Below are 71,619 nucleotides of genomic sequence, written 5' to 3' on the forward strand. Positions count from 1 at the left end.
GGCCAGAGAGAGGTAGAGAGAGAGAAACTAGGACAGAGAGAGAGAGAGACAGGAACACAGAGACACAGGTAAAGGGAAAGAGGGAGACCGAGAGACAGCACAGAGAGAGTAACAGGGACACAGAGGGAGAGGCAGCCTTGAGATAAAGAGAGAGAGAGAGAGGTACATAGAGAGTGCAGAGGGAGAGAGACAGGGGCACAGAGACACAGGTAAAGAGAGAGGGAGAGAGAGAGAGACAGCACAGAGAGAGAGTAACAGGGAGAGAGAGAGAGACAGAGAGAATGCAGATGGAGAGAGGGACAGGGACACAGATAGACAGCACAGAGAGAGAGAGAAAGGGAGAGACAAGGATGGATAAAGAGAGCACAGAGATAGAGAGAGGGGGGCAGAAAGAGACAGGGACACAGAGTGGGACGAGAGAGAGAGGGACAGAGAGAGAGAGAGAGACAGGGACACAGAGAGTGGGGCGAGAGAGAGAGAGGGGGACAGAGAGAGAGAGACAGGGACACAGAGAGTAGGGTGAGAGAGAGAGAGACAGGGACAGAGCAAGTGGGGCAAGAGAGAGGAAGAGAGAGAGGGACAGTGAGAGAGAGAGAGAAAGGGGGACAGAGAGAGAGAGAGAGACAGGGACACAGAGAGTGGGGCGAGAGAGAGAGAGGGGGACAGAGAGAGAGAGACAGGGACACAGAGAGTAGGGTGAGAGAGAGAGAGACAGGGACAGAGCAAGTGGGGCAAGAGAGAGGAAGAGAGAGAGGGACAGTGAGAGAGAGAGAGAGAAAGGGGGACAGAGAGAGAGAGACAGGGACACAGAGAGTGGGGCGAGAGAGGGGGATAGAGAGAGAGAGAGACAGGGACACAGAGAGTGGGGTGAGAGAGAGAGAGAGAGAGAGACAGGGAGGGACACAAACTGGGTCCCAGGACTAACAGGCTGCCTGCAGACTAGTACCGTCCTGACTTGACATTTCGCAGCCAAACTGTCCCATCACCCTCTCCCCCGCAGGGCAATATTTAATAAGTTTGTCAGAAGGGCTTCTAATTAAAAAAAAAACCTTTATTGCTTGGGAATTGGCAAAGACTGAGCTGTACATCCCCACCCTGCTCACCCAGTACTTGGCAGGAAGCAAGAAGCAATGAGCGAGTGACAATATGTGAGGGAAGCGGATTTTTGAAGCAGGGAGGGTGACATTTGAGCTGGGGCGCGTGGACCGCGGGGACAATACTTGCTTTAAAACCTGGGCATTAATTGCCCGCCTTCAAGATGCAAGTTCGCAAGAGCGCAGACAAAGGAAATCAGTCAGTCCCTGCACAATGCAGCCTAAAGAGTCTGTTTGTTTGTGGCACTCAGGGAGTTGAGCTGTGTGTGTGCTCCACAACAATAGGCAGGGCCTGGAGCAGGATAAATGCTTGTCACCGAAGAAGATCTGACAGCCAGACAGTTTACCATCTTTCGACTCAACCCCACCTCCTCCCTTTTTTCAGGGACTCTCCGTCCCCTGGGGACTTCTCTTCACACCTCCAACCCTACAGCTCAAAAAGGGCAGCTGTCCAATTGAGGTAAGGAGATGGGGAAGGGAGGGGTGGGTCGGCAGGGTGTGGGGGCAGTAGCATTGCCGTGGAGAAGATTGCAGTTTATCCTCCCCACTTCTCTCTTTCTCCCCCCCCAGCCCTTCCGTCCTCCCACACGCCCCTCCGTTTCATACAGTTCCAGCAGGGCAAGGGCGAGGCAGGAGGTAGAATTGTTCTCCAACGAGGGTTAACCAAACCCCTCTCCCGATCCGGAATTTGAGACCTGAATGTCACAGGAGCTAGACATTGATGGGCGGGGTAAAGGGAGAGAGAGAGAGAGAGGAAAGGAGGGCGACACAGCGAGAGAAAGAGAGACGGTAAGAGGCAGAGGGGGAGCGACAGAATAAGAGCAGAGAGAGGGGGCAGAGAGCAGGGGAAGAGAAGAGAGCGAGTGAAAAAGAGACACGGAAAGTGGAGAGCGAGAGAGGGATTGAGGAAGACTGGGAGACAAGGTGAGGGGGAAAACAGTGAGAGAGAGAGAGAGAGAGGGAAAAAGTTAAAGACCAAGAGAGGGGAAATTTGGGAGAGTGGGAGAGACAAAAAGGATTTGGCGCTAAAGACAGACACAGAGGAGGTTAAGGGGGAGATTGAATCGAGGTGTTCGGAATCAGGAAGGGGGTTTTGGACAGAGTAAATGAGGAGAAACTGTTTCCACTGGGCAGGAGGGTCGGTAACCAGAGGGGGACACAGATTGAAGAGAATCGGGAAAAGAACCAGAGGGGGAGATGAGGAGAATTTTTTTTTTTTTTTTTACACACAGCGAGTTGTTGTGATCTGGAAGGTGCTGCCTGAAAGGGCGGTGGAAGCAGATTCAATAGGAACTTTCAAAAGGGGGGAATCGGATAAACACTTGAAGGGGAAAAGTATGCAGGGCTCTGGGGGAAAGAGTGGGGGGGAGAGTGTTGACGAAGTGGATAGCTCGAATGGCCTGTTCCTCCTGCGCTGTATCATTCTAGAGTTTGTTGCAGTGTGGGAGTATCCATGAGGAGTTGCAAAACCCAAGGCACAACAGCACCATGAGTGGAGGGAGGGTATAATTACGGCGTGACATGTTTACACAGGGAATCTCCACTATAGATGTTTCTAATTCAGAACGTGGAAAGATTGACAGAAAAAGCATGAGAAAAACAACTGGAAATAGGGTTTTGCTGCTGGAAATCTAGATGTCACACACCTGAGGTGACAGTTCTGAAAAATCAACCTTTCATACTAACATATGAACTAGGAGCAGGAGGTGGCACTCGGCCCCTCGAGCCTGCTCCACCATTCAATAAGATTGTGGCTGATCTGATTGTAACCTCAACCCCACATTCCTGCCTACCCCCGATAACCTTTCACCCCCTTGTTAGTCAAGGATCTGTCTCGCTCTGCCTTAAAAATATTCAAAGACTCTGCTTCCGCCGCCTTTTCAGGAAGAGAGTTTCAAAGACTCACGACCCTCAGAGAAAAAATTTCTTCTCATCTCTGTCTTAAATGGACAACCCCTTATTTTTAAACAGTGACCCCCGCCCCTAGTTCTAGATTCTCCCACAAGAGGAAACATCCTCTCCACATCCCCCCTGTCAAGACCCCTCAGGATCTTATATATTTCAATTAAGTTGCCTCTTACTCTTCTAAACTCCAGTGGATACAAACCCAGCCTCTCCAACCTTTCCTCATACAACAACCTGCCCATTCCAGGTATTAGTCTGGTGAACCTTCTGTGAACTGCTTCCAACACATTTACATCCTTCCTTAAATAAGGACACCAATACTGTACACAGAACTCCAGATGTGGTTTCACCAATGTCCTGTACAACTGAAGCATAACCTCCCTACTTTTGTATTCAATTCCCCTCCCAAGAAACAATCACATTCTATTAGCATTCCTAATCTCTTGCTGTACCTGCATATTAGCCTTTTGTGATTTATGCACTAGGACACCCAGATCCCTCTGCATCAATCATTAACACTCAGTTTGATTAATTGGTAATTATATACAAAGCCAACCTGAAGACAGAAGGCTGAGGGGGTGACTTGCAAGAGGTCTTTAAATTCTGAAAGGGTTTCGATAGGGTAGACGTAGAGAAGATGTTTCCACTTGTAGGGGGGAGACCAGAACTAGGGGGGCCATCAATATGAGACAGTCACTGATAAACCCAATGGGGAATTCAGGAGAAACTTCTTTACCCAGAGAGTGGGGAGAATGTGGGACTCGCTCCCACGGGGAGTGGGGAGAATGTGGGACTCGCTCTCACAGGGAGTGGGGAGAATGTGGGACTCGCTCCCACGGGGAGTGGGGAGAATGTGGGACTCGCTCCCACGGGGAGTGGGGAGAATGTGGGACTCGCTCGCACGGGGAGTGGGGAGAATGTGGGACTCGCTCCCACGGGGAGTGGGGAGAATGTGGGACTCGCTCCCACGGGGAGTGGGGAGAATGTGGGACTCGCTCCCACAGGGAGTGGGGAGAATGTGGGACTCGCTCCCACGGGGAGTGGGGAGAATGTGGGACTCGCTCCCATGGGGAGTGGGGAGAATGTGGGACTCGCTCCCATGGGGAGTGGGGAGAATGTGGGACTTGCTCCCACAGGGAGTGGTTGAAGCGAATAGCAGGGATGCATTTAAGGGAAAGCTGGATAAACACATGAGGGAGAAAGGAATAGAAGGATATGATGATGGGGTGAGATGAAGAGGAGGGGTGGGAGAAGGCTCATGTGGAGCAGAAACATCAACACGGAGGGGTTCATTCTATAATATTCTCATCTGAAAAGTTTGTATCCAGCATCTTACGCGAATGACATATTATGCCCCCGATATGTCAGCAGTACCACAGTGGGGAGCACTTCAGCATTTTCCCTGAGTCAAAACGTTAGGGGGTCGAGTCCCCCTTCAGAGACTTGGGCATAAAATCCAGGCTGAACACCACTGGTGGCAGTACTGAGGGAGTGCCGCACTGTCGGAGGGTCAGTACTGAGGGAGTGCCGCACTGTCGGAGGGTCAGTACTGAGGGAGCGCCACACTGTCGGAGGGTCAGTACTGAGGGAGCGCCGCACTGTCGGAGGGTCAGTACTGGGGGAGCACTGCACTGTCAGAGGGTCAGTACTGAGGGAGCGCCGCACTGTCGGAGGGTCAGTACTGAGGGAGAGCCGCACTGTCGGAGGGTCAGTACTGGGGGAGCACTGCACTGTCGGAGGGTCAGTACTGAGGGAGTGCCGCACTGTCGGAGGGTCAGTACTGAGGGAGTGCCGCACTGTCGGAGGGTCAGTACTGAGGGAGCGCTGCACTGTCGGAGGGTCAGTACTGAGGGAGTGCCGCACTGTCGGAGGGTCAGTACTGAGGGAGTGCCACACTGTCGGAGGGTCAATACTGAGGGAGTGCCGCACTGTCGGAGGGTCAGTACTGAGGGAGTGCCGCACTGTCAGAGGGTCAGTACTGAGGGAGCGCCGCACTGTCGGAGGGTCAGTACTGAGGGAGCACTGCACTGTCAGAGGGTCAGTACTGAGGGAGTGTCGCACTGTCGGAGGGTCAGTACTGAGGGAGTGCCGCACTGTCGGAGGGTCAGTACTGAGGGAGCACTGCACTGTCGGAGGGTCAGTACTGAGGGAGTGCCGCACTGTCGGAGGGTCAGTACAGAGGGAGTGTCGCACTGTCGGAGGGTCAGTACTGAGGGAGCGCTGCACTGTCGGAGGGCGAGTACAGAGGGAGCGCTGCACTGTCAGAGGGTCAGTACTGAGGGAGCGCCGCACTGTCGGAGGGTCAGTACTGAGGGACCATCGCGCTGTCGGAGAGTCAGCACTGAAGGAGCGCTGCACTGTCGGAGGGTCAGTACAGAGGGAGCGCCGCACTGTCGGAGGGTCAGTACTGAGGGAGCGCCGCACTGTCGGAGGGTCAGTACTGAGGGAGCGCCGCACTGTCGGAGGGTCAGTACTGAGGGAGCGCCGCACTGTCGGAGGGTCAGTACTGAGGGAGCGCTGCACTGTCGGAGGGTCGGTACTGAGGGAGTGCCGCACTGTCGGAGGGTCAATACTGAGGGAGTGCCGCACTGTCGGAGAGTCAGTACTGAGGGAGTGCCGCACTGTCGGAGAATCTAGTGAGGAGAAACTTCTTCACTCAGAGGGTGGTGAACCTGTGGAATTCTCTACCACAGAGGCTGTGGAGGCCAAGTCACTGTATATATTTAAGAAGGAAATAGATAGATTTCTGGACTCTGAAGGCATCAAGGGGTATGGGGAGAGAGCAGGAGTACGGTGTTGAGATAGAAGATCAGCCACGATCATAATGAATGGCTGAGCAGGCTAGAAGGGCCGAATGGCCTACTCGTGCTGCTATTTTCCTATGTCTGTAAGAGGGGGCACAGTACAAAGATTTTGAGAGAGCGAGGGGCTGGAATATTCCACCTTAATCTCGTGTGGGTTACTGCATTTAAGCCCCGCGGCCCTCCTCTCCTTCCCCAGACCTCTCAGATACCACCACCCACCCCCTCGAACCGGTTTTGTCCCTGAACCTGCCTCATCCCTCTCGCTGGGGCACCGGTTCCACTGGGGGATCCCTAGAAACTCCTCCAAGTGGCCATAATCCACCTGCGCGTAGGGTCGCCAACTGGGATTAAATGTATTTGAGACACAAAAGATCCTGAGGGGTCTTGACAGGGGGGATGTGGAGAGGTTGTTTCCTCTTATGGGAGAATCTAGAACTGGGTGGTGGTGGGGGGGGGGCACTGTTTAAAAATAAGATCATTTAGGACAGAGATGAGGAGAAATTTTTTCTCTGAGGGTTGTGAGTCTATGGAGCTCTCTTCCTCATAAGGCGGTGGAAGCAGAATCTTTGAATATTTTTAAGGCAGAGGTGGATAGATTCTGGATAAGCAAAGGGGGTGAAAGGTTATCGGGGGTAGGCAGGAGTGTGGGGTTGAGGTGACTATCAGAGCAGCCATGATTTTATTGAATGGCGGAGCAGGCTCGAGGGGCCGAGTGGCCTACTCCTGCTCCTAGTTCGTATTCCTGGAGGTGTCACCACATGACTTGTCCCCTCACGCTCCAGCCATTCGTTGGCCAACATGTCCATCTTTGTGGCGCACTGCCTTCTGACGCCAATCGGAAAGTCTCATTATCCAGTTGGATGATGCTTGACCAATCGGAAAGACTCATTACCCAGTTGGATGATGCCTGATCGCCAATCGGAAAGACTCATTATCCAGTTGGATGATGCCTGATCACCAATCGGAAAGACTCATTACCCAGTTGGATGATGCCTGAACGCCAATTGGGAAGACTCATTACCCAGTTGGATGATGCCTGACCAATCGGAAAGACTCATTAGCCAGTTGGATGATGCCTGACCAATCGGAAAGACTCATTAGCCAGTTGCATGATGCCTGACCAATTGGAAAGACTCATTACCCAGTTGCATGGTGCCTGACCAATCGGAAAGACCCATTACCCAGTTGGATGATGCCTGATCACCAATCGGAAAGACTCATTACCCAGTTGGATGATGCCTGACCAATCGGAAAGACTCATTACCCAGTTGCATGATGCCTGACCAATCGGAAAGACTCATTACCCAGTTGCATGATGCCTGACCAATCGGAAAGACTCATTACCCAGTTGGATGATGCCTGACCAATCGGAAAGACCCATTACCCAGTTGGATGATGCCTGATCGCCAATCGGAAAGACCCATTACCCAGTTGCATGATGCCTGACCAATCGGAAAGACTCATTACCCAGTTGGATGATGCCTGACCAATCGGAAAGACTCATTACCCAGTTGCATGATGCCTGATCGCCAATCGGAAAGACTCATTACCCAGTTGGATGATGCCTGACCAATCGGAAAGACCCATTACCCAGTTGCATGATGCCTGATCGCCAATTGGGAAGACTCATTACCCAGTTGGATGATGCCTGATCACCAATCGGAAAGACTCATTACCCAGTTGGATGATGCCTGACCAATCGGAAAGACTCATTACCCAGTTGCATGATGCCTGACCAATCGGAAAGACTCATTACCCAGTTGCATGGTGCCTGACCAATCGGAAAGACTCATTACCCAGTTGGATGATGCCTGATCACCAATCGGAAAGACTCATTACCCAGTTGGATGATGCCTGACCAATCGGAAAGACTCATTACCCAGTTGCATGATGCCTGATCACCAATCGGAAAGACTCATTACCCAGTTGCATGATGCCTGATCACCAATCGGAAAGACTCATTACCCAGTTGCATGATGCCTGATCACCAATCGGAAAGACTCATTACCCAGTTGGATGATGCCTGATCGCCAATCGGAAAGACTCATTACCCAGTTGGATGATGCCTGATCGCCAATCGGAAAGACTCATTACCCAGTTGGATGATGCCTGACCAATCGGAAAGACTCATTACCCAGTTGCATGATGCCTGATCGCCAATCGGAAAGACTCATTACCCAGTTGGATGATGCCTGACCAATCGGAAAGACCCATTACCCAGTTGGATGATGCCTGATCACCAATCGGAAAGACTCATTACCCAGTTGGATGATGCCTGACCAATCGGAAAGACTCATTACCCAGTTGCATGATGCCTGACCAATCGGAAAGACTCATTACCCAGTTGCATGGTGCCTGACCAATCGGAAAGACTCATTACCCAGTTGGATGATGCCTGACCAATCGGAAAGACTCATTACCCAGTTGGATGATGCCTGATCGCCAATCGGAAAGACTCATTACCCAGTTGGATGATGCCTGATCGCCAATCGGAAAGACTCATTACCCAGTTGGATGATGCCTGACCAATCGGAAAGACTCATTACCCAGTTGCATGATGCCTGATCGCCAATCGGAAAGACCCATTACCCAGTTGCATGATGCCTGATCACCAATCGGAAAGACCCATTACCCAGTTGCATGATGCCTGACCAATCGGAAAGACTCATTACCCAGTTGCATGATGCCTGATCACCAATCGGAAAGACCCATTACCCAGTTGCATGATGCCTGACCAATCGGAAAGACCCATTACCCAGTTGCATGATGCCTGACCAATCGGAAAGACTCATTACCCAGTTGCATGATGCCTGATCACCAATCGGAAAGACCCATTACCCAGTTGCATGATGCCTGACCAATCGGAAAGACCCATTACCCAGTTGCATGATGCCTGATCACCAATCGGAAAGACCCATTACCCAGTTGCATGATGCCTGATCACCAATCGGAAAGACCCATTACCCAGTTGCATGATGCCTGACCAATCGGAAAGACTCATTACCCAGTTGCATGATGCCTGACCAATTGGAAAGACTCATTACCCAGTTGCATGATGCCTGACCAATCGGAAAGACTCATTACCCAGTTGCATGATGCCTGACCAATTGGAAAGACTCATTACCCAGTTGCATGATGCCTGACCAATCGGAAAGACTCATTACCCAGTTGCATGATGCCTGACCAATCGGAAAGACTCATTACCCAGTTGCATGATGCCTGACCAATCGGAAAGACTCATTACCCAGTTGCATGATGCCTGATCACCAATCGGAAAGACTCATTACCCAGTTGGATGATGCCTGACCAATCGGAAAGACTCATTACCCAGTTTGACGAGGCCTGATCGCCAATCAGAAAGACTCATTACGCAGTTGGTTGATGCCTGATCACCAGCCAAACAGCCTCTATTCCCCCCTCCCCCTCCATTTTCAATGTTTTTATATCTGGCGAAGAGAAAAGTCCGAAGAAAATGACCAAAAACAAAGCGTCCTCTTTATTGTCCCGATGACTTTGTTTCAGGAGCTTCGCTTGGTGGTGTCCTGGAGATTGATCCCCAATTCCTGGAGGCTCCAGGCCAAACCCTGGAGGGTTGGCAACCCGACCTGCCAGCCTGCTCGGGATATTCCACCATGGGGTGAAGCATCATCTGGCCCAATTTCGCACTGCCCACCACCACCCCCCACCTCCCCCACTCCCACCACCCCCGAGCTGCATCAGCCGCCCGCACTTCCCTGTAAAGAGATTGCTCAGAACGTTACAGCCATTTTAGCCCTCTAGATTTCTGCTAATATAGCGTCCAGCATCGCGGGCTTCACCAGCAGGGGCATAGGGGGCAAGAGGGAGGGGGGGGTTATGTCGAACTTGTACGGAGCATCGGTCTGGCAATGACTGTGTCCAGTTCTGGGTGCCGCGCTTCAAGGAATGCGAAAAATCGTCTGGTCGCGGATTCTGGGATCTTGCTGTGCTCCAGTCGATTTTCTGCATCGACAGCGAGAGTGGGCCTCGGGAGGTGGTAAAATTGGCTGTCGGATGCTTTGGCCGCAGCAGATGCTTCGGGAAGGCAAGCGTTTTCCCCACCGTCGGCTGGTGAATCCTGCTGGTTCCCACCAACGCCACTCCACCCCACCACCACCCAGTTTACACGGAGTCAGAGAGGTCTACAGCACAGGAAAAGGCCCTTCGGCCCATCGAGTCTACACCGGTCAAACAAGTCCCTAACTATTCTAATCCCATTTTCCAGCACTAGGCCCATAACCCTGTATGCCACGGGCATCGCAAGTGCACATCCAAATACTTCTTAAATGTTATGAGGGTTTCTGCCTCTACCACCCTTTCAGGCAGTGAGTTCCAGATTCCCACCACCCTCTGGGTGAAAAAATTCTTCCTCACGTCCCCCTCTAAGCCTCCCTGCCCCCTTCTGCTCATCAGAGAGGGTGCAGAAAGAACGGTTCCAGGGATGAGGGGGACCTCAGTTCCGTCGGCAGGTTGGAGAGGGCCAGGGCTGTTCTCCTCGGAGAAGAGGAGGCCGAGACGGGGGCCTGATCCAGGTGTTCAGAATCACGGGCAGAGTAGAGGGGTGGGGGGTGGGGGTGAAACTGTTCCCATTTGGCTGAGGGGTTGAGAACCAGAGGGCACAGACCGGCAAGAAGGAGCGGGGTGACCAATTGAGGAAAGCCATTTTTTAACGCAGCGAGTGGCGAGGATCTGGGGTGCGCTGCCCGAGAGTGTGGCGGAGGCCGGTTCAAATACAGCTTCCAAAGGAGAGCCGGGGAACTATCTGAAGAGGGAAAAATGGCAGGGCTACGCAGCCAGAGGAGAAGCCAGTTCGAAATCCCAGTAAAAAAATCAGTCACACTGGAATTCCATCCGAAGGCACACAGGACCAGTTGGGGCCTGCTCTACTGGTCCCCTTCACTGTCAGGCTTTACAGGCCTAGAGTTTTGCAGTGAAAAGGACTAGCTGATTTGTTCTTGCTGAGAGCCAGCACAGACTCGATGGGCTGAGTGGCCACCTTCTGGGGCAGTAGACGTTCCATAATGGACCGCGGTGCTTCATTCAACCCGCGTCGCTCCTCCCCGTGGCCTGGGCTGGTCAGATCCTCGCTGCGCTCCGAAATTCAACGAGCAGCGAGGATCTCAGATCCAACGGAGCTGGAGATGGGCTCCTTCTCATCCATCGGTCCACAGTCGCTCTCCCTCCCCTCGTGACTCCCACCCTACCCCGCCCCTCCCCCCCCCCCCCCACCCCGCGAGTTCGCTCGGTTCCCCTGGGGGGAGGAGGGTCCAGGAATTTCAGCTGGGCCGGAATTCCCGGGATGGGCGCCAAGGAAGATTCTGGAGACTGGGGAGGACCGAGAGGCTGACCCACAAACTGCAGATTGCCCCCTTGAACTGGGTGGCCTCGCTCGGCCATTTCAGAGGGGCAGGTAAGAATCGACCACATGGCTGTGGGTCTGGAGTCACATGTACGCCAGACCAGGTAAGGACAGGAGATTTTCCTCCCTAAAGGGGATTAGTGAACCAGATGGGGTTTTTATGACAATCCATGATGGTTGCCCTGGTCACCATCGCTGAGACTAGCTTTTCAATTCCAGATTTTATTAATTAATTGACTTTAAATCCCACCAGCCGCCGTGGTGGGGTTTGAACCCACGTCCCCAGACGTGTTCTGGGCCAGGGATTACTAGCCCAGTCACATTACCACCACACCACCATCGTCCCCACCTTCAAGGTGCAACCCACTAGTGTGGGCTTTTCAAATTGACCCCACCAAATATCTCCGAGTAAATGCCACCTAATCCATACCCATTTCTTGCCCCTGTGCAGGAGGTCGGTGCACCCAGGGGACAAATCCCAGGATGACGACAATCCAAACTCTGATCATGGTCCATCTCCTCTCCCTGGGCTGGTCCGGTCCGTATTACTACAGGTCACAAGGTGGTCGCAGCAACGAGGAGTACAGATACCACGTCCGGGGTGATCAAGGTAATTCTCCAATCCCCTGTCCACGTCTCCCTCTGCTGGAGAAACAGGAGGTCAGCGCCAACAACTCCTGTCAGAGACGCAGGGAGGTGAGCGTCTGAGGGTGAGAGTCGGAAACGTGGACAATTTCATCACCGTGCGCAACTCCAGCCAAAATTGGTGAGGAGATCATGAAACACCTGCCCTGCGAGTGTGTAATGGGGACAGTGCAGAGGGAGCTTTACTTTGCATCTAATCCCGTGCTGTACCTGTGCTGGGAGTGTTTGATGGGGACAGTGTAGAGGGAGCTTTACTCTGTATCTTAACCCCGTGCTGTACCTGTCCTGGGAGTGTTTGATGTGGACAGTGTAGAGGGAGCTTTACTCTGTATCTAACCCTGTGCTGTACCTGTCCAGGGAGTGTTTGATGGGGACAGTGTAGAGGGAGCTTTACTCTGTATCTAACCCTGTGCTGTACCTGTCCAGGGAGTGTTTGATGGGGACAGTGTAGAGGGAGCTTTACTCTGTATCTAACCCTGTGCTGTACCTGTCCAGGGAGTGTTTGATGTGGACAGTGTAGAGGGAGCTTTACTCTGTATCTATCACCGTGCTGTACCTGTCCTGGGAGTGTTTGATGGGGACAGTGTAGAGGGAGCTTTACTCTGTATCTAACCCCGTGCTGTACCTGTGCTGGGAGTGTTTGATGGGGACAGTGTAGAGGGAGCTTTACTCTGTATCTAACCCCGTGCTGTACCTGTCCTGGGAGTGTTTGATGGGGACAGTGTAGAGGGAGCTTTACTCTGTATCTAACCCCGTGCTGTCCCTGTCCTGGGAGTGTTTGATGGGGACAGTGTAGAGGGAGCTTTACTCTGTATCTATCACCGTGCTGTACCTGTCCTGTGAGCGTTTGATGTGGACAGTGTAGAGGGAGTTTTACTTAGTATCTAACCCCATGCTGTACCTGTCCTGGGAGTGTTTGATGGGGACAGTGTAGAGGGAGCTTTACGCTGTATGTAACCCTGTGCTATACCTGTCCTGGGAGTGTTTGATAGGGATGGTGTAAAGGGAGCTTTAATCTGTATCTAACCCCGTGCTGTACTTGTCCTGGGAGTGTTTGATGGGAACAGTGTAGAGGGAGCTTTACTCTGTATCTAACCCTGTGTTGTACCTGTCCAGGGAGTGTTTGATGTGGACAGTGTAGAGGGAGCTTTACTCTGTATCTATCACCGTGCTGTACCTGTCCTGGGAGTGTTTGATGGGGACAGTGTAGAGGGAGCTTTACTCTGTATCTAACCCCGTGCTGTACGTGTCCTGCGAGTGTTTTACGGGGATAGTGGAGAGGGAGCACTAATCCGTATCTAACTCTGTGCTGTACCTGTCCTGGGAGTGTTTGATGGAGACACTGGAGAAGGAGCTTTACGCTGTATGTAACCCTGTGCTATACCTGTCCTGGGATTCTGTTTGATGGGTACATTGTAGAGGGTGCTTTACTCTTTATGTAACTCCGTGCTGTACGTGTCCTGGGAGTGTTTTACGGGGAGAGTGTAGCGGGAGCTCTACTCTGTATCTAACCCTGTGCTGTACCTGTCCTGGGAGTGTTCGATGGGGACAGTGTGGAGGGAGCATTACTGTGTATGTAACCCCGCGCTGTACCTGTCCTGGGAGTGTTTGATCGGGACAGTGTAGAAGGAACTTTACACTGTATGTAACCCTGTGCTGCACCTGTCCTAGGAGTGTTTGATGGGGACAGTGTAGAAGGAACTTTACGCTGTATGTAACCCTGTGCTGCACCTGTCCTGGGAGTGTTTGATGGAGACAGTGGAGAGGGAGCTTTATGCTGTATGTACCCCTGTGCTATACCTGCCCTGGTGTCTGTTTGATGGGTACATTGTAGATGGAGCTTTACTCTTTATGTAACTCCGTGCTGTACGTGTCCTGGGAGTGTTTTACGGGGACAGTGTAGAGGGAGCTTTAATCTGTATCTAACTCCGTGCTGTACCTGTCCTGGGAGTGTTTGAGGGGGACAGTGTAGAGGGAGCTTTATGCTGCATGTAACCCTGTGCTATACCTGTCCTGGGAGAGTTTGATGGGGATGGTGTCAAGGGAGTTTTATGCTTTATCTAACCTCGTGCTGTACTTGTCCTGGGAGTGTTTGATGGGGACAGTGTAGAGGGAGCTCTACTCTGTATCTAACCCTGTGCTGTACCTGTCCTGGGAGTGTTTGATGGGGACAGCGTAGAGGGAGATTTCCTCTGTATGTAACCCCGTGCTGTACGTGTCCTGGGAGTGTTTGATGGGGACAGTGTAGCGGGAGCTCTACTCTGTATCTAACCCTGTGCTATACCTGCCCTGGGAGTGTTTGAGGGGGACAGTGTGGAGGGAGCATTACTGTGTATGTAACCCCGTGCTGTACCTGTCCTGGGAGTGTTCGATCATGACAGTGTAGACGGAGCTTTACTCTGTATGTAACCCCATGCTGTACCTGCCCTGCGAGTGTTTGATGGGGACAGTGTAGAGGGAGCTTTAATCTGTATCTCACCCCGTGCTGTACCTGTCATGGGAGTGTTTGATCAGGACAGTGTAGACGGAGCTTTACTCTGTACCTAACCCCGTGCTGTACCTGTCCTGGGAGTGATTGATGGGGACAGTGCAGAGGCAGCTTTACTCTGTATCTATCACCATCCTGTACCTGCCCTGGGAGAGTTTGATGGGGACAGTGTAGAAGGAACTTTATGCTGTATGTAACTCTGTGCTTTACCTGTTCTGGGAGTGTTTGTTGGGTCAGTGTAGAGGGAGCTTTACTCTGTATGTAACCCCATGCGGTGCATGTCCTGGGAGTGTTTGATGGAGACGGTGTAGAGGGAGCTCTACTCTGTATCTCACCCAGTGCTGTACCTGTTCTGGGAGTGTTTGATGGGGACAGTGTAGAGGGAGCTTTATGCTGTATGTAACCCTGTGCTATACCTGTCCTGTGAGCGTTTGATGGGGACAGTGTAGAGGGAGCTTTACTCTGTATCTAGCCCCGTGCTGTACCTGTGCTGGGAGTGTTTGATGGGGACAGTGTAGAGGGAGTTTTACTCTGTATCTATCACCGTGCTGTACCTGTCCTGTGAGCGTTTGATGGGGACAGTGTAGAGGGAGCTTTACTTTGTATCTAACTCCATGCTGTACTTGTCCTGGGAGTGTTTGATGGAGACAGTGTGGAGGGAGCATTACTGTGTATCTAACCCCGTGCTGTACCTCTCCTGGGAGTTTTGTATGTGGAAAGTGTAGAGGGAGCTTTACTCTGTATCTAACCCCGTGCTGTACCTGTCCTGGGAGAGTTAGACGGGGATATTGTAGAGGGAGCTTTAGTCTGTATATAACCCCATGCTGTTCCTGTGCTGGGAGTGTTTGATGGGGACAGTGTAGAGGGAGCTTTACTCTGTATCTAACCACGTGCTGTACCTGTCCTGGGAGTGTTTGATGGGGACAGTGTAGAGGGAGCTTTACTATGCATCTAAACCCGTGCTGTACCTGTCCTGGGGAGTGTTTGATGGGGACAGTGTAGGGGCAGCTTTATGCTGTATCTATCACCGTGCTGTACCTGTCCTGTGAGCGTTTGATGCGGTCAGTGTAGAGGGAGCTTTACTTTGTATCTAACCCTGTGCTGCATCTGTCCTGTGAGTGTTTGATGGGGACAGCGTAGAGGGAATTCTACTCTGTATCTAACCTCATGCTGTACTTGTCCTGGGAGTGTTTGATGGGGAAAGTGTAGCGGGAGCTTTACGCTGTATGTAACCCTGTGCTATACCTGTCCTGGGAGTGTTTGATAGGGATGGTGTAAAGGGAGCTTTAATCTGTATCTAACCCCATGCTGTACCTGCTCTGGGAGTGTTTGATGGGGACAGTGTAGCGGGAGCTCTACTCTGTATCTAACCCTGTGTTGTACCTGTCCTGGGAGTGTTTGATGGGGACAGCGTAGAGGGAGATTTCCACTGTATGTAACCCCGTGCTGTTCCTGTCCTGGGAGTGTTTTACGGGGACAGTGTAGAGGGAGCATTAATCTGTATCTAACTCCGTGCTGTACCTGTCCTGGGAGTGTTTGATGGAGACAGTGGAGCGGTAGCTTTACGCTGTATGTAGCCCTGTGCTATACCTGCCCTGGGAGTCTGTTTGATGGGTACATTGTAGAGGGAGCTTTACTCTTTATGTAACTCCGTGCTGTACGTGTCCTGGGAGTATTTACGGGGACAGTGGAGATGGAGCTTTAATCTGTATCTAACTCCGTGCTGTACCTGTCCTGGGAGAGTTTGATGGGGACAGTGTAGAGGGAGCTTTATGCTGTAAGTAACCCTGTGCTATACCGGTCCTGGGAGTGTTTGATGGGGATGGTGTCAAGGGAGCTTTATGCTTTATCTAACCTCGTGCTGTACTTGTCCTGGGAGTGTTTGATGGGGACAGTGTAGAGGGAGCTCTACTCTGTATCAAACGCTGTGCTGTACCTGTCCTGGGAGTGTTTGAGGGGGACAGTGTGGAGGGAGCATTACTGTGTATGTAACCCCATGCTGTACCTGCCCTGCGAGTGTTTGACGGGGACAGTGTAAAGGGAGCTTTACTCTGTATCTAACCGCGTGCTGCACCTGTGCTGGGAGTGTATGATGCGGACAGTGTAGATGGAGCTTTACTCTGTATCTAACCCCATGCTGTACCTGTCCTGGGAGTGTTTGATGGGGACAGTGCAGAGGCAGCTTTACTCTGTATCTATCACCATCCTGTACCTGCCCTGGGAGAGTTTGATGGGGAAAGTGTAGAAGGAACTTTATGCTGTATGTAACTCTGTGCTGTACCTGTCCTGGGAGTGTTTGTTGGGTCAGTGTAGAGGGAGCTTTGCTCTGTATGTAACCCCGTGCTGTACCTGTCTGGGAGTGTTTGATGGGGACAGTGTAGAGGGAGCTTTACGCTGTATGTAACCCTGTGCTATACCTGTCCTGTGAGCGTTTAATGGGGACAGTGTAGAGGGAGCTTTACTCTGTATCTAACCCCGTGCTGTGCCTGTGCTGGAGGTGTTTGATGGGGACAGTGTAGAGGGAGTTTTACTCTGTATCTATCACCGTGCTGTACCTGTCCTGTGAACGTTTGATGGGGACAGTGTAGAGGGAGCTTTACTTTGTATCTAACTCCATGCTGTACTTGTCCTGGGAGTGTTTGATGGAGACAGTGTGGAGGGAGCATTACTGTGTATCTAACCCTGTGCTGTACTTGTTCTGGGAGTGTTTGATGGGGACAGTGTAGAGGTAGCCTTCCTCTGTATCTAACCCCGTGCTGTACCTCTCCTGGGAGTGTTTGATGGGGACAGTGTAGAGGGAGCTTTACTCTGTATCTAACCGCGTGCTGCAGCTGTCCTGGGAGTGATTGATGGGGACAGTGTAGAGGGAGCTTTAATCTGTATCTCACCCCATGCTGTACCTGTCATGGGAGTGTTTGATCGGGACAGTGTAGACGGAGCTTTACTCTGTATCTAACCCCGTGCTGTACCTGTGCTGGGAGTGTTTGATGGGGACAGTGTAGAGGGAGCTTTACTCTGTATCTTAACCCCGTGCTGTACCTGTCCTGGGAGTGTTTGATGTGGACAGTGTAGAGGGAGCTTTACTCTGTATCTAACCCTGTGCTGTACCTGTCCAGGGAGTGTTTGATGGGGACAGTGTAGAGGGAGCTTTACTCTGTATCTAACCCTGTGCTGTACCTGTCCAGGGAGTGTTTGATGGGGACAGTGTAGAGGGAGCTTTACTCTGTATCTAACCCTGTGCTGTACCTGTCCAGGGAGTGTTTGATGTGGACAGTGTAGAGGGAGCTTTACTCTGTATCTATCACCGTGCTGTACCTGTCCTGGGAGTGTTTGATGGGGACAGTGTAGAGGGAGCTTTACTCTGTATCTAACCCCGTGCTGTACCTGTGCTGGGAGTGTTTGATGGGGACAGTGTAGAGGGAGCTTTACTCTGTATCTAACCCCGTGCTGTACCTGTCCTGGGAGTGTTTGATGGGGACAGTGTAGAGGGAGCTTTACTCTGTATCTAACCCCGTGCTGTCCCTGTCCTGGGAGTGTTTGATGGGGACAGTGTAGAGGGAGCTTTACTCTGTATCTATCACCGTGCTGTACCTGTCCTGTGAGCGTTTGATGTGGACAGTGTAGAGGGAGTTTTACTTAGTATCTAACCCCATGCTGTACCTGTCCTGGGAGTGTTTGATGGGGACAGTGTAGAGGGAGCTTTACGCTGTATGTAACCCTGTGCTATACCTGTCCTGGGAGTGTTTGATAGGGATGGTGTAAAGGGAGCTTTAATCTGTATCTAACCCCGTGCTGTACTTGTCCTGGGAGTGTTTGATGGGAACAGTGTAGAGGGAGCTTTACTCTGTATCTAACCCTGTGTTGTACCTGTCCAGGGAGTGTTTGATGTGGACAGTGTAGAGGGAGCTTTACTCTGTATCTATCACCGTGCTGTACCTGTCCTGGGAGTGTTTGATGGGGACAGTGTAGAGGGAGCTTTACTCTGTATCTAACCCCGTGCTGTACGTGTCCTGCGAGTGTTTTACGGGGATAGTGGAGAGGGAGCACTAATCCGTATCTAACTCTGTGCTGTACCTGTCCTGGGAGTGTTTGATGGAGACACTGGAGAAGGAGCTTTACGCTGTATGTAACCCTGTGCTATACCTGTCCTGGGATTCTGTTTGATGGGTACATTGTAGAGGGTGCTTTACTCTTTATGTAACTCCGTGCTGTACGTGTCCTGGGAGTGTTTTACGGGGAGAGTGTAGCGGGAGCTCTACTCTGTATCTAACCCTGTGCTGTACCTGTCCTGGGAGTGTTCGATGGGGACAGTGTGGAGGGAGCATTACTGTGTATGTAACCCCGCGCTGTACCTGTCCTGGGAGTGTTTGATCGGGACAGTGTAGAAGGAACTTTACACTGTATGTAACCCTGTGCTGCACCTGTCCTAGGAGTGTTTGATGGGGACAGTGTAGAAGGAACTTTACGCTGTATGTAACCCTGTGCTGCACCTGTCCTGGGAGTGTTTGATGGAGACAGTGGAGAGGGAGCTTTATGCTGTATGTACCCCTGTGCTATACCTGCCCTGGTGTCTGTTTGATGGGTACATTGTAGATGGAGCTTTACTCTTTATGTAACTCCGTGCTGTACGTGTCCTGGGAGTGTTTTACGGGGACAGTGTAGAGGGAGCTTTAATCTGTATCTAACTCCGTGCTGTACCTGTCCTGGGAGTGTTTGAGGGGGACAGTGTAGAGGGAGCTTTATGCTGCATGTAACCCTGTGCTATACCTGTCCTGGGAGAGTTTGATGGGGATGGTGTCAAGGGAGTTTTATGCTTTATCTAACCTCGTGCTGTACTTGTCCTGGGAGTGTTTGATGGGGACAGTGTAGAGGGAGCTCTACTCTGTATCTAACCCTGTGCTGTACCTGTCCTGGGAGTGTTTGATGGGGACAGCGTAGAGGGAGATTTCCTCTGTATGTAACCCCGTGCTGTACGTGTCCTGGGAGTGTTTGATGGGGACAGTGTAGCGGGAGCTCTACTCTGTATCTAACCCTGTGCTATACCTGCCCTGGGAGTGTTTGAGGGGGACAGTGTGGAGGGAGCATTACTGTGTATGTAACCCCGTGCTGTACCTGTCCTGGGAGTGTTCGATCATGACAGTGTAGACGGAGCTTTACTCTGTATGTAACCCCATGCTGTACCTGCCCTGCGAGTGTTTGATGGGGACAGTGTAGAGGGAGCTTTAATCTGTATCTCACCCCGTGCTGTACCTGTCATGGGAGTGTTTGATCAGGACAGTGTAGACGGAGCTTTACTCTGTACCTAACCCCGTGCTGTACCTGTCCTGGGAGTGATTGATGGGGACAGTGCAGAGGCAGCTTTACTCTGTATCTATCACCATCCTGTACCTGCCCTGGGAGAGTTTGATGGGGACAGTGTAGAAGGAACTTTATGCTGTATGTAACTCTGTGCTTTACCTGTTCTGGGAGTGTTTGTTGGGTCAGTGTAGAGGGAGCTTTACTCTGTATGTAACCCCATGCGGTGCATGTCCTGGGAGTGTTTGATGGAGACGGTGTAGAGGGAGCTCTACTCTGTATCTCACCCAGTGCTGTACCTGTTCTGGGAGTGTTTGATGGGGACAGTGTAGAGGGAGCTTTATGCTGTATGTAACCCTGTGCTATACCTGTCCTGTGAGCGTTTGATGGGGACAGTGTAGAGGGAGCTTTACTCTGTATCTAGCCCCGTGCTGTACCTGTGCTGGGAGTGTTTGATGGGGACAGTGTAGAGGGAGTTTTACTCTGTATCTATCACCGTGCTGTACCTGTCCTGTGAGCGTTTGATGGGGACAGTGTAGAGGGAGCTTTACTTTGTATCTAACTCCATGCTGTACTTGTCCTGGGAGTGTTTGATGGAGACAGTGTGGAGGGAGCATTACTGTGTATCTAACCCCGTGCTGTACCTCTCCTGGGAGTTTTGTATGTGGAAAGTGTAGAGGGAGCTTTACTCTGTATCTAACCCCGTGCTGTACCTGTCCTGGGAGAGTTAGACGGGGATATTGTAGAGGGAGCTTTAGTCTGTATATAACCCCATGCTGTTCCTGTGCTGGGAGTGTTTGATGGGGACAGTGTAGAGGGAGCTTTACTCTGTATCTAACCACGTGCTGTACCTGTCCTGGGAGTGTTTGATGGGGACAGTGTAGAGGGAGCTTTACTATGCATCTAAACCCGTGCTGTACCTGTCCTGGGGAGTGTTTGATGGGGACAGTGTAGGGGCAGCTTTACGCTGTATCTATCACCGTGCTGTACCTGTCCTGTGAGCGTTTGATGCGGTCAGTGTAGAGGGAGCTTTACTTTGTATCTAACCCTGTGCTGCATCTGTCCTGTGAGTGTTTGATGGGGACAGCGTAGAGGGAATTCTACTCTGTATCTAACCTCATGCTGTACTTGTCCTGGGAGTGTTTGATGGGGAAAGTGTAGCGGGAGCTTTACGCTGTATGTAACCCTGTGCTATACCTGTCCTGGGAGTGTTTGATAGGGATGGTGTAAAGGGAGCTTTAATCTGTATCTAACCCCATGCTGTACCTGCTCTGGGAGTGTTTGATGGGGACAGTGTAGCGGGAGCTCTACTCTGTATCTAACCCTGTGTTGTACCTGTCCTGGGAGTGTTTGATGGGGACAGCGTAGAGGGAGATTTCCACTGTATGTAACCCCGTGCTGTTCCTGTCCTGGGAGTGTTTTACGGGGACAGTGTAGAGGGAGCATTAATCTGTATCTAACTCCGTGCTGTACCTGTCCTGGGAGTGTTTGATGGAGACAGTGGAGCGGTAGCTTTACGCTGTATGTAGCCCTGTGCTATACCTGCCCTGGGAGTCTGTTTGATGGGTACATTGTAGAGGGAGCTTTACTCTTTATGTAACTCCGTGCTGTACGTGTCCTGGGAGTGTTTTACGGGGACAGTGTAGAGGGAGCTTTAATCTGTATCTAACTCCGTGCTGTACCTGTCCTGGGAGTGTTTGATGGGGACAGTGTAGAGGGAGCTTTATGCTGTATGTAACCCTGTGCTATACCTGTCCTGGGAGTGTTTGATGGGGATGGTGTCAAGGGAGCTTTATGCTTTATCTAACCTTGTGCTGTACTTGTCCTGGGAGTGTTTGATGGACAGTGTAGAGGGAGATCTACTCTGTATCTAACCCTGTGCTGTACCTGTCCTGGGAGTGTTTCATGGGGACAGTGTGGAGGGAGCATTACTGTGTGTGTAACCCCGTGCTGTACCTGTCCTGGGAGTGTTCGAACAGGACAGTGTAGACGGAGCTTTACTCTGTATGTAACCCAATGCTGTACGTGCCCTGCGAGTGTTTGACTGGGACAGTGTAGAGGGAGCTTTAATCTGTATTTCACCCCGTGCTGTACCTGTCATGGGAGTGTTTGATCGGGACAGTGTAGAGGGAGGTTTACTCTGTATCTAACCCCGTGATGTACCTGTGCTGGGAGTGTTTGACGGGGACAGTGCAGAGGGAGCTTTACTATGTATCTAACCCCATGCTGTACCTGTCCTGGGAGTGTTTGATTGGGGACAGTGTAGAGGGAGCTTTACTCTGTATCTAACCCCGTGCTGTACCTGTCCTGGGAGTGTTTGATGGGGACAGTGTAGAGGGAGCTTTACTCTGTATCTAACCTCGTGCTGTACCTGTCCTGGGAGTGTTTGATGGGGACAGTGTACAGGAAGCTTTACTCTGTATCTAACCCCGTGCTGTACCTCTCCTGGGAGTGTTTGACGGGGACAGTGCAGAGGGAGCTTTACTATGTATCTAACCCCATGCTGTACCTGTCCTGGGAGTGTTTGGTGGGGACAGTGTAGAGGGAGCTTTACACTGTATCTAACCCCGTGCTGTACCTGTCCTGGGAGTGTTTGATGGGGACAGTGTAGAGGGAGCTTTACTCTGTATCTAACCCCGTGCTGTACCTGTCCTGGGAGTGTTTGACGGGGACAGTGCAGAGGGAGCTTTAGTATGTATCTAACCCCATGCTGTACCTGTCCTGGGAGTGTTTGATGGGGACAGTGTAGAGGGAGCTTTACACTGTATCTAACCCCGTGCTGTACCTGCCCTGGGAGTGTTTGATGGGGACAGTGTAGAGGGAGCTTTACACTGTATCTAACGCCGTGCTGTACCTGTCCTGGGAGTGTTTGATGGGGACAGTGTAGAGGGAGCTTTACTCTGTATCTAACCCCGTGCTGTACCTGTCCTGGGAGTGTTTTATTGGGGACGGTGTAGAGGGAGCTTTACTCTGTATCTAACCCCGTGCTGTACCTGTCCTGGGAGTGTTTGATTGGGGATAGTGTAGAGGGAGCTTTACTCTGTATCTAACCCCGTGCTGTACCTGTCCTGGGAGTGTTTGATGGGGACAGTGTAGAGGAAGCTTTACTCTGTATCTAACCCCGTGCTGTACCTGCCCTGGGAGTGTTTGATGGGGACAGTGAAGAGGGAGCTTTACTCTGTATCTAACCCCGTGCTGTACCTGTTCTGGGAGTGATTGATGGGGACAGTGTAGAGGGAGCTTTACTCTGTATCTAACCCCGTGCGGTACCTGTCCTGGGAGTGTTTGATGGGGACAGTGTAGAGGGAGCTTTACTCTGTATCTAACCCCGTGCTGTACCTGTCCTGTGAGTGTTTGATGGGGACAGTGTAGAGGGAGCTTTACTCTGTATCTTACCCCTTGCTGTACCTGTCCTGGGAGTGTTTGATGGGGACAGTGTAGAGGGAGCTTTACTCTGTATCTAACCCCGTGCTGTACCTGTCCTGGGAGTGTTTGATGGGGACAGTGTAGAGGGAGCTTTACTCTGTATCTAACCCCGTGCTGTACCTGTCCTGGGAGTGTTTGATGGGGACAGTGTAGAGGGAGCTTTACTCTGTATCTAACCCCGTGCTGTACCTGTCCTGGGAGTGTTTGATGGGGACAGTGTAGAGGGAGCTTTACTCTGTATCTAACCCCGTGCTGTACCTGTCCTGGGAGTGTTTTATTGGGGACGGTGTAGAGGGAGCTTTACTCTGTATCTAACCCCGTGCTGTACCTGTCCTGGGAGTGTTTGATTGGGGATAGTGTAGAGGGAGCTTTACTCTGTATCTAACCCCGTGCTGTACCTGTCCTGGGAGTGTTTGATGGGGACAGTGTAGAGGAAGCTTTACTCTGTATCTAACCCCGTGCTGTACCTGCCCTGGGAGTGTTTGATGGGGACAGTGAAGAGGGAGCTTTACTCTGTATCTAACCCCGTGCTGTACCTGTTCTGGGAGTGATTGATGGGGACAGTGTAGAGGGAGCTTTACTCTGTATCTAACCCCGTGCGGTACCTGTCCTGGGAGTGTTTGATGGGGACAGTGTAGAGGGAGCTTTACTCTGTATCTAACCCCGTGCTGTACCTGTCCTGTGAGTGTTTGATGGGGACAGTGTAGAGGGAGCTTTACTCTGTATCTTACCCCTTGCTGTACCTGTCCTGGGAGTGTTTGATGGGGACAGTGTAGAGGGAGCTTTACTCTGTATCTAACCCCGTGCTGTACCTGTCCTGGGAGTGTTTGATGGGGACAGTGTAGAGGGAGCTTTACTCTGTATCTAACCCCGTGCTGTACCTGTCCTGGGAGTGTTTGATGGGGACAGTGTAGAGGGAGCTTTACTCTGTATCTAACCCCGTGCTGTACCTGTCCTGGGAGTGTTTGATGGGGACAGTGTAGAGGGAGCTTTACTCTGTATCTAACCCCGTGCTGTACCTGTCCTGGGAGTGTTTGATGGGGACAGTGTCGAGGGAGCTTTACTCTGTATCTAACCCCGTGCTGTACCGGTCCTGGGAGTGTTTGATGGGGACAGTGTAGAGGGAGCTTTACTCTGTATCTAACCCCGTGCTGTACCTGTCCTGGGAGTGTTTGATGGGGACAGTGCAGAGGCAGCTTTACTCTGTATCTATCACCATGCTGTACCTGCCCTGGGAGAGTTTGATGGGGACAGTGTAGAAGGAACTTTACGCTGTATGTAACCCTGTGCTGTACCTGTCCTGGGAGTGTTTGATGGAAACAGTGGAGAGGGAGCTTTATGCTGTATGTACCCCTGTGCTATACCAGCCCTGGGAGTCTGTTTGATGGCTACATTGTAGATGGAGCTTTACTCTTTATGTAACTCCGTGCTGTACGTGTCCTGGGAGTGTTTTACAGGGACAGTGTAGAGGGAGCTTTAATCTGTATCTAACTCCGTGCTGTACCTGTCCTGGGAGTGTTTGATGGGGACAGTGTAGAGGAAGCTTTACTCTGTATCTAACCCCGTGCTGTACCTGTCCTGGGAGTGTTTGATGGGGACAGTGTAGAGGGAGTTTTATGCTGTATGTAACCCTGTGCTATACCTGTCCTGGGAGTGTTTGATGGGGATGGTGTCAAGGGAGCTTTATGCCTTATCTAACCTTGTGCTGTACTTGTCCTGGGAGTGTTTGATGGACAGTGTAGAGGGAGCTCTACTCTGTATCTAACCCTGTGCTGTACCTGTCCTGGGAGTGTTTCATGGGGACAGTGTGGAGGGAGCATTACTGTGTGTGTAACCCCGTGCTGTACCTGTCCTGGGAGTGTTCGAACAGGACAGTGTAGACGGAGCTTTACTCTGTATGTAACCCAATGCTGTACGTGCCCTGCGAGTGTTTGACTGGGACAGTGTAGAGGGAGCTTTAATCTGTATCTCACCCCGTGCTGTACCTGTCATGGGAGTGTTTGATCGGGACAGTGTAGAGGGAGGTTTACTCTGTATCTAACCCCGTGCTGTACCTGTCCTGGGAGTGTTTGATGGGGACAGTGTAGAGGGAGCTTTACTCTGTATCTAACCCCATGCTGTACCTGTCCTGGGAGTGTTTGATGGGGACAGTGTAGAGGGAGCTTTACTCTGTATCTAACCCCGTGCTGTACCTGTCCTGGGAGTGTTTGATTGGGGACAGTGTAGAGGGAGCTTTACTCTGTATCTAACCCCGTGCTGTACCTGTCCTGGGAGTGTTTGATAGGGGACAGTGTAGAGGGAGCTTTACTCTGTATCTAACCTCGTGCTGTACCTGTCCTGGGAGTGTTTGATGGGGACAGTGTACAGGAAGCTTTACTCTGTATCTAACCCCGTGCTGTACCTGTCCTGGGAGTGTTTGACGGGGACAGTGCAGAGGGAGCTTTACTATGTATCTAACCCCATGCTGTACCTGTCCTGGGAGTGTTTGGTGGGGACAGTGTAGAGGGAGCTTTACACTGTATCTAACCCCGTGCTGTACCTGTCCTGGGAGTGTTTGATGGGGACAGTGTAGAGGGAGCTTTACTCTGTATCTAACCCCGTGCTGTACCTGTCCTGGGAGTGTTTGACGGGGACAGTGCAGAGGGAGCTTTACTATGTATCTAACCCCATGCTGTACCTGTCCTGGGAGTGTTTGATGGGGACAGTGTAGAGGGAGCTTTACTCTGTATCTAACCCCGTGCTGTACCTGTCCTGGGAGTGTTTGATGGGGACAGTGTAGAGGGAGCTTTACACTGTATCTAACCCCGTGCTGTACCGGTCCTGGGAGTGTTTTATTGGGGACGGTGTAGAGGGAGCTTTACTCTGTATCTAACCCCGTGCTGTACCTGTCCTGGGAGTGTTTGATGGGGACAGTGTAGAGGGAGCTTTACTCTGTATCTAACCCCGTGCTGTACCTGTCCTGGGAGTGTTTTATTGGGGACGGTGTAGAGGGAGCTTTACTCTGTATCTAACCCCGTGCTGTACCTGTCCTGGGAGTGTTTGATTGGGGATAGTGTAGAGGGAGCTTTACTCTGTATCTAACCCCGTGCTGTACCTGTCCTGGGAGTGTTTGATGGGGACAGTGTAGAGGAAGCTTTACTCTGTATCTAACCCCGTGCTGTACCTGCCCTGGGAGTGTTTGATGGGGACAGTGAAGAGGGAGCTTTACTCTGTATCTAACCCCGTGCTGTACCTGTTCTGGGAGTGATTGATGGGGACAGTGTAGAGGGAGCTTTACTCTGTATCTAACCCCGTGCGGTACCTGTCCTGGGAGTGTTTGATGGGGACAGTGTAGAGGGAGCTTTACTCTGTATCTTACCCCTTGCTGTACCTGTCCTGGGAGTGTTTGATGGGGACAGTGTAGAGGGAGCTTTACTCTGTATCTAACCCCGTGCTGTACCTGTCCTGGGAGTGTTTGATGGGGACAGTGTAGAGGGAGCTTTACTCTGTATCTAACCCCGGGCTGTACCGGTCCTGGGAGTGTTTGATGGGGACAGTGTAGAGGGAGCTTTACTCTGTATCTAACCCCGTGCTGTACCTGTCCTGGGAGTGTTTGATGGGGACAGTGTAGAGGGAGCTTTACTCTGTATCTAACCCCGTGCTGTACCTGTCCTGGGAGTCTTTGATGGGGACAGTGTAGAGGGAGCTTTACTCTGTATCTAACCCCGTGCTGTACCTGTCCTGGGAGTGTTTGATGGGGACAGTGTAGAGGGAGCTTTACTCTGTATCTAACCCGTGCTGTAGCTGTCCTGGGAGTGTTTGATGGGGACAGTGTAGAGGGAGCTTTACTCTGTATCTAACCCCGTGCTGTACCTGTCCTGGGAGTGTTTGATGGGGACAGTGTAGAGGGAGCTTTACTCTGTATCTAACCCCGTGCTGTACCTGTCCTGGGAGTGTTTGATGGGGACAGTGTAGAGGGAGCTTTACTCTGTATCTAACCCCGTGCTGTACCTGTCCTGGGAGTGTTTGATGGGGACAGTGTAGAGGGAGCTTTACTCTGTATCTAACCCCGTGCTGTACCTGTCCTGGGAGTGTTTGATGGGGACAGTGTAGAGGGAGCTTTACTCTGTATCTAACCCCGTGCTGTACCTGTCCTGGGAGTGTTTGATGGGGACAGTGTAGAGGGAGCTTTACTCTGTATCTAACCCCGGGCTGTACCGGTCCTGGGAGTGTTTGATGGGGACAGTGTAGAGGGAGCTTTACTCTGTATCTAGCCCCGTGCTGTACCTGTCCTGGGAGTGTTTGATGGGGACAGTGTAGAGGGAGCTTTACTCTGTATCTAACCCCGTGCTGTACCTGTCCTGGGAGTCTTTGATGGGGACAGTGTAGAGGGAGCTTTACTCTGTATCTAACCCCGTGCTGTACCTGTCCTGGGAGTGTTTGATGGGGACAGTGTAGAGGGAGCTTTACTCTGTATCTAACCCGTGCTGTACCTGTCCTGGGAGTGTTTGATGGGGACAGTGTAGAGGGAGCTTTACTCTGTATCTTACCCCGTGCTGTACCTGTCCTGGGAGTGTTTGATGGGGACAGTGTAGAGGGAGTTTACTCTGTATCTAACCCCGTGCTGTACCTGTCCTGGGAGTGTTTGATGGGGACGGTGTAGAGGGAGATTTACTCTGTATCTAACCCCGTGCTGTACCTGTCCTGGGAGTGTTTGATGGGGACAGTGTAGAGGGAGCTTTACTCTGTATCTAACCCCGTGCTGTACCTGTCCTGGGAGTGTTTGATCGGGACAGTGTAGAGGGAGCTTTACTCTGTATCTAACCCCGTGCTGTACCTGTCCTGGGAGTGTTTGATGGGGACAGTGTAGAGGGAGCTTTACTCTGTATCTAACCCCGTGCTGTACCTGTCCTGGGAGTGTTTGATGGGGACAGTGTAGAGGGAGCTTTACTCTGTATCTAACCCCGTGCTGTACCTGTCCTGGGAGTGTTTGATGGGGACAGTGTAGAGGGAGCTTTACTCTGTCTCTAACCCCGTGCTGTACCCTGTCCTGGGAGTGTTTGATGGGGACAGTGTAGAGGGAGCTTTACTCTGTATCTAACCCCGTGCTGTACCTGTCCTGGGAGTGTTTGATGGGGACAGTGTAGAGGGAGCTTTACTCTGTATCTAACCCCGTGCTGTACCTGTCCTGGGAGTGTTTGATGGGGACAGTGTAGAGGGAGCTTTACTCTGTATCTAACCCCGTGCTGTACCTGTCCTGGGAGTGTTTGATGGGGACCGTGTCGGATGTTAAAATGAGCAGTGGGCCGTTCAGGGAAGATGATGCGAGTCCTTCACAGGAAAAGAGGGAGAGGGGGGGTGGGGGGGGTAGAAAATCTGGAATTCTCTGCCCAAAAAGCCATTGGGTTGGGGGAGTTGGGGGATGAGGAGGGGTCAACTGAACCTTTCAAACTGGTGTTTTGTTGGGTTGGAGTATGGAAGGTTCTGGAACTGAGGTGGGCAGATGGAGCTGAGATAGAGAGGAAATGAGGGGCGCCACAGGCTGGAGGGGCCGAATGGCCTGCTGCAGTCCCAGCTCCGCTAACTCTCCCCCTCTTGTCTCCCCCCCCCCCCAGCCTTGCTGGGCAGCTTCAGGTACCTGGAGAAGTCGGGGCTGCGGGTGATCCGGACACAGCGAGGCGCTAACGCCACCCTGCCCTGCCGCCTGCGGGTGGTGCCCAGCGAGTACCGGGTCAAGTGGGTCAAGCTGGGCCGGACCCCCAAGGAGAACATCGCCCTGATCGCCAACAGCCACCAGCAGAAAGGTTACGGGGCCTTCGCCGGCCGGGCCTTCCTCCGCCGGCTGGACAAGTACGACGTGTCCCTGCTGCTGGCCGACGTCGGGCTGGGCGACTCCGGCAAGTACAAGTGCGAGGTGATCAACGGCGTGGACGACGACAGCGCATTGGTCGAGCTGCAGCTGGACGGTAAGAGGCGGGGCCTCGGCCGCGGGGATACCCGGACACTCGGTGCTCGGCCCACCTGGGCTTCCAGGCCGGCGCTCCTGCTCCTCTCGCCGCGCCTATTCCGCCCTCGCCCCGCCCATTCCGCCCCGCCCCTCTCGCCCCGCCAATCCGTCCCATCCCACCTCCCTCTCGCCCCGCCCACCCGTCCCATCCCGCCCCCCCTCGCCCCGCCCATTCCGTCCCATCCCCCCTCGCCCCGCCCATCCCGCCCCCCTCGCCCCGCCCATTCCGTCCCATTCCCCCCTCGCCCCGCCCATTCCGTCCCATTCCCCCTTCGCCCCGCCCATTCCGTCCCATCCCCCCCTCGCCCCGCCCATTCCGTCCCATCCCGCCCCCCTCGCCCCGCCCGTCCCCCTCGCCCCGCCCATCCCCCTCGCCCCGCCCATTCCGTCCCATCTCTCCCCGCCCATTCCGTCCTATCCCGCCCAGCCTCGCCCCACCCATTCCTTCCCATCCCGCCCCCCTTTCGCCCCGCCCATTCCGTCCCATCTCGCCCCGCCCATTCCGTCCCATCCCGCCCCCCCCTCGCCCCACCCATTCCGTCCCATCCCGCCCCCCCTTGCCCCGCCCATTCCGTCCCATCCCGCCCCCCCTCGCCCCGCCCATCCCGCCTCCTCGCCCCGCCCATCCCGCCTCCTCGACCAGGCCTATCCGAGGGGACTAGGCCCCGGTGTCATGGAAACCCAGCCGCGTCACGCCTTCCGTAACGAAGGAGGCGGGGGAGGCGGAGCTGAATTACGTGACGAGAAGGAGGGGGAGGGGGAGTGGACGGGGGCGGAGTTTGGGGTTGGGGGCGGGGGGGGGTGCGTGGAGGGCGGGGGTGGCGGTCGTGGTTGGGGGCGGGGTCATTTCTTCACGGTCCCTCGACTGTCGCCTGTGGCGCTCGCCGACCCGGCTGGGAGGGCAGAGGGCGGGACAGCCGCAGGGCCCTATCCCCGATTCCCAGAACTCCAGCCTGGGGGTGGGGAGGCGGTCCCCTGGGGCTGGGGAGGGAAGAGGGGAGCGGCAAATCAGCCTTGAATTCCCACTCTTGCCATTCAAGAGCTTAGATGTTGGGCGATGGCATGAATTGGGCTGGTTTGTGAGGCCCACCCGGGTCAAATAGCTTCGTTGCACTTATTGTATGGGGTTGCCCATGGCTATTGACTGTTCAGGTGATGTAGGGACAAGAGAAAACAACATGTCCTCCCAGAAAGGAGTCATGTGCAAATTAAAATGGCCACCTCCCCCATTGCCAGGTGTGGTTAAAATGGCCACCTCCCCCATTGCCAGGTGTGGTTAAAATGGCCGCCTCCCCCATTGCCAGGTGTGGTTAAAATGGCCACCTCCCCCATTGCCAGGTGTGGTTAAAATGGCCACCTCCCCCATTGCCAGGTGTGGTTAAAATGGCTGCCTCCCCATTGCCAGGTGTGGTTAAAATGGCCACCTCCCCCATTGCCAGGTGTGGTTAAAATGGCCACCTCCCCCATTGCCAGGTGTGATTAAAATGGCCACCTCTCCTGTTGCCAGGTGTGGTTAAAATGGCCACCTCTCCTGTTGCCAGGTGTGGTTAAAATGGCCACCTCCCCCATTGCCAGGTGTGGTTAAAATGGCCACCTCCCCCATTGCCAGGTGTGATTAAAATGGCCGCCTCTCCTGTTGCCAGATGTGGTTAAAATGGCCACCTCCCCCATTGCCAGGTGTGGTTAAAATGGCCACCTCCCCCATTGCCTGGTGTGGTTAAAATGGCCGCCTCTTCTTTCGCCAGGTGTGGTGTTTCCATACCAACCGAACAAGGGCCGCTACCAGTTCAACTATTACCAGGCCGTGCGGGCGTGCAAGGACCAGGACGCTAAACTCGCGACATTTCAGCAGCTCTTTCAAGGTAAGGAGCGCGAGACAGCAACGCACTGTGCCATCACCAGACCCCCTGCGTGGGCGGCACTCGGTGGGGGAGGGGTTGGGGGGTGGAATAATTGTTTTCTTTTGCGATGGCTCTTCTTGAGACAAAAAAACCCACCAGCTTAATTTTGTCGAGGGCTATTTTTTGATTTTCGGGGGCTACATTTTGGTTTTCAGGGGCTCTTTTATTTTCATTTTCACGAACTTGGTCCCAGTTATTAAAGCAGTTAACCCGAGGAGTTCAGGATAACATCCTTCCTTCATTCCTTAACATATTCCCTATAATAGACATAAATTGGGAATCATATTTACAATCCAAATTTGAGAAAAAAAAATTTTTTATTCATTCATGGGATGTGGGCTTTGCTGGCTGGGCCAGCATTTATTGCCCATCCTTAGTTTCCCTTGAGAAACTTGGGCACTTGGATAATTTCAAGGTAATCAGGCAGAGTCAACATGGTTTTGTGAAAGAGGAATCACGTTTAACCAACTTATTGGAGTTCTTTGAAGGAGTCACATATGCTGTGGATAAAGGGGAACCAGTGGATGTACTGTACTTAGATTTCCAGAAGGCATTTGCCACATCAAAGGCTATTGCGAAAAATAAAAGCTCAGGGCGTAGTAGGTAACATATTGGCATGGATAGAAGATTGGCTAGCTAACAGGAAGCAGAGAGTAGGCATAAATGGGTATTTTTCAGGTTGGCAAGATGTAACGAGTGGTGTGCCACAGGGATCAGTGCTGGGACCTCAACTGTTTACAATTTATATAAATGACTTGGATGAAGGGATTGAAGGGATGGTTGCCAAATTTGCTGATGACACAAAGATGGGTAGGAAAGTAAGTTGTGAAGAGGACATAAGGAGGCTACAAAAAGATGTGGATAGGTTAAGTGAGGGAACAAAGATCTGGCAAATGGAGCATAATGTGGGAAAATGTGAAATTGTCCATTTTGGTAGGAAGAATAAAAGAGAAGCATATTATCTAAATGGTGAGAGATTGCAGAACTCTGAGTGCAGAGGGATCTGGGTGTCCTAGTGCCTGAATCACAAAAGGTTAGAATGCAGGTACAGCAAGTAATTGGGAAAGCTAATAGAATGTTATCATTTATTGGGAGGGGAATTGAATACAAAAGGAGGGAGGTTATGCTTCAGTTATACAGGGCACCAGTGAGACTACATCTGGAGTATTGTGTACAGTATTGGTCTCCTTATTTAAGGAAGGATGTAAATGTGTTGGAAGCAGTTCACAGAAGGTCTAACACCTGGAATGGGCGGGCTGTCTTATGAGGAAAGGTTGGACAGGCTGGGCTTGTATCGCTGGAGTTTAGAAGAGTAAGAGGCAACTTGATTGAAACATATAAGATCCCAAGGGGTCTTGACAGGGTGGATGTTGTTCTTGTGTTGTTAGCTATTTATCACCCATACATGGCAGCATTTTTCACCAAAACACAAGAACCAGGAGCAGGAGGAGGCCATTCAGCCCCTCGAGCCCGCTCCGTCATTCAATAAGATCGTGGCTGATCTGGTTGTGGTCTCAACTCCACTACCCCCCCATAACCCTCGACTCCCTGGTCGATCAAAAATCTGTCTAACTCAGCCTTGAATATATTCAGAGACCCGCAGCCTCCCCTGCTCTCTGGAGAAGAGGATTCCACAGACCAGCGACCCTCAGAGAGAAAGGATTCTCCCTTATCGCCATCTTAAACCGGAGACCCCTTATAAACTGTGAGCGGAATTTTCCATTCCCGCCAGCGGGATTCCCGTCTCTGGAACCGGAAAATTCCGCCCTGTGTCCCCTGGTTCTAGATTCTCCCACAAGGGGAAACATCCTCTCGGTGTCTTGTCGAGTCCCCTCAGGATCTTATGTGTTTCAATAAGATCACCTCTCGTCCTTCTAAACTCCGATGGATACAGGCCCAACCTGTCCAACCTTTCTTCATAAGATAACCCAGGAATGAGTCGAGTGAACTTTCTCCGAACTGCTCCTAACACAACTCTATCCTTTTTCAAATAAGGAGACCAAAGCTGTACGCAGTGCTCCAGATGTCGTCTCTCCAACACCCTGTACATCCCCACTTTTATACCCCATTCCCCCTCGCAATAAACACCAACATCCCATTTGTCTGCTCTCCCAGCATGCTAACATTTTGGGATTCATGTACCAGGACACTCTCCAAGCACTTGGTGACAGGGCAGCCGAACGTTTCCCACATGGTGGCAGCGGGAGAGGGGGGAGGGGGTGGGCACGAGCCAGGATAACTGCCCCATGACTTCCAATCACAGGTTCCCACCCTCCAGCCCTTGGTTGATCCTCCAATCACAGATTCAGTCTCGAGAGGAGCAGCAAGAGCAGGAGAGAGAGGGGTGCTGTGATTGGAGGAGCAGTGAGAGCGGGAGAGAGAGGAGCTGTGATTGGAGGAGCAGTGAGAGCGGGAGAGAGAGGAGCTGTGATTGGAGGAGCAGTGAGAGCGGGAGAGAGAGGAGCTGTGATTGGAGGAGCAGCAAGAATGGGAGAGAGAGAGGAGCTGTGATTGGAGGAGCAGCGAGAATGGGAGAGAGAGAGGAGCTGTGATTGGAGGAGCAGCGAGAGTGGGCGAGAGAGGGGTGCTGTGATTGGAGGAGCAGCGAGAGTGGGAGAGAGAGGGGTGCTGTGATTGGAGGAGCAGCGAGAGTGGGAGAGAGAGGGGTGCTGTGATTGGAGGAGCAGTGAGAGCGGGAGAGAAGGGACTGTGATTGGAGGAGCAGTGAGAGTGGGAGAGAGAGGGGAGCTGTGATTGGAGGAGCAGCGGGAGAGAGAGGGGAGCTGTGATTGGAGGAGCAGCGGGAGAGAGAGGGGAGCTGTGATTGGAGGAGCAGTGAGAGCGGGAGAAAGAGGGGAGCTGTGATTGGAGGAGCAATGAGAGCAGGAGGTGGGGGGTGGGGTGGGGTAGGCATTGGGGTGGGTGGGGTTGGCGATGGGGAGTGGGGGGAGCTGGGGGTGGGGGTGTGGTTGGCGATAGGAAGCGGGGGGAGGGGGTGGAGTTTGCAATGGGGAGCGGGAGTGGGGGTTTGGGTGGCGATCGGGAGTGGGGGTTTGGGTGGCGATGGGAAGCCGGGGGGGTTTGGGTGGCGACGGGGGGTGGGGATGGGGTTGGCGATGGGAAGCAGGGGGTGGGGGTTTGGGTGGCAGGTGGGTGGGGGGGGGGGCGGGTGTTGGTGATGGAGTGCGGGGGGTGGGGTTGGTGATGGGGTGTGGGGGTGGGGTTGGTAATGGGGTGTGGGGGTGGGGTTGGTGATGGGGTGTGGGGGTGGGGTTGGTAATGGGGTGTGGGGGTGGGGTTGGTAATGCGGGGTGGGGGTGGGGTTGGCGATGGGGTGTGGAGGTGGGGTTGGTGATGGGATGTGGGGGTGGGGTTGGTAATGGGGGGTGGGGGTGGGGTTGGCGATGGGGTGCGGGGGGTGGGGTTGGCGATGGGGTGCGTGGGGTGGGGTTGGCGATGGGGTGGGTGGGGTGGGGTTGGTGATGGGGAGTGGGGGTGGGGTTGGTGATGGGGGGTGGGGGTGGGGTTGGTGATGGGGAGCAGGGGGTGGGGGTGGGGTTGGTGATGGGGAGGTGGGTGTGGGGTTGGCGATGGGGTGCGGTGGGTGGGGGTGGGCTTGGTGATGGGGGGCGGGGTTGGCGATGGGGTGTGGGGTGGGGTTGGGGTTGGTGATGGGGGGTGGGGGTGGGGTTGGTGACGGGGGTGGGGGTGGGGTTGGCGATAGGGGGTGGGGATGGGGGTGGGGGTGGGGTTGGCGATGGGGGGTGGAGTTGGGGTTGGCGATGTGGGGTGGGGTTGGCGATGTGGGGTGGGGTTGGCGATGGGTGGGGTTGGCGATGGGGGGTGGGGTGGGGTTGGTGATGGGGAGTGGGGTTGGCGATGGGGAGTGGGGTTGGCGATGGGTTTTGGGGGTGGGGTTGGTGTTGGGGTTGGTGATGGGGGTGGGTATGGGGTGCGGGGGGTGGGGTTGGTGATGGGGTGTGGGTGGGGTTGGCGATGGGAGGGGGAGGGGCCATGGGGGAGGGGCCATCGGCAAATGTTTCTGCTGCCCAAGGGTCAATGGGACGGGAGTCAGGTGGGGTTGGGGGTGAGAGCAGAGAGATTCCAGCCCGGAGAGGGCATCAGTGACCCCCCCCTTCCCCCCCACCCCCGCCCCCAGAATTCCCTAGAGTGCCTCCCGAAGCGTCGTCGCCTGGGGGGACCCCGGGCAGCCGGTCTCTGCACAGCAAGATCCCACAAGCTGCAATGGATCCAGGTCACTGCTCGATCCGCACCCGTGGGACGCCCAGTCCCCTCTCGCAACCCGAACTGGGACAGGAGAGTTGGGTGGGGGATGGGGTGGGGTGGGGCAGCTGGTGGTGGTGGGAGAAGGGGGGGGAGGCGGCGAGGGGGAGGGGGGTTTGGTGGGAGAGGGGGGTGGGGAGGAGGGCGGTGGGGAGAGGGGTAGGGGGGAGGGGGCGGTGGGGAGAGGGGGGTGGGGTGGGGTTGGTGATGGGGTGCAGGGGGTGGGGTTGGTGATGGGTGGGGTTGTTGATGGGGTGCGGGTGTTGGTGGCGGGGGGTGGGGTTGGTGATGGGGTGCGGGGGGTCGCGATGGGGTGCGGGGGGTGGGGGTGGGGTTGGTGATGGGGTGCGGGGGGTGGTGATGGGGTGCGGGGGGTGGGGGTGGGGTTGGTGATGGGGTGCGGGGGTTGGTGATGGGGTGCGGGGGGTGGGGGTGGGGTTGGTGATGGGGTGTGGGGTTGGTGATGGGGTGCGGGGGTTGGTGATGGGGTGCGGGGGGTGGTGATGGGGTGTGGGGGGTGGGGTTGGTGATGGGGTGCGGGGGTTGGTGATGGGGTGCGGGGGGTGGTGATGGGGTGTGGGGGGTGGGGTTGGTGATGGGGTGTGGGGTTGGTGATGGGGTGCGGGGGGTGGTGATGGGGTGTGGGGGGTGGGGTTGGTGATGGGGTGCGGGGGTTGGTGATGGGGTGCGGGGGGTGGGGGTGGGGTTGGTGATGCGGTGCGGGGGTTGGTGATGGGGTGGGGTTGGTGATGGGGTGTGGGGGTGGGGTTGGTGATGGGGGGTGGGGGTGGGGTTGGCGATGGGGTGTGGGGTTGGCGATGGGGTGTGGGGTTGGTGATGGGGTGTGGGGGGTGGGGTTGGTGATGGGGTGTTGGGGTTGGTGATGGGGGTGGGTATGGGGTGCGGGGGGTGGGGTTGGTGATGGGGGTGGGGTTGGCGATGGGGTGCGGGGGGTGTGGGTGGGTTGGCGATGGGGTGTGGGGGGTGTGGGTGGGGTTGGCGATGGGGTGCGGGGGGTGTGGGTGGTGTTGGCGATGGGATGGGGGAGGGGCCATCGGCAAATGTTTCTGCTGCCCAAGGGTCAATGGGACGGGAGTCAGGTGGGGTTGGGGGTGAGAGCAGAGAGAATGCAGCCCGGAGAGGGCGTCAGTGACCCCCCCTTCCCCCCACCCCCGCCCCCAGAATTCCCTAGAGTGCCTCCCGAAGCGTCGTCGCCTGGGGGACCCCGGGGCAGCCGGTCTCTGCACAGCAAGATCCCACAAGCTGCAATGGATCCAGGTCACTGCTCGATCCGCACCCGTGGGACCCCCAGTCCCCTCTCGCAACCCGAACTGGGACAGGAGAGTTGGGTGGGGGATGGGGTGGGGTGGGGCAGCTGGTGGTGGTGGGAGAAAGGGGGGGGGGGGGGGCGGCGGTGGGGAGAGGGGGAGGGGTGGGGTGGTGGGGAGAGTGGGGTGGGGAGGAGGGCGGTGTGGAGAGGGGGGTGGGGGAGGGGGAGGGGGGCAGTAAAGTCTGGAGATGTGGCTGACTTGCCCTTGCTCCATCCAACAGAGTGGCTGAAGGGCCTGGACTGGTGCAACGCGGGCTGGCTGGAGGATGGGACGGTCCACTACCCGGTCACCCAGCCGCGGAACCCCTGTGGGGGTAAGGCTCTCCCCCCGGGAATCCGGAGCTACGGTCCACGGGACAAGCAGCGCGGCAAGTACGATGCCTATTGCTTCACATCGGCCATCAAAGGTAAAGCCCTGGAGCGTCCACCACTGGGATTGACCCTCCCCCTCTCCCCCTCAGCACTGATCCTCCGACAATGTGGGACTCCCTCCGTACTGACCCTATGACAGTGCGGCGCTCCCTCAGTACTGACCCTCCGACAGTGCGGCGCTCCCTCAGTACTGACCCTCCGACAGTGCGGCACTCCCTCAGTACTGACCCTCCGACAGTGCGGCACTCCCTCAGTACTGACCCTCCGACAGTGCGGCGCTCCCTCAGTACTGACCCTCCGACAGTGCGGCACTCCCTCAGTACTGACCCTCCGACAGTGCGGCACTCCCTCAGTACTGACCCTCCGACAGTGCAGCGCTCCCTCAGTACTGACCCTCCGACAGTGTGGCCCTCACCAATGTGAAGCCAGTGCCTCTATTTAAAACCGGCCCCTGTAATAGACGTACAATATTTGGGGGAGAGACAATAGGGAAATTCAGCAGGGAAGGCATCACTCACTGCAAATCTCCACGTGGGTGTTTGAAGCTGGGATGTGTGAGAGGCCTGGTGTGATTTCCCAGCCTAAATTAACTCACAGTCTAGGTAACCATAGAAACCTGGCCATCCACATGAAGCAGCAAGATCCATTCCAATTGCCACTCATCCAATTAAAGGGACACATGCCTTTCTCCCTCAATGGCTGATAATACTTGTGTTAATTGTGGATGTGAAAGCCCTCATCTGTCACCCCAAAAACTGTTCCCCTGCTTCCACCAAGAACAGACTTTCAGCCCATCCAAAACTCACCCCTATCTCTGTAACATACTCCAGCCCCTACACCCCTCCCTATCTCTGTAACCTCCTCCAGCCCCTACACCCCTCCCTATCTCTGTAACCTCCTCCAGCCCCAACACCCCTCCCTATCTCTGTAACCTCCTCCAGCCCCTACACCCCTCCCTATCTCTGTAACCTCCTCCAGTCCCTACACCCCTCCCTATCTCTGTAACCTCCTCCAGTCCCTACACCCCTCCCTATCTCTGTAACCTCCTCCAGCCCCTACACCCCTCCCTATCTCTGTAACCTCCTCCAGCCCCTACACCCCTCCCTATCTCTGTAACCTCCTCCAGTCCCTACACCCTCCCTATCTCTGTAACCTCCTCCAGCTCCTACACCCCTCCCTATCTCTGTAACCTCCTCCAGCCCCTACACCCCTCCCTATCTCTGTAACCTCCTCCAGTCCCTACACCCTCCCTATCTCTGTAACCTCCTCCAGCCCTACACCCCTCCCTATCTCTGTAACCTCCTCCAGTCCCTACACCCCCTCCCTATCTCTGTAACCTCCTCCAGTCCCTACACCCTCCCTATCTCTGTAACCTCCTCCAGCCCCTACACCCCTCCCTATCTCTGTAACCTCCTCCAGTCCCTACACCCCCTCCCTATCTCTGTAACCTCCTCCAGTCCCTACACCCTCCCTATCTCTGTAACCTCCTCCAGCCCCTACAACCCTCCGAGATCTCTGCACTCCTCCAATTCCGGCCTCTTGCCCATCCCCCAATTCCCATCGCTCCACCATTGGCGGCCGTGCCTTCAGCTGCCTGGGGGGGCCCTGAGCTCTGGAATTCCCTCCCTAAACCTCTCCACCCCTCTCTCCTCCTTGAAGACACTCCTTAAAACTGACCTCTTTGACCGAGCTTTTATTCGCCTGACCCTAATATCCTTCCTCATGAGGGGACCTTGGGACATTTTACTGTTTTCTAGGCACTTTACAAATGCAAGTCTTTGGTCTTCATTTTAAATGAGATTATTTTTAAATGTTTGCCCTCAGTCTCTCTCTCACGGCACCTTCTCAGCTCGAGGCTGTGTTATTGTGGCTGGGAACAGGCATCCTTACACCACCATCGGCTGGCAGGGAACGGAACTTCACCTGAGGATCCCTGAAACCCCCATCGGCCAGGATTTTACAGACCATCCTGCCCAGCGGGATATTATGGTCCCTCCGAACTGAATGGAGATTTAAACAGCTCACCGCACCCATTGGCGGGAATAATACGCTGCTGGAGGGGCTGTAAAATTCTGGACAGCATGAAGACCTTACACCTGACTCTTATAAATGTGTTGTCTGCTCTCCCCAAATCGTGTTTTTAAAATCCAACAGTCTCTGGGGATTGATAAAATAAAGTTCAGTAACCAACCCAGTGCTGTACCTGTCCTGGGAGTGTTTGATGGGGACAGTGTAGAGGGAGCTTTACTCTGTATCTAACCCCGTGCTGTACCTGCCCTGGGAGTGTTTGATGGGGACAGTGTAGAGGGAGCTTTACTCTGTATCTAACCCCGTGCTGTACCTGTCCTGGGAGTGTTTGACGGGGACAGTGTAGAGGGAGCTTTACTCTGTATCTAACCCCGTGCTGTACCTGTCCTGGGAGTGTTTGATGGGGACAGTGTAGAGGGAGCTTTACTCTGTATCTAACCCCATGCTGTACTTGTCCTGGGAGTGTTTGATGGGGACTGTGTAGGGAGAGCTTTACTCTGTATCTAACCCCGTGCTGTACCTGCCCTGGGAGTGTTTGATGGGGACAGTGTAGAGGGAGCTTTACTCTGTATCTAACCCCTTCATTTCACTTTCAGGTTATGTGTATTTCCGGAGAGATCCGATGAAATTTGACTACGTCAGTGGCTCGAACGCCTGCCGGAGCGAAGGGGCAGCGATTGCCAAAGTTGGCCAGCTGTACGGCGCCTGGATGTTTTCGCGGCTGCACCGTTGTGATCCTGGCTGGCTGGCGGACGGAAGCGTCCGGTACCCCATCGTCTCCCCACGGCCACAGTGTGGTGGCCTGGAGCCCGGAGTGCGCACACAGGGCTTCCCCAGCCTGTCGCAGCGCGAGTATGGTGTATACTGCTACAAGCAGCGGTAAACTCTCCCCCACACCGGAATCAGAGAGAGGGGAGCGAGAGGGGAGGGAGAGGGGAGCGAGAGGGAGGGGCGAGAGGGGGGAGAGGGGAAAAGAGAGGAGAGAGGGGAGAGAGAGGGGAGGGGGAGAGAGAGGGGAGAGTGGGAGATGGGGGGGGGAGAGGGGGAGAGAGAGGGAGAGGGGGAGAGAGAGGGGAGAGGGAGAAGGGGAGGGGGAGAGAGAGGGGAGAGGGAGAATGGGAGGGGGAGAGAGAGGGGGGAGAGAGGGAGAGGGGGAGGGAGAGGGGGAGAAAGGGAGGGAGCACCGAGGGGAGAGGAAATGCATCGTGTAGGAATGTCGGGAGGCGGAAATTGGGACTCTGCCGATTCGGGGCAGAATTCCTGCTATTTTCATCTCGTGTTCTCCGGACGGGGTTGAATTCGTGTCTAACTGGACTCTCAACAACGTTTCAGTATTCGGAACTGTGCGGGAGGCCATTCAGCCCCTCGAGCCTGTTCTAGCCGCCTGTCATTGCCGATTCTCCTGTCGCTGCTGCTTTTTCTGTAACTCCTGCTGGCCCACCTGTCTGAGCAGTGGCAGCGCCCACCTCCCCCCCCCCCCACCGCACAGCCTCCCCCGCCCCCCATCCGAGCCTGGTACGGGAATACCAGGAGCCGCTGACTGAACGATCAGACGGTGTTCGGGGCGCTCTTAAAGGAGCAGGAGGGGGAGGCTCAGTGAACGAGGGTGGCTCACTGGTTTGAACCTTGACTCCCCCCTCCCCTCTCCCCCCCCCCCCCCCCCCCCCCCCAACATATGCCCTCTCCCCTGCTCTGGTTGTGGGGCTCGGGAGTTTCAATTTGGCCTTAAAGCGACACTCCACCTCAGGAAGGCTAGTGCTCCCAAGGGGGTTGGAAAGCAGCAGCGCATACACAAGGTGGGGGTTGGGGAGCGGGGGGGGGGCACTGCTGGGACATGACCGGGGTGGGTGGCGGCAGGGGGGGGTTAAACCATTGGCAGGTGGTGGTAGGGGCTTCTGCACATGACCACAGTGGGTTACACCATCCACGGGCGGCACAGCCAATGGAACGGGCCCTGCCTTAATTCCGCCTACACCCGGGAGGGAGGGTGGGGCGGGAAGGAGGAGGACATCCTCATGAACCTGCTCCTGGGCCTGGCCAAGTTGGCCATTAACAGGTCCAGGCAGCGGACGATCGAGGGGGTCGTCCCGCCCGATTGTTTGTCCCTCTTCCGCGACTACGTCCCTGGAGAGGGAGCACACGGTGTCTGCCGGCACCATCGAGGCCTCCGTGCTCGGTGGGCACCGCGGGGACTGGGGTGTTTTATCGACCCCTTTAATCACATTTTGGTTTAATGTTTGTAAGTTTCCTTTAATCTTTGTCCTTAGTTTTACAGCTGACCTGACTTAGGGGCTGTGTTTATTTTATCCCTTATTTTGTTAATTTAGTTTAATTGTTTAACTCCAAAAGAGTTACACCCGAGGGGGGAGGGGGTTGGGTGGTGGGGTTAGGGGTGGGGCGACCGACAGATCAGCAAGGGCTCAGCCCCCACCGTTAGCCGACTCCGCGGACCCCAACCCAGACGTGAGGTAAGGTGGGGGAGGGAGTTGGCCGAGGGTCACCACCCTTGACCAGCTGCCCCAGCTCCCAAGAGCGGGCACAGGGGCCGTGCTTGGCAGGGAGAAAGCAGGGCCCCCTCATAGAAAGGACGGGCTTCACCCCCAGGATGGAGAGTCAGTAAAACCAGGGAAATGGTCACGACTGGTCTGACCTGGAGTTCCATTTTAAAGCTGTTTAGCAGACCAGTACCGGTCACTTCCCAGGCTTTTTACCCCCCTCCTGCCGTCAGGTCAGCAGGAGCCCAGCCCCAAACCTTGGTCACTCAAGGGGACATCCCACTGCAGCGACCCCCCCTGTGTCATCGGAACTAAGGGCCAGGAGGAGGCCAGGCAGCCCCTCCAGACTCGTGCAGTTAGACCATGGCTGCTGGAGTAGGCCATTTGGCCCATCGAGTCTGCTCCGCCAGTCAATGAGATCATGGCTGATCTGATAATCCTCAACTCCACTTTCCTGCCTTTTCCCCATAACCCTTGATTCCCTCACTGATTAAAAACCTGTCTATCTCAGCCTTGAATATACTTAATGACCCAGCATCTACAGCCCTCTGCGGTAAAGAGAACCACAGATTCACTACCCTCTGAGAGAGGAAATTCCTCCTCATCTCTGTTTTAAATTGGCGACCCCTTACTCTGAGATTATGCCCTCTGGTCCTAGACTCTGCCACAAGGGGAAACAACCTCTCAGCATCTCCCCTGTCAAGCCCCCTAAGAATCTTATATGTTTCAATAAGGTCACCTCTCATTCTTCTAAACTCCAATGAGCACAGGCCCAACCTACTCAACCTCTCCTCGTAAGAAAATCCCTCCATACCTGGGATCATCCTAGTGAACCTTCTCTGGACTGCCTCCAATGCCAGTATGTCTTTCCTTAGATAAGGGGACCAAAACTGTTCACAGTATTCTAGGTGTGATCTAACTTGCACTTTGTATAGTTTTAGCAACACTTCCCTATTTTTATACTCCATTCCCTTTGAAATAAAGGCCAACATTCCATTTACCTTATCTATTACCTGTTGAACTTGTATGTTAGCTTTTTGTGATTCATGTACAAGGACCCCCAAATCCCTTCTGCAGTCTTTCTCCATTTAAATAATATTCAGCTCCTCTATTCTTCCTGCCAAAGTGCATAACCTCACATTTCCCACATTATATTCCATCTGCCAAGTTTTTACCCACTCATTTAACCTGTCTCTATCCCTCTGTAGACTCCTTGTGTCATCCTCATCACTTGCCTTCCCACCTATTTTTGTGTCATCCGCAAACTTGGCGATAGTACATTCACTTCCCTCATCCAAGTCAATATATATTGTAAATAATTGAGGCCCCAGCACTGATACTTGTGGCACTCCACTAGTTACAGGTTGCCATCCTGAATATGCTCCCCTTATCCCAACTCTGTCTTCTATTAGTTAGCCAGTCCTCTATACATGCTAATATACTACCCCCAACACCATGGGCTCTTATCTTATTAAGTAGCCTTATGTGCGGTACCTTATTGAACGCCTTTTGGAAATCTAAATATATTACATCTACTGGTTCCCCTTTATCTATCCTGCTTGTAACCTCCTCAAAGAATTCTAATACATTTGTCAGGCATGATTTCCCCTTCATGAAGCCGTGCTGACTCTGCTTGATTAGATTAGATACAGATCAACTTTGATCTAACTGAATGGTGAAGAGGCTCGATGGGCTGAATGGACTCCCCTTGTTCCCACGCGCCCATGGGCTGATCTGCCCTCATCGCCATCTGCGGAAGGCGATGGGCACGTGGACACCCGTTGAGGATGGGATAGATTCACGTGGCGCGCTTTGTGCTGATGGTTAGAGAGAGACCAACCCGTGCGGGGACAGCTTCTGCCGCGAGTGCCACCTGTGAGGCGGTTATCGGGTGTCGTTGTGGGGCGCCTGCCTTCGGTACTGGCACCTGTTGCCAAGCCGCTGACTGCCATGTTGGCAAACGGCGGCACACAGGTGATATTGCCATTTCCCTCTGACATCGGCCGCTACCCCCCACCCCCCCAACTTAAGTACGGGAATCGCTACTTGGAGCATTCACGTCACACGTGCAGGTGTCCTTGAAGCGGAGCTTTGGGTGCCCTCCTGGTGGTCAGCTCTGGCTGCCTCGCCACACGGTAAATCCTGGCGTATCCGTCTTGTCTTCCGTTTTTGGGATCGTGCCCGAGCCAGTGCAGCCACCTCTGCTTGCTGAGTGCTGAGACACTTTGGGAGATTGGCATTCGAGAGAATGGCTGCATTCGTGATATTGAGATGCCCAGAGTGTAGCCCATTAACAGAGATGAGCATTGTTGACCTTCCTTCCTTGACAAGCTGTCGGTGTTACCTGGTCGTCCAACTGGAGGTGCAAATAAACCAGTCTCTTTGGGCTGTGGCCCGATCTTTATCTTTGTATCATAGACAAAAATCCTCAATCCCCTAAACTAACAAAAATTCTATCATTCTCAGTCTTGGAAGCACCGACTGAGTGTTCCCTTCGCCCTCCGGCCTCAACAGCTTTTTGAGGGGAGAGAGTTCCAGATTCCCACCCCACTGTGTGTGTGTGAAGTGCTTCCTGACATCACCCCTGAACGGCCTGGCTCCCATTTTAAGGTTCTGGCCCCCTTGTTCTGGACTCCTCGCTCCCACCAATGGAAATAGTTTCTCTCGATCAAACCATTGAATCCTTCTAACTACGCGTGCACCTCGATCAGCTCAGCTCCCAATCCCCAGCGAATGCTAAAGGCAGTTTTACACAGCTTGTGCGTGTACTGTAAAATATTAAGCCTAATATAAGAGGGAAAGGTGTTTGGGTCTATTGGGATCGTGCACAATGAGAGTGAATGGGAAGGGGTTTGGGTCCATTGGGATTGTGTACAATGCGAGTGAATGGGAAGGGGTTTGGGTCCATTGGGATTGTGTACAATGGGAGCGAATGGGAAGGGGTTTGGGCCCATTGGGATTGTGTACAATGAGAGCGAATGGGAAGGGGTTTGGGCCCATTGGGATTGTGTACAATGGGAGCGAATGGGAAGGGGTTTGGGTCCATTGGGATTGTGTACAATGGGACTGAATGGGAAGGGGTTTGGGTCCATTGGGATTGTGTACAATGGGACTGAATGGGAAGGGGTTTGGGTCCATTTTTTTCAGAAGGAGTTTGTTAATTCGGGTTACAGGGCTATAATATCGGATCTTTATCCCTTAGAAAGGAGAAGGCTTTGAGCAGAGCTGATAGTATTAAAATTGTGAAAGGGTAGATGCTGGGTGGGGCGGGGGTGTGGGCTGGGGAGTGTGGGCCGGGGGATATGGGGTGCAGGGGGTGTGGGGTGCTGGAGACCAGAACTAGGGGCCATCAATATAAGACAGCTGTCCATAAGAAACATGGGGAGGCGGTGGCCTAGTGGTATTGTCACTAGACTGGTATTCCAGAGACCCAGGTTAATGTTCTGGAGAGCCGAGGTTGAATCCCACCACGGCAGATAGGGCTTGAATTTGAATTCAATAAAAAATCTGGAATTAAAAACCTGATGATGACTATCATCGATTGTCATAAAAACCCCACCTGGTTCACTAATGCCCCTTTAGGGAAGGAAATCTGCTGTCCTTACCCGGTCTGGCCTACATGTGGCTCCAGACCCATAGCCATGTGGTTGACTCTTAAAGTGCCCTTGTTCAGAGGGCAATTAGGGATGGGCAATAAATGCTGATGTAGCCAGTGACACCTGCATCCCATGAATGAGAAAATAGTCACTAACAAATCATCTTTGGAACTCTCTTCCTCAAAAGGCGGTGGAAGCAGAGTCTTTGAATGTTTTTAAGGCTGAGGTGGATAGATTCTTGATAAGCGAGGGGGTGAAAGGTTATCGGGGGGTAAGTGGGATTGTGGGGTTGAGGTTACGATCAGATCAGCCATGATCTTACTGAATGGCGGAACAGGCTCGAGGGGCCGAGTGGCCTCCTCCTGCTTCTAGTTCATACGTTCGCATGGCCGAGTTTGAGAGAATAGAGGGGGATGGAAAGAAATATTGAAAGACTGAGATACGGCAGATGGAAATGGGAGGAGACAAGTGTGGGGGGGGGGGGGGGGAATGTAGAACAGGCGAGATGGGCCGAATAACCTGTTCCATGCTGTATATGCTAAATATTTGCACTGTAATAATTTAACTGCAGACTCTGCCTGCTGGTCCAATGTGTTATGCTGGCGACCAGACCAAGGTTGCTAGATGAAATCAATTATACTACTTATTAACAATGAATGCAAAAACAATAACTTATATTTAATTAATGCACTTCTTACCACCATAACCAGAGCCTTCGCCAATGACCAGTGACTGGCCATTTTGTAAAGACTGTGCATTACTTGTCTGTTTTCAGAGCCACGTGTGATTTGTTATGGAAATGACGGGTGATGTTAATTTGCTGCTGTACGTATCGACTCTGGAGACGAGCAATAAAGATTGAATTGTCAATCTGCAAGAGTTGCCTCCATTGATTTGATTTCCTATCTGATGACTTGACGGTGCCTCTTCCTCTCCAACCGGCGTTGACGAACGGTGAGGACACGCCACGTCCTGGACCCTTACTCCTCCGTACCCACCATCCATCCCTTCAGACTGATCACTCCTCCCGTGGGAGTCGAGTCAGGGAACGAACGGCATTGCAGCCCAGAGCCAAACCAACCTCTAACCACCCTGACTGGACAGCAACCGGGAGCCCACACAGCAGGAGTGAATGGGAAGGGGTTTGGGTCCATTGGGATTGTGTACAATGGGAGAGAATGGGAAGGGGTTCGGGTCCATTGGGATTGTGTACAATGGGAGTGAATGGGAAGGGGTTTGGGTCCATTGGGATTGTGTACAATGGGAGAGAATGGGAAGGGGTTTGGATCCATTGGGATTGTGTACAATGGGAGTGAACGGGGAAGGGGTTTGGGTCCATTGGGATTGTGTACAATGGGAGTGAATGGGAAGGGGTTTGGATCCATTGGGATTGTGTACAATAGGAGTGAATGGGAAGGGGTTTGGATCCATTGGGATTGTGTACAATGGGAGTGAACGGGGAAGGAGTTTGGGTCCATTGGGATTGTGTACAATGGGAGTGAATGGGAAGGGGTTTGGGTCCATTGGGATTGTGTATAATGGGAGTGAATGGGTCCATTAGGATTGTGTACAATGGGAGTGAATGGGAAGGGGTTCGGGTCCATTGGGATTGTGTACAATGGGAGTGAATGGGAGAGGTTCGGGTCCATTGGGATTGTGTACAGTGGGAGTGAATGGGAGGGGTTCGGGTCCATTCATTCGAGAAGGAGTTTGATCGTTAGATGCCTGTGGTTCCAAGGAGGCTCTGGTTAACTTCAGTGACCCAGTAACAAAACTGGAGAAAAGCACATTACAAATTTATTAAAATTCGAGGTGAAAATGTTACAAATAAATTGATCAGCCGGAGAACCCTACTTGTAACTCTCTCCTCATTCTATTGTTAGATTGAGGAGGTACCAGAGATCACTGATAGCAAGAGTGACACCAGCTATAGACTAGTGCAGGGAAGACATACAGTGGACGTTCCAATGGAGATGTGAGGGATACACTGCTGGGTTCAGATATCGACCACGGGCTTAGATACAGAGTAAAGCTCCCTCTACACTATCCCCATCAAACACTCCCAGGACAGGTACAGCACGGGGTTAGATACAGAGTAAAGCTCCCTCTACACTATCCCCATCAAACACTCCCAGGACAGGTACAGTACGGGGTTAGATACAGAGTAAAGCTCCCTCTACACTATCCCCATCAAACACTCCCAGGACAGGTACAGCACGGGGTTAGATACAGAGTAAAGCTCCCTCTACACTGTCCCCATCAAACACTCCCAGGACAGGTACAGCACGGGGTTAGATACAGAGTAAAGCTCCCTCTACACTGTCCCCATCAAACACTCCCAGGGCAGGTACAGCACGGGGTTAGATACAGAGTAAAGCTCCCTCTACACTGTCCCCATCAAACACTCCCAGGACAGGTACAGCACGGGGTTAGATACAGAGTAAAGCTCCCTCTGCACTGTCTTTTCTATCTGTCAGCTCCTGAATGCCATTAATCGTGTCTGGCTGACTCTCCATTTCCTCTCCGGGTATGAGCTCGTTTCCCGATGCTCCGGCAATGTCCTGAACGTGGTCGGAATGGAGTCTGGAGTTGAGAGTGTTGTCGGGAGCCAGTCAATGGAAGTTGGCAGCTCGGTTTGGCTCAGGACCCATGAGTCGAGAGTTGGGAGTGGGCGACTGGCGGGCGGAGGAGAGCTGGGAGCCGGAATACTGTGTCGGAAGCTGGGAATGAGTTGGTCGATGGGAAGAGGGAGCAGCTGGATTTGGAGTGGCGATGGAGAGGGCGTGCAAGCCGTGAAGTGGGGAGCGATGTGATCTCATTACGGCCTGCGTGGTGCTCCTAGCTCTTTAACCCCTCACCTCGGGGCCCCAACTCTGGCCTCAGCCTCCGATCCGCAACCACGCGCGGGGGTGCCGGTGTGTCACGACAATCCAGGGAAAAGCCGGAGCGTCAGTCTGGGGAGGCAAGAGGGGGGGGTGCAAAAGACTGATAAACAGTCCCTCCTTTGACAGAGGAGACTGTGGTCGGGGTTGGGGGGGCTGCATTTCATCGAAAGCGAGCTTATTCCAACGTAACCCAAAGCAGCGCGTCTACAGCGAAGACCTCCATGGATTAGGGTGAGAGTTCAGTCAGGCTTTTCAAATCCCTCGGTTAGGTCAGGGATGGGGCAGGAGGTAGGGGATGCACAGAGTTACCCTCAGAACCGAGGGATGGAACTCCGGGGGTCTGGCATGTGATGTGGGATTTAGAGGTTAGGCCTCCATTCTCCTGCGGGACTGAGGTTAATGGGTAAGTGTTGACTGGATCCACACACGGTGCTCGGTCTTGCTGCAACACAAGCTTCCCTCATATCCTTATCCCGGCATGGTAGCGACCTCGGAGGTGGTACTGTTCTCCTGACTCCGGGAGACCTGAGTGTAATTGGGAGCTGGGAAAAAAAACACAGACAATCATTCAGAAGGAGGTGGTGAACGACTCTGGGGCAAGATTCAAATACAGCACGGGGTAAGATACAGAGTAAACTCCCTCTACACTGTCCCCATCAAACACTCCCAGGACAGGTACAGCACGGGGTTAGATACAGAGTAAAGCTCCCTCTACACTGTCCCCATCAAACACTCCCAGGACAGGTACAGCACGGGGTTAGATACAGAGTAAAGCTCCATCTACACTGTCCCCATCAAACACTCCCAGGACAGGTACAGCACGGGGTTAGATACAGAGTAAACTCCCTCTACACTGTCCCCATCAAACACTCGCAGGACAGGTACAGCACGGGATTAGATACAGAGTAAAGCTCCCTCTACACTGTCCCCATCAAACATTCCCAGGACAGGCACAGTACAGGGTTAGATACAGAGTAAAGCTCCCTCTACACTGTCCCCATCAAACACTCCCAGGACAGGTACAGCACGGGGTTAGATACAGAGTAAAGCTCCCTCTACACTGTCCCCATCAAACACTCCCAGGACAGGTACAGCACGGGGTCAGATACAGAGTAAACTCCCTCTACACTGTCACCATCAAACACTCCTAGGACAGGTACAGCACGGGGTTACATACAGAGTAAAGCTCCCTCTACACTGTCCCCATCAAACACTCCCAGGACAGGTACAGCACAGGATTAGATACAGAGTAAACTCCCTCTACACTGTCCCCATCAAACACTCCCAGGACAGGTACAGCACGGGGTTAGATACAGAGTAAAGCTCCCTCTACACCGTCCCCATCAAACATTCCCAGGACAGGTACAGCACAGGATTAGATACAGAGTAAAGGTCCCTCTACACTGTCCCCATCAAACACTCCCAGGACAGGTACAGCACGGGGTTAGATACAGAGTAAAGCTCCCTCTACACTGTCCCCATCAAACATTCCCAGGACAGGAACAGGACAGGGTTAGATACACAGTAAAGGTCCCGCTACACTTTCCCCATCAAACACTCCCAGGACAGGTACTGCACGGGGTTAGATACAGAGTAAAGCTCCCTCTACACTGTCCCCATCAAACACTCCCAGGACAGGTACAGCACGGGGTCAGATACAGAGTAAACTCCCTCTACACTGTCACCATCAAACACTCCCAGGACAGGTACAGCACGGGGTTACATACAGAGTAAAGCTCCCTCTACACTGTCCCCATCAAACACTCTCAGGACAGGTACAGCACAGGATTAGATACAGAGTAAAGCTCCCTCTACACCGTCCCCATCAAACACTCCCAGGACAGGTACAGCACGGGGTTAGATACAGAGTAAAGCTCCCTCTACACTGTCCCCATCAAACACTCCCAGGACAGGTACAGCACAGGGTTAGATACAGAGTAAAGCTCCCTCTACACCGTCCCCATCAAACACCCCCAGGACAGGTACAGCACGGGGTTAGATACAGAGTAAAGCTCCCTCTAAACTGTCCCCATCAAACACTCCCAGGACAGGTACAGCACAGGGTTAGATACAGAGTAAAGCTCCCTCTACACTGTCCCCATCAAACACTACCAGGACAGGTAAAGCATAGGGTTAGATACAGAGTAAAGCTCCCTCTACACCATCCCGGTCAAACACTCCCAGGACAGGTACAGCACGGGGTTAGATACAGAGTAAAGCTCCCTCTGCACTGTCCCCATCAAACACTCCCAGGGCAGGTACAGCACGGGGTTAGATATAGAGTAAAGCTCCCTCTACACTGTCCCCATCAAACACTCCCAGGACAGGTACAGCATGGAGTTAGATACAGAGTAAAGCTCCCTCTACACTGTCCCCATCAAACACTCCCAGGACAGGTACAGCACAGGGTTAGATACAGAGTAAACTCCCTCTACACTGTCCCCATCAAACACTCTCAGGACAGGTACAGCACGGGCTTAGATACAGAGTAAAGCTCCCTCTACACTGTCCCCATCAAACACTCCCAGGACAGGTACAGCACGGGGTTAGATACAGAGTAAAGCTCCCTCTACACTGTCCACATCAAACACTCCCAGGACAGGTACGGCACGGGGTTAGATACAGAGTAAAGCTCCCTCTACACTGTCCCCATCAAACATTCCCAGGACAGGCACAGCACGGGGTTAGATACAGAGTAAAGGTCCCTCTACACCGTCCCCATCAGACACTCCCAGGACAGGTACAGCACGGGGTTAGATACAGGGTAAAGCTCCCTCTACACTGTCCCCATCAAACACTCCCAGGACAGGTACAGCACGGGGTCAGATACAGAGTAAACTTCCTCTACACTGTCCCCATCAAACACTCCCAGGACAGGTACAGCACGGGGTCAGATACAGAGTAAGCTCCCTCTACACTGTCCCCATCAAACACTCCCAGGACAGGTACAGCACGGGGTCAGATACAGAGTAAACTCCCTCTACACTGTCCCCATCAAACACTCCCAGGACAGGTACAGCACGGGGTTAGATACAGAGTAAAGCTCCCTCTACACTGTCCCCATCAAACACTCCCAGGACAGGTACAGCACAGGGTTAGATACAGAGTAAAGCTCCCTCTACACTGTCCCCATCAAACACTCCCAGGACAGGTAAAGCATGGGGTTAGATACAGAGTAAAACTCCCTCTACACCATCCCTGTCAAACACTCCCAGGACAGTTACAGCACGGGGTTAGATACAGAGTAAAGCTCCCTCTACACTGTCCCCATCAAACACTCCCAGGACAGGTACAGCACGGGGTTAGATACAGAGTAAAGCTCCCTCTACACCGTCCCCATCAAACACCCCCAGGACAGGTACAGCACGGGGTTAGATACAGAGTAAAGCTCCCTCTACACTGTCCCCATCAAACACTCCCAGGACAGGTACAGCACAGTGTTAGATACAGAGTAAAGCTCCCTCTACACTGTCCCCATCAAACACTCCCAGGACAGGTAAAGCATGGGGTTAGATACAGAGTAAAGCTCCCTCTACACCATCCCTGTCAAACACTCCCAGGACAGGTACAGCACGGGGTTAGATACAGAGTAAAGCTCACTCTGCACTGTCCCCATCAAACACCCCCAGGGCATGTACAGCACGGGGTTAGATACAGAGTAAAGCTCCCTCTACACTGTCCCCATCAAACACTCCCAGGACAGGTACAGCATGGAGTTAGATACAGAGTAAAGCTCCCTCTACACTGTCCCCATCAAACATTCCCAGGACAGGCACAGCACGGGGTTAGATACAGAGTAAAGGTCCCTCTACACTGTCCCCATCAAACACTCCCAGGACAGGTACAGCACGGGGTTAGATACAGAGTAAAGCTCCCTCTACACTGTCCCCATCAAACACTGCCAGGACAGGTACAGCACAGGGTTAGATACAGAGGAAACTCCCTCTACACTGTCCCCATCAAACACTCTCAGGACAGGTACAGCACGGGCTTAGATACAGAGTAAAGCTCCCTCTACACTGTCCCCATCAAACACTCCCAGGACAGGTACAGCATGGGGTTAGATACAGAGTAAAGCTCCCTCTACAGTGTCCCCATCAAACATTCCCAGGACAGGCACAGCACGGGGTTAGATACAGAGTAAAGGTCCCTCTACACTGTCCCCATCAAACACTCCCAGGACAGGTACAGCACGGGGTTAGATACAGAGTAAAGCTCCCTCTACACTGTCCCCATCAAACACTCCCAGGACAGGTACAGCACGGGGTCAGATACAGAGTAAACTCCCTCTACACTGTCCCCATCAAACACTCCCAGGACAGGTACAGCACGGGGTTAGATACAGAGTAAAGCTCCATCTACACTGTCCCCATCAAACACTCCCAGGACAGGTACAGCACGGGGTTAGATACAGAGTAAACTCCCTCTACACTGTCCCCATCAAACACTCGCAGGACAGGTACAGCACGGGGTTAGATACAGAGTAAAGCTCCCTCTACACTGTCCCCATCAAACATTCCCAGGACAGGCACAGTACAGGGTTAGATACAGAGTAAAGCTCCCTCTACACTGTCCCCATCAAACACTCCCAGGACAGGTACAGCACGGGGTTAGATACAGAGTAAAGCTCCCTCTACACTGTCCCCATCAAACACTCCCAGGACAGGTACAGCACGGGGTCAGATACAGTGTAAACTCCCTCTACACTGTCACCATCAAACACTCCCAGGACAGGTACAGCACGGGGTTACATACAGAGTAAAGCTCCCTCTACACTGTCCCCATCAAACACTCCCAGGACAGGTACAACACAGGATTAGATACAGAGTAAACTCCCTCTACACTGTCCGCATCAAACACTCCCAGGACAGGTACAGCACGGGGTTAGATACAGAGTAAAGCTCCCTCTACACCGTCCCCATCAAACATTCCCAGGACAGGTACAGCACAGGATTAGATACAGAGTAAAGGTCCCTCTACACTGTCCCCATCAAACACTCCCAGGACAGGTACAGCACGGGGTTAGATACAGAGTAAAGCTCCCGCTACACTGTCCCCATCAAACACTCCCAGGACAGCTACAGCACGGGGTTAGATACAGAGTAAAGCTCCCTCTACACTGTCCCCATCAAACACTCCCAGGACAGGTACAGCACGGGGTCAGATACAGAGTAAACTCCCTCTACACTGTCACCATCAAACACTCCCAGGACAGGTACAGCACGGGGTTACATACAGAGTAAAGCTCCCTCTACACTGTCCCCATCAAACACTCCCAGGACAGGTACAGCACAGGGTTAGATACAGAGTAAAGCTCCCTCTACACCGTCCCCATCAAACACCCCCAGGACAGGTACAGCACGGGGTTAGATACAGAGTAAAGCTCCCTCTACACTGTCCCCATCAAAGACTCCCAGGACAGGTACAGCACAGGGTTAGATACAGAGTAAAGCTCCCTCTACACTGTCCCCATCAAACACTACCAGGACAGGTAAAGCATAGGGTTAGATACAGAGTAAAGCTCCCTCTACACCATCCCTGTCAAACACTCCCAGGACAGGTACAGCACGGGGTTAGATACAGAGTAAAGCTCCCTCTGCACTGTCCCCATCAAACACTCCCAGGGCAGGTACAGCACGGGGTTAGATATAGAGTAAAGCTCCCTCTACACTGTCCCCATCAAACACTCCCAGGACAGGTACAGCATGGAGTTAGATACAGAGTAAAGCTCCCTCTACACTGTCCCCATCAAACACTCCCAGGACAGGTACAGCACAGGGTTAGATACAGAGTAAACTCCCTCTACACTGTCCCCATCAAACACTCTCAGGACAGGTACAGCACGGGCTTAGATACAGAGTAAAGCTCCCTCTGCACTGTCCCCATCAAACACTCCCAGGACAGGTACAGCACGGGGTTAGATACAGAGTAAAGCTCCCTCTACACTGTCCACATCAAACACTCCCAGGACAGGTACAGCACGGGGTTAGATACAGAGTAAAGCTCCCTCTACACTGTCCCCATCAAACATTCCCAGGACAGGCACAGCACGGGGTTAGATACAGAGTAAAGGTCCCTCTACACCGTCCCCATCAAACACTCCCAGGACAGGTACAGCACGGGGTTAGATACAGGGTAAAGCTCCCTCTACACTGTCCCCATCAAACACTCCCAGGACAGGTACAGCACGGGGTCAGATACAGAGTAAACTTCCTCTACACTGTCCCCATCAAACACTCCAAGGACAGGTACAGCACGGGGTCAGATACAGAGTAAGCTCCCTCTACACTGTCCCCATCAAACACTCCCAGGACAGGTACAGCACGGGGTCAGATACAGAGTAAACTCCCTCTACACTGTCCCCATCAAACACTCCCAGGACAGGTACAGCACGGGGTTAGATACAGAGTAAAGCTCCCTCTACACTGTCCCCATCAAACACTCCCAGGACAGGTACAGCACAGGGTTAGATACAGAGTAAAGCTCCCTCTACACTGTCCCCATCAAACACTCCCAGGACAGGTAAAGCATGGGGTTAGATACAGAGTAAAGCTCCCTCTACACCATCCCTGTCAAACACTCCCAGGACAGTTACAGCACGGGGTTAGATACAGAGTAAAGCTCCCTCTACACTGTCCCCATCAAACACTCCCAGGACAGGTACAGCACGGGGTTAGATACAGAGTAAAGCTCACTCTACACCGTCCCCATCAAACACCCCCAGGACAGGTACAGCACGGGGTTAGATACAGAGTAAAGCTCCCTCTACACTGTCCCCATCAAACACTCCCAGGACAGGTACAGCACTGTGTTAGATACAGAGTAAAGCTCCCTCTACACTGTCCCCATCAAACACTCCCAGGACAGGTAAAGCATGGGGTTAGATACAGAGTAAAGCTCCCTCTACACCATCCCTGTCAAACACTCCCAGGACAGGTACAGCACGGGGTTAGATACAGAGTAAAGCTCCCTCTGCACTGTCCCCATCAAACACTCCCAGGGCATGTACAGCACGGGGTTAGATACAGAGTAAAGCTCCCTCTACACTGTCCCCATCAAACACTCCCAGGACAGGTACAGCATGGAGTTAGATACAGAGTAAAGCTCCCTCTACACTGTCCCCATCAAACATTCCCAGGACAGGTACAGCACGGGGTTAGATACAGAGTAAAGGTCCCTCTACACTGTCCCCATCAAACACTCCCAGGACAGGTACAGCACGGGGTTAGATACAGAGTAAAGCTCCCTCTACACTGTCCCCATCAAACACTCCCAGGACAGGTACAGCACAGGGTTAGATACAGAGGAAACTCCCTCTACACTGTCCCCATCAAACACTCTCAGGACAGGTACAGCACGGGCTTAGATACAGAGTAAAGCTCCCTCTACACTGTCCCCATCAAACACTCCCAGGACAGGTACAGCACGGGGTTAGATACAGAGTAAAGCTCCCTCTACACTGTCCCCATCAAACATTCCCAGGACAGGCACAGCATGCGGTTAGATACAGAGTAAAGGTCCCTCTACATTGTCCCCATCAAACACTCCCAGGACAGGTACAGCACGGGGTTAGATACAGAGTAAAGCTCCCTCTACACTGTCCCCATCAAACACTCCCAGGACAGGTACAGCACGGGGTCAGATACAGAGTAAAGCTCCCTCTACACTGTCCCCATCAAACACTCCCAGGACAGGTACAGCACGGGGTCAGATACAGAGTAAACTCCCTCTACACTGTCCCCATCAAACACTCCCAGGACAGGTACAGCACGGGGTTAGATACAGAGTAAAGCTCCATCTACACTGTCCCCATCAAACACTCCCAGGACAGGTACAGCACGGGGTTAGATACAGAGTAAACTCCCTCTACACTGTCCCCATCAAACACTCGCAGGACAGGTACAGCACGGGGTTAGATACAGAGTAAAGCTCCCTCTACACTGTCCCCATCAAACATTCCCAGGACAGGCACAGTACAGGGTTAGATACAGAGTAAAGCTCCCTCTACACTGTCCCCATCAAACACTCCCAGGACAGGTACAGCACGGGGTTAGATACAGAGTAAAGCTCCCTCTACACTGTCCCCATCAAACACTCCCAGGACAGGTACAGCACGGGGTCAGATACAGTGTAAACTCCCTCTACACTGTCACCATCAAACACTCCCAGGACAGGTACAGCACGGGGTTACATACAGAGTAAAGCTCCCTCTACACTGTCCCCATCAAACACTCCCAGGACAGGTACAACACAGGATTAGATACAGAGTAAACTCCCTCTACACTGTCCGCATCAAACACTCCCAGGACAGGTACAGCACGGGGTTAGATACAGAGTAAAGCTCCCTCTACACCGTCCCCATCAAACATTCCCAGGACAGGTACAGCACAGGATTAGATACAGAGTAAAGGTCCCTCTACACTGTCCCCATCAAACACTCCCAGGACAGGTACAGCACGGGGTTAGATACAGAGTAAAGCTCCCGCTACACTGTCCCCATCAAACACTCCCAGGACAGCTACAGCACGGGGTTAGATACAGAGTAAAGCTCCCTCTACACTGTCCCCATCAAACACTCCCAGGACAGGTACAGCACGGGGTCAGATACAGAGTAAACTCCCTCTACACTGTCACCATCAAACACTCCCAGGACAGGTACAGCACGGGGTTACATACAGAGTAAAGCTCCCTCTACACTGTCCCCATCAAACACTCCCAGGACAGGTACAGCACAGGGTTAGATACAGAGTAAAGCTCCCTCTACACCATCCCTGTCAAACACTCCCAGGACAGGTACAGCACGGGGTTAGATACAGAGTAAAGCTCCCTCTACACTGTCCCCATCAAACACTCCCAGGACAGGTACAGCACAGGGTTAGATACAGAGTAAAGCTCCCTCTACACTGTCCCCATCAAACACTACCAGGACAGGTAAAGCATAGGGTTAGATACAGAGTAAAGCTCCCTCTACACCATCCCTGTCAAACACTCCCAGGACAGGTACAGCACGGGGTTAGATACAGAGTAAAGCTCCCTCTGCACTGTCCCCATCAAACACTCCCAGGGCAGGTACAGCACGGGGTTAGATATAGAGTAAAGCTCCCTCTACACTGTCCCCATCAAACACTCCCAGGACAGGTACAGCATGGAGTTAGATACAGAGTAAAGCTCCCTCTACACTGTCCCCATCAAACACTCCCAGGACAGGTACAGCACAGGGTTAGATACAGAGTAAACTCCCTCTACACTGTCCCCATCAAACACTCTCAGGACAGGTACAGCACGGGCTTAGATACAGAGTAAAGCTCCCTCTACACTGTCCCCATCAAACACTCCCAGGACAGGTACAGCACGGGGTTAGATACAGAGTAAAGCTCCCTCTACACTGTCCACATCAAACACTCCCAGGACAGGTACAGCACGGGGTTAGATACAGAGTAAAGCTCCCTCTACACTGTCCCCATCAAACATTCCCAGGACAGGCACAGCACGGGGTTAGATACAGAGTAAAGGTCCCTCTACACCGTCCCCATCAAACACTCCCAGGACAGGTACAGCACGGGGTTAGATACAGGGTAAAGCTCCCTCTACACTGTCCCCATCAAACACTCCCAGGACAGGTACAGCACGGGGTCAGATACAGAGTAAACTTCCTCTACACTGTCCCCATCAAACACTCCCAGGACAGGTACAGCACGGGGTCAGATACAGAGTAAGCTCCCTCTACACTGTCCCCATCAAACACTCCCAGGACAGGTACAGCACGGGGTCAGATACAGAGTAAACTCCCTCTACACTGTCCCCATCAAACACTCCCAGGACAGGTACAGCACGGGGTTAGATACAGAGTAAAGCTCCCTCTACACTGTCCCCATCAAACACTCCCAGGACAGGTACAGCACAGGGTTAGATACAGAGTAAAGCTCCCTCTACACTGTCCCCATCAAACACTCCCAGGACAGGTAAAGCATGGGGTTAGATACAGAGTAAAGCTCCCTCTACACCATCCCTGTCAAACACTCCCAGGACAGTTACAGCACGGGGTTAGATACAGAGTAAAGCTCCCTCTACACTGTCCCCATCAAACACTCCCAGGACAGGTACAGCACGGGGTTAGATACAGAGTAAAGCTCCCTCTACACCGTCCCCATCAAACACCCCCAGGACAGGTACAGCACGGGGTTAGATACAGAGTAAAGCTCCCTCTACACTGTCCCCATCAAACACTCCCAGGACAGGTACAGCACTGTGTTAGATACAGAGTAAAGCTCCCTCTACACTGTCCCCATCAAACACTCCCAGGACAGGTAAAGCATGGGGTTAGATACAGAGTAAAGCTCCCTCTACACCATCCCTGTCAAACACTCCCAGGACAGGTACAGCACGGGGTTAGATACAGAGTAAAGCTCCCTCTGCACTGTCCCCATCAAACACTCCCAGGGCATGTACAGCACGGGGTTAGATACAGAGTAAAGCTCCCTCTACACTGTCCCCATCAAACACTCCCAGGACAGGTACAGCATGGAGTTAGATACAGAGTAAAGCTCCCTCTACACTGTCCCCATCAAACATTCCCAGGACAGGTACAGCACGGGGTTAGATACAGAGTAAAGGTCCCTCTACACTGTCCCCATCAAACACTCCCAGGACAGGTACAGCACGGGGTTAGATACAGAGTAAAGCTCCCTCTACACTGTCCCCATCAAACACTCCCAGGACAGGTACAGCACAGGGTTAGATACAGAGGAAACTCCCTCTACACTGTCCCCATCAAACACTCTCAGGACAGGTACAGCACGGGCTTAGATACAGAGTAAAGCTCCCTCTACACTGTCCCCATCAAACACTCCCAGGACAGGTACAGCACGGGGTTAGATACAGAGTAAAGCTCCCTCTACACTGTCCCCATCAAACATTCCCAGGACAGGCACAGCACGGGGTTAGATACAGAGTAAAGGTCCCTCTACACTGTCCCCATCAAACACTCCCAGGACAGGTACAGCACGGGGTTAGATACAGAGTAAAGCTCCCTCTACACTGTCCCCATCAAACACTCCCAGGACAGGTACAGCACGGGGTCAGATACAGAGTAAACTCCCTCTACACTGTCCCCATCAAACACTCCCAGGACAGGTACAGCACGGGGTTAGATACAGAGTAAAGCTCCCTCTACACTGTCCCCATCAAACACTCCCAGGACAGGTACAGCACAGGGTTAGATACAGAGTAAAGCTCCCTCTACACTGTCCCCATCAAACACTCCCAGGACAGGTAAAGCATGGGGTTAGATACAGAGTAAAGCTCCCTCTACACCATCCCTGTCAAACACTCCCAGGCCAGTTACAGCACGGGGTTAGATACAGAGTAAAGGTCCCTCTACACCGTCCCCATCAAACACTCCCAGGACAGGTACAGCACGGGGTTAGATACAGGGTAAAGCTCCCTCTACACTGTCCCCATCAAACACTCCCAGGACAGGTACAGCACGGGGTCAGATACAGAGTAAACTTCCTCTACACTGTCCCCATCAAACACTCCCAGGACAGGTACAGCACGGGGTCAGATACAGAGTAAGCTCCCTCTACACTGTCCCCATCAAACACTCCCAGGACAGGTACAGCACGGGGTCAGATACAGAGTAAACTCCCTCTACACTGTCCCCATCAAACACTCCCAGGACAGGTACAGCACGGGGTTAGATACAGAGTAAAGCTCCCTCTACACTGTCCCCATCAAACACTCCCAGGACAGGTACAGCACAGGGTTAGATACAGAGTAAAGCTCCCTCTACACTGTCCCCATCAAACACTCCAAGGACAGGTAAAGCATGGGGTTAGATACAGAGTAAAGCTCCCTCTACACCATCCCTGTCAAACACTCCCAGGACAGTTACAGCACGGGGTTAGATACAGAGTAAAGCTCCCTCTACACTGTCCCCATCAAACACTCCCAGGACAGGTACAGCACGGGGTTAGATACAGAGTAAAGCTCCCTCTACACCGTCCCCATCAAACACCCCCAGGACAGGTACAGCACGGGGTTAGATACAGAGTAAAGCTCCCTCTACACTGTCCCCATCAAACACTCCCAGGACAGGTACAGCACTGTGTTAGATACAGAGTAAAGCTCCCTCTACACTGTCCCCATCAAACACTCCCAGGACAGGTAAAGCATGGGGTTAGATACAGAGTAAAGCTCCCTCTACACCATCCCTGTCAAACACTCCCAGGACAGGTACAGCACGGGGTTAGATACAGAGTAAAGCTCCCTCTGCACTGTCCCCATCAAACACTCCCAGGGCATGTACAGCACGGGGTTAGATACAGAGTAAAGCTCCCTCTACACTGTCCCCATCAAACACTCCCAGGACAGGTACAGCATGGAGTTAGATACAGAGTAAAGCTCCCTCTACACTGTCCCCATCAAACATTCCCAGGACAGGTACAGCACGGGGTTAGATACAGAGTAAAGGTCCCTCTACACTGTCCCCATCAAACACTCCCAGGACAGGTACAGCACGGGGTTAGATACAGAGTAAAGCTCCCTCTACACTGTCCCCATCAAACACTCCCAGGACAGGTACAGCACAGGGTTAGATACAGAGGAAACTCCCTCTACACTGTCCCCATCAAACACTCTCAGGACAGGTACAGCACGGGCTTAGATACAGAGTAAAGCTCCCTCTACACTGTCCCCATCAAACACTCCCAGGACAGGTACAGCACGGGGTTAGATACAGAGTAAAGCTCCCTCTACACTGTCCCCATCAAACATTCCCAGGACAGGCACAGCACGGGGTTAGATACAGAGTAAAGGTCCCTCTACACTGTCCCCATCAAACACTCCCAGGACAGGTACAGCACGGGGTTAGATACAGAGTAAAGCTCCCTCTACACTGTCCCCATCAAACACTCCCAGGACAGGTACAGCACGGGGTCAGATACAGAGTAAACTCCCTCTACACTGTCCCCATCAAACACTCCCAGGACAGGTACAGCACGGGGTTAGATACAGAGTAAAGCTCCCTCTACACTGTCCCCATCAAACACTCCCAGGACAGGTACAGCACAGGGTTAGATACAGAGTAAAGCTCCCTCTACACTGTCCCCATCAAACACTCCCAGGACAGGTAAAGCATGGGGTTAGATACAGAGTAAAGCTCCCTCTACACCATCCCTGTCAAACACTCCCAGGCCAGTTACAGCACGGGGTTAGATACAGGGTAAAGCTCCCTCTACACTGTCCCCATAAAACACCCCCAGGACAGGTACAGCACGGGGTTAGTTACAGAGTAAAGCTCCCTTTACACTGTCCCCATCAACTCACTCCCAGGACAGGTAAAGCATGGGGTTAGATACAGAGTAAAGCTCCCTCTACACAATCCCTGTCAAACGCTCCCAGGACAGGTACAGCACGGGGTTAGATACAGAGAAAAGCTCCCTCTACACTGTCCCCATCAAACACTCCCAGGGCAGGTACAGCACGGGGTTAGATACAGAGTAAAGCTCCCTCTGCTCTGTCCCCATCAAACACTCCCAGGACAGGTACAGCACGGGGTTAGATACAGAGTAAAGCTCCCTCTGCACTGTCCCCATCAAACACTCCCAGGACAGGTACAGCACGGGGTTAGATACAGAGTAAAGCTCCCTCTACACCGTCCCCATCAAACACTCCCAGGACAGGTACAGCACGGGGTTAGATACAGAGTAAAGCTTCCTCTACACTGTCCCCATCAAACACTCCCAGGACAGGTACAGCACGGGGTTAGATACAGAGTAAAGCTCCCTCTACACTGTCCCCATCAAACACTCCCAGGACAGGTACAGCACGGGGTTAGATACAGAGTAAAGCTCCCTCTACACTGTCCCCATCAAACACTCCCAGGACAGATACAGCACGGGGTTAGATACAGAGAAAAGCTCCCTCTACACCATCCCTGTCAAACACTCCCAGGACAGGTACAGCACGGGGTTAGATACAGAGTAAAGCTCCCTCTACACTGTCCCCATCAAACACTCCCAGGACAGATACAGCACGGGGTTAGATACAGAGTAAAGCTCCCTCTACACTGTCCCCATCAAACACCCCCAGGACAGGTACAGCATGGAGTTAGATACAGAGTAAAGCTCCCTCTACACTGTCCCCATCAAACACTCCCAGGACAGGTACAGCATGGAGTTAGATACAGAGTAAAGCTCCCTCTACACTGTCCCCATCAAACACTCCCAGGACAGGTACAGCACAGGGTTAGATACAGAGTAAACTCCCTCTACACTGTCCCCATCAAACACTCTCAGGACAGGTACAGCACGGGCTTAGATACAGAGTAAAGCTCCCTCTACACTGTCCCCATCAAACACTCCCAGGACAGGTACAGCACGGGGTTAAGATACAGAGTAAAGCTCCCTCTACACTGTCCCCATCAAACACTCCCAGGACAGGTACAGCACGGGGTTAGATACAGAGTAAAGCTCCCTCTACACTGTCCCCATCAAACATTCCCAGGACAGGCACAGCACGGGGTTAGATACAGAGTAAAGCTCCCTCTACACTGTCCCCATCAAACACTCCCAGGACAGGTACAGCACGGGGTTAGATACAGAGTAAAGCTCCCTCTACACTGTCCCCATCAAACACTCCCAGGACAGGTACAGCACGGGGTCAGATACAGAGTAAACTCCCTCTACACTGTCCCCATCAAACACTCCCAGGACAGGTACAGCACGGGGTTAGATACAGAGTAAAGCTCCATCTACACTGTCCCCATCAAACACTCCCAGGACAGGTACAGCACGGGGTTAGATACCGAGTAAAGCTCCCTCTACACTGTCCCCATCAACTCACTCCCAGGACAGGTAAAGCATGGGGTTAGATACAGAGTAAAGCTCCCTCTACACAATCCCTGTCAAACGCTCCCAGGACAGGTACAGCACGGGGTTAGATACAGAGTAAAGCTCCCTCTACACTGTCCCCATCAAACACTCCCAGGACAGGTACAGCACAGGGTTAGATACAGAGTAAAGCTCCCTCTACACTGTCCCCATGAAACACTCCCAGGACAGGTACAGCACGGGGTTAGATACAGAGTAAAGCTCCCTCTACACTGTCCCCATCAAACACTCCCAGGACAGATACAGCACGGGGTTAGATACAGAGTAAAGCTCCCTCTACACTGTCCCCATCAAACACTCCCAGGACAGGTACAGCACGGGGTTAGATACAGAGTAAAGCTCCCTCTACAACGTCCCCATCAAACATTCCCAGGACAGGTACAGCATGGAGTTAGATACAGAGTAAAGCTCCCTCTACACCGTCCCCATCAAACACTCCCAGGACAGGTACAGCACGGGGTTAGATACAGAGTAAAGCTCCCTCTACACTGTCCCCATCAAACACTCCCAGGGCAGGTACAGCACGAGGTTATATAATCGAGCCTCTATCCCCCCTCTCTTACCCGGAGTGCAGACAATCTGTGGCCGCTCCCAGCTGCCATCGGCCAGGCACCTGACGGTGGGTAGGTGCCGCTGCGTGAAGCCTGCCTTGCACTGGTACCTCACGATCGAGTTGGTTTCGTACCTGACCTTCGGCCTGCTGAGGACCCGAGCCTTTTCCAGCACAGGGGGCGGGCTGCAGGAGCCTGCAGGGGTGCACACAGGACCACAAGAGGGGAGACAGGGTAAACGAGAGCTGGGAAAAGGCCACGGAGAGGCTGCGGGAGGGAGATTTACCCAGAACGGGACCCGGGATGAGGGACTTCACTCCGTGTGGGAGAGGCTGGGAGAAGCTGGGATTGTTCTCATCAGAGCGGAGAAGGTTAAGGGGGAGATTGAATCGAGGCGTTCAGAATCAGGAAGGGGGTTTGGACAGAGTAAATGAGGAGAAACTGTTTCCACTGGGCAGGAGGGTCGGTAACCAGAGGGGGACACAGATTGAAGAGAATCGGGAAAAGAACCAGAGGGGGAGATGAGGAGAATTTGTTTTTATTTACACACAGCGAGTTGTTTTGATCTGGAAGGCGCTGCCTGAAAGGGCGGTGGAAGCAGATTCAATAGGAACTTTCAAAAGTGGGGGAATCGGATAAATACTCGAAGGGGAAAAGTATGCAGGGCGATGGGGAAAGAGCGGGGGGGAGAGTAGGGGTAACCCGAGTGTGACTGTGCAGATGGATACTTACTGGTGCCCTTTTTGCAGGTGAAGACCAGGAAGTAATTACAAGGGGCATCGATCCACCGGCCTCCTTTGTGCCACACCATCACCACGCAGTTTTCACCGGACGTGAAGTAGCTATCGGGCTGCCCTCTGTGCCAGTTCTCATAAAGCTGGGGTCCGAGGCAGCCAGAATACAAACACCACCAGAAAGGAGAGACTGTTAGTGAGAGCAAGAGTCAGCAGGAGAAGGGCAGGCCATTCAGCCCCTCTCCAACCTGTTACACAGGGGACAGGAGGAGGCCATTCAGCCCCTCTCGAACCTGTTACACAGGGACAGAAGGAGGCCATTCAGCCCCTCTCCAACCTGTTACACAGGGAACAGGAGGAGGCCATTCAGCCCCTCTCCAACCTGTTACACAGGAACAGGGGGAGGCCATTCAGCCCCTCGAGCCTATTACATAGGAACAGGAGGAGGCCATTCAGCCCCTCTCAAACCTGTTACATAGGAACAGGAGGAGGCCATTCAGCCCCTCTCAAACTTTGTTACACAGGAACAGGAGGAGGCCATTCAGCCCCTCGAGCCTGTTATAGAGGAACAGGAGGAGGCCATTTAACCCCTCAATCCTGTTCTACCATTCAATTAGATTGTGGATAATCTGTATCTTCACTGCATCTACCTTCCTTGGTTCCAGAACTCTTAATCCCCTTAACCATCAAAATTCTATCCATCTCAGTTCCAACATTTCCAACTGTCCTCCCCCAGCCTCGACAGCTTTTTTTGGGGGCTGGGGGGAGAGAGTTCCAGATTCCCACTCCCCTGTGTGTGTGAAGTGCTTCCTGACATCACCCCTGAACGGCCTGGCCCTCAGTTTAAGGTTCTGTCCCCTCTTGTTCTGGATTTCACCCACCCCCATCCCCACACACTCCCCGCAGCCCCCCACCCAAGCACCCTCTCGATCGACCCGATCAAATCCTTTAATCATCTTAAACCCCTCGATCAGATCACCCCTTAATCTTCCACACTCCCATGAATTCCAACTGGTTCTACAAGAGGCCCCTTTATGCAACTGATTACATCTAATTACACTAAATTACATGGCCATTCGGCCCCTCTGCTCCGTGCTGGTGTTCGTGCTCCACACGAGCCTCCTCTCCCCACCTCTTCATCTCCCCTCATCACCATATCCTTCTATTCCTTTCTCCCTCGTGTGTTTATCTTGGTTCCCCCCTTCAATCCATCTCCGCGATTCACCTCGACCACTCCCCGTGGCAGCGAGTCCCACATTCTCCCCGCTCCCCGTGGGAGCGAGTCCCACATTCTCCCCACTCCCTGTGGCAGCGAGTCCCACATTCTCCCCGCTCCCCGTGGGAGCGAGTCCCACACTCTCCCCGCTCCCCGTGGGAGCGAGTCCCACATTCCCCCCACTCCCCATGGGAGCGAGTCCCACATTCTCCCCGCTCCCCGTGGGAGCGAGTCCCACATTCTCCCCACTCTCCGTGGGAGCGAGTCCCACATTCTCCCCACTCCCCGTGGGAGCGAGTCCCACATTCTCCCCGCTCCCCGCGGGAGCGAGTCCCACATTCCCCCCACTCTCTAGGTAAAGACGTTTCTCCTGAATTCCCCATGGGGTTTATCACTGACTGTCTCATATTGATGAGCCCCCTAGTTCTGGTCTCCACAACAAGTGGAAAAATCTTCTCTCCGTCGACCCTATCGAAACCCTCTCAGAATTTTAAAGACCTCGATCAGGTCACTGCCCCACCCCCACCCTCCCCAACCCACCCTCCACCCCACTCTCACCCCTCCCCACCCCACGCCCCAACCCCACCCCTCCCCACCCCCACCCCACCCCCAGCCCCACCCCCGCCCCCACACCCCCCACCCCACTCCCCAACCCCACCCCCACCCACACACCCGCCCCCACACCGGCCCTCCCCTCTCCTCCCGCCTGGCGAGAGGGTTCGGGCCGTGCCGCTGAGCACTCACCAGCTGGTTCCCATCGGACCACTGGAAGTCGTTCTCGATCGTCTTGTCGTGTAGCCCGATCCACTGGTATTCCTTGAAGTTATCTGGGAATCGGGGCGAGAGAGGAGAGGTGGGGGGGGGGGGGGGGGGAAGTTTGCTTAGAGTTGATTATGTGGCCAGGCCTGTCCACGTTTCCCCCACCCACCAACCCCCACCCACCAACGCCCACCCACCAACCCCCACCCACCAACCCTCACCCCCAACCCCCACCCACCAACGCCCACCCACCAACCCCCACCCACCAACCCTCACCCCCAACCCCCACCCACCAACCCCCACCCACCAACGCCTACCCACCAACGCCCACCCACCAACCCCCATCCACCAACCCTCACCCCCAACCCCCAACCCCCACCCACCAACCCCCACCCACCAACCCTCACCCCCAACCCCCAACCCCCACCCCCAACCCCCACCCACCAACCCACCAACCCTCACCCACCAAACCCCACCCACCAACCCCCACCCACCAACCCCCAACTCCCACCAACCAACCCCCACCCACCGTCCACCAACCCGGACAGAGTTGGGCAGAGGTGACCGCTCGTCATCGTGGAGAGGGGCAGCTCCGGCTGTCGCTCGGCGCCACTGGTCCGTGCTATCCCCTCCCCCCCCACAACCCCGGCCACCGCTTCCAATCGCCAATCAGGTTCCCACCCGGATCTCGGTGTGTCCTGGTCTTCCTGATGGGAGCCTGGGTAGGGATGGCCAGAACCAATCAATCTCTATAAGGGGGGAGCTGGATGAACATATTTGGGGTGGGGGTGGTGGTGGTGGTGGTGGTGGTGGGGGGGGAGGTGAACACAGGGTGGGAGGGGCCCCGTGTGCAGCCAATGAGATGCAAGTGCTTTCTGTTTGGTACAAGGGATGTGGGCGTCGCTGGCTGGGCCCAGCATTTATTGCCCATCCCTAATTGCCCCTTGAGAAGGTGGTGGGTGAGCTGCCTTCTTGAGCCGCTGCAGTCCCTGTGGTGTAGGTACACCCACCGTGCTGTTAGGGAGGGAGCTCCAGGATTTTAACCCAGCGACAGTGAAGGAACGGCGATATATTTCCAAGTCAGGATGGTGAGTGGAACTGGGGTTCACTTTGCTCCGCCCACCCCTCTACCCCAGTCCCCACACCAGCATCAGTCCAGCTGCTGGTTGAAGGAGGTTTAACAGCAGAACAGGCTTAGGGATCGGCCAAGCTTCAGTGAACAGCACTCTCTCACCCCTGGGTCAGAGGTCATATGCTCATGTCACACACCAACAATGTCAGCTCAGAATGCAGGCCGACATTCCCAGAGACAGGACTGAGGGAGCGCCGCACTGTCGGAGGGTCAGTACTGAGGGAGTGCCGCACTGTTGGAGGGTCAGTACTGAGGGAGTGCCGCACTGTCGGAGGGTCAGTACTGAGGGAGCGCCGCACTGTCGGAGGGTCAGTACTGAGGGAGCGCCGCACTGTCGGAGGGTCAGTACTGAGGGAGCGCCGCACTGTCAGAGGGTCAGTACTGAGGGAGCGCCGCACTGTCGGAGGGTCAGTACTGAGGGAGCGCCGCACTGTCGGAGGGTCAGTACTGAGGGAGCGCCGCACTGTCGGAGGGTCAGTACTGAGGGAGCGCCGCACTGTCGGAGGGTCAGTACTGAGGGAGCAGCCGCACTGTCGGAGGGTCAGTACTGAGGGAGCGCCGCACTGTCGGAGGGTCAGTACTGAGGGAGTGCTGCACTGTCGGAGGGTCAGTACTGAGGGAGAGCTGCACTGTCGGAGGGTCAGTACTGAGGGAGCGCCGCACTGTCGGAGGGTCAGTAATGAGGGAGCGCCGCACTGTCGGAGGGTCAGTACTGAGGGAGCGCCGCACTGTCGGAGGGTCAGTACTGAGGGAGCGCCGCACTGTCGGAGGGTCAGTAATGAGGGAGCGCCGCACTGTCGGAGGGTCAGTACTGAGGGTGCGCCGCACTGTCGGAGGGTCAGTACTGAAGGAGCGCCGCACTGTCGGAGGGTCAGTAATGAGGGAGCGCCGCATTGTCGGAGGGTCAGTACTGAGGGAGTGCCGCACTGTCGGAGGGTCAGTACTGAGGGAGCGCAGCACTGTCGGAGGGTCAGTACTGAGGGAGCGCCGCACTGTCGGAGGGTCAGTACTGAGGGAGCGCCGCACTGTCGGAGGGTCAGTACTGAGGGAGCGCCGCACTGTCAGAGGGTCAGTACTGAGGGAGCGCCGCACTGTCGGAGGGTCAGTACTGAGGGAGCGCCGCACTGTCGGAGGGTCAGTACTGAGGGAGCGCCACACTGTCGGAGATGCTCTCTTTAGGATCACACCTTAATCTGAGGTCCTGTACGTCCTCTCAGGTGGGTGTGAAAGATCCCATGGGCGGCTGTTGGAAGGGGGGCGGGCGGGGGGAGGGGAAGGGATATTCTCCCCGGAGACCCTACAGGAATATAACCATTATCTTTGGTTCCATTGGTTGAATGTGGGCATTGCCAGCGGTGGTACAGGGGCGGGTCGACGCCAGGAGCTTACCATTAATGAAACTCTGTTCCTCGGGGTTCATGATACTGGTGAGATGTGCCCCCTCTTTCCGACACTCCTCCTCCGCAGACTCCCACGTTCGACGGCCCCTGTGGTGCTTGTAGCAACTCCCCAGGAACTTCTGCCAGCCCGCCTCACAGGTCACCTCATCTGCCTCGGGAGAGAAGCAAGACTCCGTCAAATAATCCAAGAATCAGGATCTAAACAGCATAGGGGCACAATCTGTCAGTCCTGGCTCCGCGGTAAGTCATCTCGGCTTCCGATACAGCACCCGGGAGGTCAAGCCCCAGTGTGGAGGCGCATTCACACAGTACTGACCCTCCAACAGTGCGGCGCTCCCTCAGTACTGACCCTCCGACAGTGCGGCGCTCCCTCAGTACTGACCCTCCGACAGTGCAGCGCTCCCTCAGCACTGACCCTCCGACAGTGCAGCGCTCCCTCAGCACTGACCCTCCGACAGTGCTGCGCTCCCTCAGTACTGACCCTCCGACAGTGCAGCGCTCCCTCAGTACTGATCCTCCGACAGTGCGGCGCTCCCTCAGTACTGACCCTCCGACAGTGCGGCACTCCCTCAGTGCTGACCCTCCGACAGTGCGGCGCTCCCTCAGTACTGACCCTCCGACAGTGCGGCGCTCCCTCAGTACTGACCCTCCGACAGTGCGGCGCTCCCTCAGTACTGACCCTCCGACAGTGCGGCACTCCCTCAGCACTGACCCTCCAACAGTGCGACGCTCCCTCAGTACTGACCCTCCGACAGTGCAGCACTCCCTCAGTACTGACCCTCCGACAATGCAGCACTCCCTCAGTACTGACCCTCCGACAGTGCAGCGCTCTGTCAGCAGTGGCCCTGAGTGTAAAGGCCTGGAGGCTCTGATGAATTCCCTGCAGGGGTTCCCAATATCAGGTGTAATTCACACGGGGAGGAGAGATCGCGCTCTGTGTAATGGGTTTCCTAGCACGGCCAATTTGGTATGAATGCAAGACTTACCCAGATGACACAGGCTGCCAGTGTAGGTCGGAAGGCAGGCACATGAAAAGGTGCTCTCCTCCTCCAGACACGTTCCCCCATTGGCACAGGGATTCGGGAAGCAGGGGTCTGAAATGCAGAGATTGGACAGTCAGGTGGGAATCATCCCAGTCTGCAGACCGAACACGCACACAGAAAGACACAGACACAGCCTGAGCAGAACAGGGAACCCCAGGCAGCAATGGAACCAGAGCGTGTGAGTGTGAGGGTTACACGGTGAGTGCGAGGGTTAAACGGTGAGTGTGAGGGTCGCACGGTGAGTGTGAAGGTTGCACGGTGAGTGTGAGGGTTACACGGTGAGTGTGAGGGTTAAACGATGAGTGTGAGGGTTACACGGCGAGTGTGAGGGTTACACGGCGAGTGTGAGAGTTACACGGCGAGTGTGAGGGTTACACGGCGAGTGTGAGGGTTACACGGCGAATGTGAGGGTTACACGGCGAGTGTGAGGGTTACACGGCGAGTGTGAGGGTTACACGGTGAGTGTGAGGGTTACACGGCGAGTGTGAGGGTTACACGGTGAGTGTGAGGGTTACACATTGAGTGTGAGGGTTACACATTGAGTGTGAGGGTTACACATTGAGTGTGAGGGTTACACATTGAGTGTGAGGGTTACACATTGAGTGTGAGGGTTACACATTGAGTGTGAGGGTTACACAGTGACTGTGAGGGTTAAAGGAGAGTGTGAGGGTTACACGGTGAGTGTGAGGGTTACACGGCGAGTGTGAGGGTTACACGGCGAGTGTGAGGGTTACACGGCGAGTGTGAGGGTTACACGGCGAGTGTGAGGGTTACACGGTGAGTGTGAGGGTTACACGGCGAGTGTGAGGGTTACACGGTGAGCGTGAGGGTTAAACGATAGTGTGAGGGTTACACAGCGAGTGTGAGGGTTACACAGCGAATGTGAGGGTTACACAGCGAGTGTGTGGGTTACACGGCGAGTGTGAGGGTTACACGGCGAGTGTGGGTGTTACGCGGCGAGTGTGAGGGTTAAACGATAGTGTGAGGGTTACACAGTGAGTGTGAGGGTTACACAGAGAGTGTGAGGGTTACACAGCGAGTGTGAGGGTTACACAGCGAGTGTGAGGGTTACACAGCGAGTGTGAGGGTTACACGGCGAGTGTGAGGGTTTCACGGCGAGTGTGAGGGTTACACGGCGAGTGTGAGGGTTACACGGCGAATGTGAGGGTTACACGGCGAGTGTGAGGGTTACACTGCGAGTGTGTGGGTTACACGGCGAGTGTGGGGGTTACGCGGCGAGTGTGAGGGTTAAACGATAGTGTGAGGGTTACACAGTGAGTGTGAGGGTTACACAGAGAGTGTGAGGGTTACACAGAGAGTGTGAGGGTTACACAGCGAGTGTGAGGGTTACACAGCGAGTGTGAGGGTTACACAGAGAGTGTGAGGGTTACACGGCGAGTGTGAGGGTTACACGGCGAGTGTGAGGGTTAAACGGCGAGTGTGAGGGTTAAACGAGAGTGTGAGGGTTAAACGAGTGTGAGGGTTACATAGCGAGTGTGAGGGTTACTCGGCGAGTGTGAGGGTTACACGGCGAGTGTGAGGGTTACACGGCGAGTGTGAGGGTTACACGGCGAGTGTGAGGGTTACACGGCGAGTGTGAGGGTTACACGGCGAGTGTGAGGGTTACACGGCGAGTGTGTGGGTTACACGGCGAGTGTGTGGGTTACACGGCGAGTGTGTGGGTTACACGGCGAGTGTGAGGGTTACACGGCGAGTGTGAGGGTTACACGGCGAGTGTGAGGGTTACAGAGCGAGTGTGAGGGTTACAGAGCGAGTGTGAGGGTTAAACGAGAGTGTGAGGGTTACACGGCGAGTGTGAGGGTTACACGGCGAGTGTGTGGGTTACACGGCGAGTGTGTGGGTTACACGGCGAGTGTGAGGGTTACACGGCGAGTGTGAGGGTTACACGGCGAGTGTGAGGGTTACACGGCGAGTGTGAGGGTTACAAGGCGAGTGTGAGGGTTACACGGTGAGTGTGAGGG

At 53.7% G+C, this 71,619-nt stretch overlaps 1 protein-coding gene across 1 annotated transcript; it reads left to right on the forward strand.

Moving 5' to 3' along the window:
- Positions 1-11,635: 11,635 nt before the first annotated feature.
- LOC144673821 (hyaluronan and proteoglycan link protein 2-like) lies at positions 11,636-39,839 on the forward strand. Its single transcript, XM_078535470.1, has 5 exons — positions 11,636-11,790; positions 28,629-28,979; positions 30,766-30,882; positions 36,757-36,942; positions 39,532-39,839. Exons 1-5 carry the CDS (start codon positions 11,664-11,666, stop codon positions 39,816-39,818), a joined length of 1,068 nt encoding a protein of 355 aa, XP_078391596.1. The 5' UTR covers positions 11,636-11,663; the 3' UTR covers positions 39,819-39,839.
- Positions 39,840-71,619: the final 31,780 nt, after the last annotated feature.

The sequence above is a fragment of the Cetorhinus maximus genome, unplaced genomic scaffold (assembly GCF_964194155.1).
Source record: "Cetorhinus maximus unplaced genomic scaffold, sCetMax3.hap1.1 HAP1_SCAFFOLD_483, whole genome shotgun sequence".
In the NCBI taxonomy this organism is placed as follows: Eukaryota; Metazoa; Chordata; class Chondrichthyes; order Lamniformes; family Cetorhinidae; genus Cetorhinus; species Cetorhinus maximus.

Bases quoted from the DNA above. Each gene is read 5' to 3' on its own strand.
- LOC144673821 (XM_078535470.1), top strand. From the start codon at position 11,664: ATGACGACAATCCAAACTCTGATCATGGTCCATCTCCTCTCCCTGGGC. The intron at 11,791-28,628 runs GTAATTCTCCAA...CCCCCCCCCCAG, and splicing joins CCACGTCCGGGGTGATCAAG to CCTTGCTGGGCAGCTTCAGG. The intron at 30,883-36,756 runs GTAAGGAGCGCG...TCCATCCAACAG, and splicing joins ATTTCAGCAGCTCTTTCAAG to AGTGGCTGAAGGGCCTGGAC.